At 40.7% G+C, this 72,089-nt stretch overlaps 2 protein-coding genes across 2 annotated transcripts; both read left to right on the plus strand.

Moving 5' to 3' along the window:
* Positions 1-5,778: 5,778 nt before the first annotated feature.
* LOC134482345 (uncharacterized) lies at positions 5,779-36,646 on the plus strand. Its single transcript, XM_087589373.1, has 10 exons — positions 5,779-6,223; positions 10,712-10,826; positions 11,554-11,727; positions 12,704-12,810; positions 14,719-14,771; positions 29,042-29,078; positions 31,236-31,297; positions 34,088-34,121; positions 34,575-34,617; positions 36,340-36,646. Exons 1-10 carry the CDS (start codon positions 5,967-5,969, stop codon positions 36,583-36,585), a joined length of 1,128 nt encoding a protein of 375 aa, XP_087445499.1. The 5' UTR covers positions 5,779-5,966; the 3' UTR covers positions 36,586-36,646.
* Positions 36,647-47,273: 10,627 nt separating this feature from the next.
* LOC148000470 (uncharacterized) lies at positions 47,274-56,303 on the plus strand. The gene is made up of 4 exons (XM_087589587.1): positions 47,274-47,303; positions 47,368-55,157; positions 55,260-55,582; positions 56,158-56,303. Exons 1-4 carry the CDS (start codon positions 47,274-47,276, stop codon positions 56,178-56,180), a joined length of 8,166 nt encoding a protein of 2,721 aa, XP_087445713.1. The 3' UTR covers positions 56,181-56,303.
* The last annotated feature ends 15,786 nt before the right edge of the window (positions 56,304-72,089 follow it).

The raw sequence follows: 72,089 nt of genomic DNA on the forward strand, positions 1-72,089 counted from the left end.
TAAGAACTCAAGAACTTAGACTCCAGAGAGCCAAATAATCCTATTAGAGAAATGGATATAGAACTAAACAGAGAAATCTCAGCTGAGGAATATCGAACAACTGAAAAGTACCTGTAGAAATGTTCTTCAACAATCTTAGTCATTAGGGGAATGCAAATCAAAACAATGCTGAGATTCTACTTCACACCCCTCAGAGTGGCTAGGAACAAACCTCAGGTGACCACAGATTCTGACAAGAATGTGGAGAAAGCAGAACACTCCTCCACTGTTACTTGGATAGCGAGCTGGTACAACTGCTCTGGTAATCAGCTGGGGGTTTCCTCAGAAAATTGGACATAGTACTACCTGAGGACCCAGGTATACCCATTTCTGGGCATAGAGCCAATAGATGCTCCAACATATAACAGACAAACATGCTCCAGTAAGTCCATGGCAGCCTTATTTTTAATAGCTAGAAGCTGGAAAGAACCCAGAAGTCCATCAACAAAAGAATGGATACAGAGAATGTGGTACAATTACACAAACGCAGTACTACTCAGCTATTAAAAAGCAATGACTTCATGAAATTCATAGGCAAAAGGATGGAACTAGAAAATATCATCTTGAGTGAGGTGACCCCAGAAAATAACACAGATGGTGTGCACTCACTGATAAGTGAATAGTAGCCCTGAAGCTCAGATGAGCCAAGGTGCAATCCACAGACCACATAAAGCTCAAGAAGAAGGACAACCAAAATGTGTTTGTGTCAGTATTTCTTAGAAGGGGGAACAAAAATATTTATAGCAGGAAATATGAAGCCAAAATTTGGAGAAGAGATTGAAGGAAAGTATATATTAATTAACTAATTAATTAAAAAATAAAAATTAAAAATAAATCCATGGTATATGGGGAATTGACAGCACGTTAACAAATTATACTGATGAATAGAGACAGCTTCATGGAGAAGACAGAAACTTGGTCCATTACACAGAACAAGCACAAAAGTCAATGCCACATGCATCATGGAACAAAACATAAGACTTCATACCACAGATGTGGCAGATGAGAAAATAGGAAATATGTTTGACTTCGCTGTGCAGAATGGTACTTCCTGAACATTACTCCTATAGCATAGAGAATAAAAACATCCATTCATAAATCATACCTCCTGAAATTTAAAACATGGCATAAATCAATGATCATCATCATTTAGCTGAAAATGATGCCTCTACCATTCGTAAAAATCTTAATAGATTCCTATAAAAATAAGTATATTTACTCTATAAACACAAGAAAAGCCTTATCTATTAAGCTTCACACCTACCAAGTAGCATTCATGATACGTAAAGTAGTCTGCATGATTTCAGAACAGAAATGCAAACATGGTTATTCCAAAGCTACAAATACTGCAAAGTAAACCAGTTACTGGCTCGTAAGATGTTCTGGTACAGTAGTGGAACACATATTATGGAAATAATTCTCTTTCCTGATTCTATTTCAGACACACTCTATGTGATGGAAGCCAGGCCTGAAACTGCTAAAGCAGCCAAAACCCTAAGAGTAGGTATGTCCTGAGCCAAGAGGAAAACTCAGTACTCTTATCCGTATCAATGAAATGACTGTCATAGCTATAGATCTGTGTTTGGAACCCTCGTTAGAAAAGCATCATCTTCTTGTAGGCTATAGACACTAACACAGAGACCCCAACCTGGAAAGTGTACAGAGAAGGTGGTAACTCCATTTTAAATGGGATGACTCCTTTACGTCTCTCCCTCAAGACTTCATTATCTCTATAGCAAATAAACGTAGAGATTCTAAGAGATTGGGGTGATAGATTACTGTAGTGAGTGACTTACAGACATAATACCAAGTCCCTAGTAAAAGAGAAGAAAAAACAACATGGAATCTGAGAAGTAATACTAAGAAGTCAATAGGATTCAAACAAGGAATTGCTGAGTGGATGAAGGTAGAGGTCAGTACTTTCCCTTTCGTGCATTCAGAGGACCTGTGGGAGCATCACCTAAGGACGGCACAATGGCACCAGCCACCCTGTGTTTCCCTTCAGTATTTAGGTATTTTAGTAATTTCTGCAATTTAATGAGTATAAATATCCTCCACTTGGGAGGACAGATGTGATGTTTGGATTCCACTGAGCATGGATGTTTGTTAAAATTTATTCTCAGTCTAATAGGTCAGGTCTGCACCTGAAGGGTGCACTGTGCACTCACTGATTTTGGTGAACAGGATTTTATGTGTGAAAAGAACAAATACTTCTCACGCATTTACCAGATGATGCAATCCAGGAGATTGGAACCTTGATCAAGGAGAATCCATGTCTCTGTGACTGCAGTGTCCTGGAGGTGACTCATTTGTCCTTCTTTGCCATCGGGCAGGCAGCAGGCCAATACCATGACAGTAGATGTATCCATGTCCAAGGTGATCCTTAGTGAAGCTCAGTTTTTTTCAGAGATAAAGTGACGTCACGAACAGCAGATGACGTTTGCAGACATGACAATTTATGGAGTCTGGTCTGCGTACGCTGTAAAGTTGTAAAAGAAAGCCAGCACAGCACTGTTAGTAAAACAGTCCAAGGAGAGCAGTGGGCCTCTGATTTGTGAGGGTTTATCATGAGATTGCTAAGTAGGACTCCCTCTTGTCAAGGACTCTGCTGCTAGTCCTAGTGACTCATCCTATGAGTGTTGACCTAAACTGTTTGCCTTTTAATTAAGAGTTTCCCATTAAGAATATCCTTGTAAGAGCACCAGTGGAAGGGGAAGCCCTGGATCCTGCTAAGACTGAACCCCCAGTGAACTAGATTGTTGGGGGGAGGGCGGCAATGGGGGGAGGATGGGGAGGGGAACACCCATAAAGAAGGGGAGGGGCAGGGATTAGGGGGATGTTTTCCTGGAAACCAGGAAAGGGAATAACATTCGAAATGTATATAAGAAATACTCAAGTTAATTAAAAAAAAGTTTCCCATTAAAATGTTCTAAGTGAAAGCCACAAGTTTCTATACTCTTTATTACATCAGTAGCTTTTTAGTGTATTTTTCAAGTGAAAACCAGTCTTCAACTGGTACCCTTTAAAACTTCAGGAGCTCCTTCCAGTACCTGATGGAATTAGGATGCCCCATTCTGTGTGGGGTGTTTTCAGCAAAGGCCCCTGTATTGGACTCATGACTGCTAGCATTTGTTCCATCCGGAAGACCTAGTTTTACAGGAATGCCCCCAAAATTCACTCTTCCATCCTCTCTGACTCTGCTCAACAGCAGCACTGGAGCCTTGGAGGCTAGGATGCTGGTTGATTTTAAGCAACTCTACAAAATGTGGATATAATCTGGGAAAAGTGAATCACAGTAGAGGTATCTTCTCCATCACATTGTCCTGAGGGCAAGTCTGAAGCTCATTTTTTTGTGATTGATGTATAATTGCCCTGCTAAGTGTAAAAGACAAAAGAGAGAACCCCAAATGGTCCAGCATGATGAATGGGTAAACAGAGTTTATCATATTGATACAATGGACTAGTCTCTAGAGATGGACAGAGGCATTGACAGTATCTTATGATAAAAGAAGCTATTATTTAATGACCAAGAAAGGGGATATTTCTATATTAGATGACTTCATTTTTGTTAAATACGCAAAATGACCTGGTTCGTGGGGGCATAGAAATTTATCCCAGCACTCAGGAAGCAGAGGCATGTAGATTTTCACGAGTTTGGGGCCAGCCTAGTCTACAGAGGTAGATTCAGGAGAGCCAGAGCTACACACACTCAAACACACACACACACACACACACACACACACACAGACAGAGAGAGAGAGAGAGAGAGGGAGAGAGAGAGGGAGAGAGAGAGAGAGAGAGAAAGGGGGTGGGCAGAGACAAACTTTCTTGAAAATCAACCAATCACTCACACAAGGAATCACTTAAACAAACAAAAACCTCAAAAAACCAGACACCAAAAAACCAATCAATCTATCAAACAATGTCAGAAGCAACAGCAGCAGCAGCAGCAGCAGCAACAACAACAACGACAACAACAACGACGACAACATCTACACCAAAAACCAACCGAATGAGACCAAATGTTAGATTGGATTGCAGCCAGTTTACTCCTTAACTCAAAGCATCCATGAAACCCAGGCACATCATGGGCTATGGTGTGCTCTACACATCCTGATCTTAAGTTCCTATACTTAAAGTAACACTTCTGTCATTAAAGAGGGATAGGCTGAGCTGGTGCCTAACAAGTTGATAGGGGGTAGGATCTGGAGGAATAAAGAGTACCTTCTAATGGCCACAGAGTTTTCTCAAACTTAAAATATTTTTAAAACCAATAGTATAAGGGATGCATAATTTAATGACATAGTAAGAATGCACTCCTAGATTATATACTTGAAAAAGATGAATTTGCTGCATAAGTGTATTACATACCTGTAAACATGTTATTATTGAAAGATAATGCTTCTTTCACATGTATGAATGTTTTGCCTACGTGTCTGTGTGTGCACTATATGTATGTCTGGGCCTGTGAAGATATGAGAGTTCTAGATCGCCTATAATTAGATTTGAAGATGCCTTTGAGCTTCTTTGTAGGTGTTACTGTAGGTTTCAGGGTTTGAAGCTGACTGATGTTGAGGATTACCTTTGCCCTCCAGTAGCAGACAGGTTACCTTCCAGTATTATGAACTCTGGTTAGTAGTGTGAAGAGTCTAGTTAGACCCCGGCTCAACCTATCCCTCCCCCCCCTGTGATGACAGAAATGTTATCTTCAGAAGTCAGTCCTGAACATCAGATTGTGTAGAGCAACCAATAGTCTTGGCACTGGCTTGTGATGGTCAAGGTTTTCTATAGGACCCTTTGGGTAATGACTCAACAGGTTGTCACCCATTCCTGTTGCTGGATTTGTAACTTGGTGGCACAAGATGTCTAGGTGGAGCCTCGTGTCATGTTAGTTTTTGGCTCCATATGTATTCCATACATATAGGAAGCTAATAGAGTAGCAGATTTCCATTTAATTTTTTCAAAGGGACTTTAGTGTTTGTTGTCCCTCCCCTTATTTCCTACTTTACCTAGGCTTGCATACCAGGGCTGTGGGTGCCTGGTTAAGAAAAAGAAACTGACCCTCTTCCTTATCAAGTATGAATCTGTATGCCCATTCCAACATGCAGCCAGCAGGTGACCAGGATACACTGGAGAGAGTGATCAACTCCAGTCAACATCATGTTGATGAATATGAAAGGAGGGTAATGGGGCTTGAAAAATGCGAGGGAGGTAGAAGTGTGTACCCTTTGCCTCTACCCATTTCTCCCGGTTCCCTCTCATTAACCCCTCCTATTCTAGCTTTTATCTCTTCCCAACACTATACACTCCTTCCTCTTCCTGGGGCGATATTCTTCTGCTCCCTAGTTCCCTAGTAGATAGTCAGGAATCCTGTGTGGTTATCCAGATTGTAGTTCTCATATCAGATACTTAAAACCTAACATCCTTAACAGCAGACACATGAAATGTTTGTTGTTTTGGGTCTGGGTTTGCCAAATCAGGATGATTTTTTTAGGTCCATCAGGCCAGTCTTAGGGTTACAGATTGCAATGGCTGCCCTAACTGCCCTCAGTACTCCCTTTGAAGGCCATGCAAATAGATCTACTTCAGCGTCAACATTGACAGAGCTTTGAACAAGCACTGAGGGGGCTGGGCTCCTAACAGTGGAGTCTGAGGGGGGCACACATGGAGCATAAGCATAGGGTACAGTCCGTAAGCCAGCTCCATTGTGAGCTCAGAGCATGTCACTATGGTGGTGCCAGTGCAGCTGTGTTACTAGGTGATGAAGTATAGTTCAGTTAACCCTGAACGAGCAGGTCTTGCCTACACTTCTTTGGCAAGAATTGGTGATTTTAGGAAACTCTTATCGTATAATTTGGGAGGTGGAGATTAGCTAAATGGGAGGGAAGAGAGAGTAAGAAGGTCCTGGGCGGCCCTAGCGCTCCATAATGGAGGAAGATTTTGAATATGATGCTCTGGCATTGAAGTTCCCCAGAAGGGGACGCTGGTACACCCGTCTGTGGCGCTCCTGTCCTGGTTTTGGATGCCTGCGTCAAAAGAAAACGACGAAATTTCCCCTCTATCTGATCGGGTATGATCCCGTGGGTCGATTACAAACAGCGGCCTGTGTTGGGGACGTGGAGAAAATTGAAAGTATGATCCATGAGTGTCATCATCATGTGGATGAATCTGATTGGAGGGGCAGGTAATGGGGCTTCAAATTGATGAGGGGAGTAAAAGGAGGAGGGTAGGAACTGCTAGGGACACTCAGGGCTAAGGAGGAAGACAAATCAACTTCCAGGGCTACAATCTGAGGGTAGAGAGTGGTCATACATAGGCTCATTTTCACTGGGGACCCCTGGGTTTTATACCTGCTAAATGCTCTTAGTCGTATGAGACCTCCACACTGTGGAACAGCAGCTCCTAGGCCTTAATGAAACTACATAATTTTATTCTTATGTTAACCCTTACATTTTGTAAACATACAAAAAGACACACACACTCACACACATAAATACCGTTGTTTTGCCTCTGTGTATTTTCTGTGTACCATTGTGATAGAACCTGGTGCAGGATCCCCTGGAACTGCAGCTATAGACAGTTGTGAGCTGCCCTGTGTGTCTTAGCAATCAAACTGAGTTCTCTACTAAACAAAACTAGAGCTGTTATTGCCAAGACCCCTATCTAGATTTTCTTTCTTCTTTGTTGTTGTTGTTGTTTTCTGTTTTTTCATTTTTATTAGATAGTTCATACATTTACATTTCAATGTTATATCCTGTCCTGCCTCTTCCATCCCACTTCCCACTCCCCCTGATTCTATGACGACTTTCTTAATACATAATATGATGCAATATAATAATGTATAATATAATATAATGTATATGATACAATATAATAATATAGTATAAAATAATAATGGATCAAAGACATTTAGAACTGGAACTGTGACCATGCTCCCATGTAATCACCTTCTGTACTGTTGTTTTTACATCGATACACATGTGAAGGACAGAGATTGTCCTCATCTCACTTCCTGTGCCCCACACGTGTGGAGCTTAGGGTGTGGTGGTCAGAGACAATGTCGACTGCTAGTTATGTTGTACCACCATGGGGTTCTAAGGCCTGAGCTCAGGCAAGCAGGCCTCCCTGTGGGTTCCAGCCCATCGTCCCTCTGTTCTGGAGACTCCACTCAAGCAAGTCCATGGTGTGCTTTATTTACTGTCTTGGAGCACACTGATCCTCACACTTGTAGGCAAGTGACCTTTGCGGATCCCCTTATCCCAAGATCAGCAGTCAGGTTTTCAGGACAAATGCTTTACCAGTTGAGTTTTAACAACTACCCCAGCCCCTCATTCCTTTTTCTCTGTGTGTGTGTGGGTTCTTACCATGAACCCCCTTGCTCATCGTCCCTCCTCCTCTTATATGAGGGTTCACCCCCACCCGTTTGCCCACTCCTTCCGGATTCCCTGCCTTAGCATTCCGTTCCACCGGGGCTAGAGCCTTGGCAGGACCACGAGCTTCTCCTCTTATTGGTGCCCAACAAGGCCATCCTCTGCTACATATGCAGTTGAAGCCAGGGGTCTTTCCATGTGAACTCTTTAGATGAACGGATATCTGGGTTCTCTCCAGCTCCTGGCTATTGTAAATAAGGCTGTTGTGAATGTAATGGAATATGTTTCTTTGTTTTATGTTGGAGCCCTTTTTGTGTATATGCACAGGAGTGTGTAAAGCTGGGTCCTCCAAACAGATTTCCAGAGTTGTCCCAGCTTGCTCTCCCACCTACAAAGGAGGAGTGTTCCTCCTTCTCCAAATCCTCGCCTACCTCTGTTGCCTGAGTTTTGATCTTAGCCATTCTGACTGGTGTGGCGTTGAATCACAGGGTGGTACTGATTTGCATTTTCTCTGATGACTAAAGATGTTGACCAGTCCTTTAGGTTCTTTTTGGCCATTTGATATTCCTCAATTGAGAATTCTTTGTTTAGCTCTGCTCCCCATTTTGTAATAGAGTAATTTGATTCTCTGGAGTCCAACTATTTGAATTCTATGTGTATATTGGTTGTAAGCCTTCTATCAGATGTAGGATTCATAAAAATCTTTTCCAATCTGTTAGTAGCCATTTTTTTCTAATGACAGTACTCTTTGCCTTACAGAAGCTTTGCAATTTGATGAGGTCCCATTTGTTGATTCTTGATCTTGGAGAATAAACTATTGCTGTTCTGTTCAGGAAATTTTCCCAAGTATTCCAGGCTCATGTATTCTAGGCTCTTCCCCATGTTTTCTTCTTTTAAGTTGAGTATATCTGGTTTTATGTGGAGATCCTTGATTTGCTTGGATTTTAACTGTGTACAGGGTGATAAGAAAGGTTTGATTTGCAGTCTACATGCTGAGTGCCAGTTGATTCAGCACCAGTTGTTGAAAAAGCTATCTTTTTCCCACTAGATGGTTTTAGTTCTTTTGTTAAAAATCAAGTGACCATAGGTAGGTGTATGGGTTCATTTCTGGGTCTCCTATTCTATTCCATTGATCTACTTGCCTATCGCTGTACCAGTATCATAACATTTTTATCACTATTGCTCTGTAATACAGCTTAAGGTTAGGGAGGGTGATTCCCCCAGAATTTTTTTTTCTTGTTGAGTATAGTTCTCAGGATCCTGTTTTTTTGTTAATGCAAGTGAATTTCCAAATCGCTCTTTCTACCTCCATTGGGAATGGAGTTAGAATTTTGATGGAGATTGCGTCGAATCAGTAGATTGCTTTTGGACAGATGGCCAATTTTATAATGTTAATCCTGCCAATCTGTGAGAATGGGAGATCTTTCCATCTTATGAGATCTTCTATTCTTTCTTCAGAGACTTGAAGTTCTTACCGAACAGGATTTTCACTTGCTTGGTTAGAGTCACACTGGGTTATTTTATTTTATTTGTGATTATTCTGAAGGTGTTGTTTCCCTAATTCCTTTCTTAGCCTATTCATCCTTTGAATAGAGAAAGGCTACTGATTTGTTTGAGTTAATTTTGTATCCAGCCACTTTGCTGAATTTGTTTAAGGGGGCATCCTTGACTACTCCCTGATTTTAGTGGTATTCCTTCAACTTTCTCTCAATTTAGTTTGATGTAGGCTATTGGTTTGCTGTATATTGCTTTTCCTATGTTTATAGTAAGCTTTGAATTCCTGATTTTTCCAAGACTTTTAAAGGTTAGCACCTCATTCTTATATCCTGTCTTTATGGTTGAAGGGGAATCGATGACACACCAGCATATTTTCCCTAGTTCACATGCTTCTTGATCATTTTGTTATTCTAAGATGTTAATTAGTCTTTAAGGTGGAGCTTCATATAAAGAATACAAGAATGAAGTTTAGTTTTAAAATATTCTTCTGTTCATTGAATATTTTCTTTAAAAACAGTGAATTGTCCAATGGTAATTTTTCATTCTGTCAGTCCATTTATTCCCCACATGTAACTTAGATATCCCCTGTGTAGAATACACGTTCTAATATCTCTCAAGATCTTCCCATTTGTAAAACTTCATTTCTCTGCCCAGTCAAGCTTCCTTACATTCTATAAATTTAAATATAACATGAAATGAACATTACTCTTTGGAACCCTTCTTTCATTTTACTGAACCTCTATGAATCTCAAGCAAGGCAGCTATGCCACCATAGGTTATTACCTTGTAGCAATATTTACCTGATTTTGGTGTGAGTCCATGGGCACATTGATCAATATACGGCAAAGCATGAGGTCCTTGTTTCTATACCGAGTATAGAAGTGTTACATATGGGCATAAAAAATGAAATGTGAAAATAAAAATAAAAGAAAGTATTGAGGACTGAGGGCTTATATTTTGTTCACTGTTAAAAATGTACATAGATGCAAGTGACCGGTAAAATTGCCACTTACCTGTTGATTGTGACATATTTTGTTTAATGTAGGCCACAATGGGTTGCATGATAATTACCTTTAATTTTGTAAAGTGCTAAAAGTATTGCTAATTATAGTTGTAAAATAATAAAAAGGATAAATGACCTTCCATTCTTAGAGAGGGTAAAATGTGAATGAAAATGAAGGTAACCACAATAGATAAGATAGGAGGATTAAGAAATGTAAACTTCTTTTATATGAATTTTTTTATGTGTACTGCTGATAAAATCCTGTTTTTCTCTCACAGAATAGTTCTGTTTGTTATCACTAGGAAGAGAAATCATTACCATGATCAGGAAATGCTGAGCTCTCAGGAGCTGGAAATGCTTGTAGTGTTGTAGCAGATTTCTTCCCCATTCGAACTGAAACATCAGAGTAGCCCCTATTAAGATATGTTTAATGTTCATCCCTTGGATGGGGACATGGAGTCATGGAGCTCCTGAAAATACCGAGGAGTAACTAGTAAGTTCCAGATATTAGAGTATGATTTAAATTCAAGCTGAGATCAATTTGGGAACTTTTCTAGGATTCAGACAGGCTGCTTTGAGCAGCGAAGAAGGTCAGGATAGAACACCTGCCTTAAATAGGAAGAGTCATGTACCATATCCCTAGCACAGTAAATGAACATTCGAGTAGACCTCAATAAATAAGAACATTGTAGTTACTTTCTTCCATCAGATAGAAATCACCTTCATATTATGTAGTACTTACAGGTGATGATAGTCTTACTGGGAATTCAGAGATGTTGCTAAATGTGTTTTCAATTTGCAGGACATCGCTGCATTATGCGAGTGCCCACAACCATCCAGATGTAGTGACACTGTTATTAGAAAATAAGTCCAACATTAACATCCAGGATGATGAAGGCTGCACACCGTTGATTAAGGTAGCTATTGGCCATCTGTTTTGGTATGAAATGGATTAGAGGTGTCCTTGTTTGGTTTCTGTTGTTGTGAGAAAACACAGACCAAAACTTACTCAGGAGAGGAAAAAGTTATTTAGCTTACATTTATTCATCCCAGTTGATCCTCATGGGAAACCTGGTCAGGAACTCAAATAAGGAACTGGGGGGAAGAACTAAACTAGAGATCAGGGGAGAATGCAGCTTTCCATGGCTTTTACACAGGTTTGGTCAGCTTTTTTTTATACAACTTTGAACTCAGGCATGCCCCTACCACAAGACCTTGGGCTTTCCTACTTCTGTCTAAATAAAAAAAAATAGTTCCACACAGTGCCCCAGAGGCCAGTCCAATTCCTCAAGTGAGGATCTTTCCAGGTGTATTAAGCATGTATCACATTGGCAAAAAGAACAAAATCTAAGCAAACAAGCAATCTCTGCATTGTGACAGCCAACCAGCACAGACCTGAGTGCTTAGGACATCTAGGTGGGTTGGTAGAACCCCTTAATTCTACCACTTGGAAAAAGATGTGGTGGGGAGATCATTAAATGAGTCAAGCCTGGAGTATTTAAGAAGACCTTGTGTCAAAATGGAGGGAAAATATGAATAACTAAAACTCTGTCTGATTTCAGAGAAACTATTCAGTGCCATTGTAGAAATGTCTCCCTTGGCTTCCTTGAAGTGAAGATGTATTTCTTTGTACAATTTCCACAGGCTGCGCAGCGGGACAACACACATTGTGTTTGTGTATTGCTCAGGCACAATGCTAATCCAAATTTGATGGATTACAGTGGGAATACAGCCTTTCACCATGCCATTTCCAGGGGCAGCATAGCAATTGTAAAGATGCTCCTGGAGTACAACGTAGATATTGAAGCCAAAACAGAGGTAAAGGTCATTCAACTTCATTCCCAATGCACTTCTAGCTACTTCTAGCTGGGACACTCAGACCTATTTTCTACATGCAGAACCTCAAGCATTCTCACTGAATGTGTTCAGAGGAACGCTTTTTCTCTTTAAATATGTGTGTGTGTGTGTGTGTGTGTGTGTGTGTGTGTGTGTGTGTGTATTTATAATTAGTGCCAAAAAACCCACAGAATAGCATATTTTGTCTCAGCGTTGACTTTAAGTTTGAAATTCAAGATTATAGGCTTTAGGATTACACACAGACACACACAGACACACACAGACACACACAGACACACACACACATACACACACACATCACATCACATCTACACCAACAAGAAAAAGAAATACATTTCAAGTTTAATGATTATAGAATATATAGAACTGGGTTGCTGCTAAGAAGGTATTGATGTGTGTTTGGCTCAGGGATGAGGGCAGACTGGGAAAGGAGAGAGGTGTCAGGCAAATTAGAAAATCTGATCATTGAGAAAATATACAAAACATTTTTATGATTTTCAAAAGTTTTGGTATTCATAGAAGATGCTATTGCCCTTGGGAGATAATTTTTAGTTTAGAAAAGAAATATATTTGGAGTGCAGATTGAGAAACTCTGCTCCAGATACCTCTTGAGCACACTCCTTCAACAGGGGCATACCAAACTTTATATTTTGGGGTTGTGTCCATGGAGGTCCTAGTCTTTGGAGCTAAGAAGATTGGAACCATTGAGTGTTTGGGGAAAATTCTGGAAGGGATTGGTGTTCATATGCAGTGTTGTGTAGACAAAAGATGTGTCAAAGGGAAGAAGAGAGCTGTGTGTGGAAAGCACAGCAGGTGTTGTAGGAAAAATGATGCCTTGTGACTCAGTACAGTGTGTGTTTATGTTCACAAAATCTGTGATGAACTTTCAGTTGAGAAACAAGTTGTTTTATAAAATGTAATATTGTTTTCTTTACAGTATGGCTTGACACCACTGCAACTTGCAACATATGAAAATCAGACTGAAATGATAAACTTCTTAGAATCAATGAGTGCAGATGCACAGGCCGTGCAAGTGTCAAACAGGTACAGTTTCTTCTCTTCTACAATCTTAGTGCTGTTCTTGATGGTGAGAATTGCTTAAGTCAGGAATATTAATATGATATTAAATGATTTGAAAAACTCAGAGAAATATTTAGAAAGCTTATTACACACGAAATATGAGCTAGAAAAGAGACTGTTCCAACACAACAAAAGAACAGCAGTACCAGGAGTGCTACATAGCTCAGTAGTTCAGTTCGTGAGTCATGAACCAAGACAAAGAATAAGCTAGATCAGCTGTTGGTCTACTTCAGTATTTTTTATTTTGACACAGTTTTTATAATTTCTGACCTTAAAAATGACAGTATAAGCCATATCTTTAGAATTATATGTTACATAATCACAGGTAATAAATAGTGTTTCCTAATGATCTGTTTGAAATGTCCAATGCAGTAGAAAACTACCTTTTGCTAGGAGGTGTTCGGTAAACTTTCATCCCGTAATTAACTAGCAATGTTGGTGATATTGCAGTCCAAGACATTTTTGTGTCACATTTCAGATGGAGCTTTTAATGTGGATATATAAATAGTTCATTTCCTTCCACATATTCTGGTATTTTAGAATTATAAATCTTCTCCTAGATTTTGTGAATGTTTAGCTCTAAAAAAATTGATCTTACAAAGCTATATTCCCTTCCATATGAAATAAAATTATTATGCTGAAATTCCCTGTTTAGTACACATGTTTACCTAATGTTTATGTTGAGCCATTATTTCCAGACAACAGATCTGTGCTTTAAGGTGAGCCTTTCTAGAGAGAGCTCACTCTCCTTTCAAAACTTAATGCTCTTTGAAATATTTAATTTTATTTTTTCTTATTCATTTTACATCAAACTCACTGACCCTGTCTCAGTCTCCCTATTCCACAGTCCTTTCCGGTTCCCCTTCCCCTTCACCTCCGAGCAGTCATGGATCCCCTATATATCCCCACACCCTGGCACTTCAAGTCTCTGCAAGGGTAGACACTTCCTCTCTCTCCAAGGTCAGACAAGGCAACTCAGCTAGAAGGAGGTATCCCATGTATAAGCAACAGCTTTTTGATAGGCCCCATCCCAGTTGACTGGGACCCATATGAAAACCTAGCTGCTCTTCTGCTACATATGAGTGGGAAGGTGTGAGTCCAGCCCGTGTATGTTCTGTGGTTGGTGGTTCAGTCTCTGAGAGCCCCAGGCGTCCAGGTTATTTCACTTTGTTGTTTGTCCTCTGGAGTTCTTATCTCCTTGCAGACCTGGAATCTTTCCTCCTAGTGTTCCCTAAGAGTCTACTGCCATACATCCCTGAGCAAGGCAAATATTCTCTTTAGAGTTTTTAAGAGGGAGGGAGGGAGGAGAGAGAGAGAGAGAGAGAGAGAGAGAGAGAGAGAGAGAGAGAGACAGAGACAGAGACAGAGACAGAGAGAGACAGAGAGAGAGACAGAGAGTCAGAGAGAGAGAGAGAGACAGAGAGAGAGAGAGAGAGAGAGAGAGAGAGAGAGAGAGATTGATTGACTGATTGTGTGTATGCATGCTTGAGCCTTTTAGTTTGTGTTCTATTTAAAAGCTAACCATGCCTCATGTTTTCTCTTGAGAAAGTCACAAGGATACCAGTCAACAGTCATAGTGAATTGCTGAAAAATAAATTCAAAATTGTTTGACTAGACCTGTAGTTCCATGAATTACATCCCAGACTGTGGGAGGTAGGAGACACACAGACCTTTGTGAGTTAAGTCCAACATGGTCTATGGGGTGGGTTTCAGACCAGCATGGCTACATAGTGAGATCCGGTTTCAAAAAACATTGTTTGTGAACATCTAAACTAAGATACAGGGGACTGAAATATAAAGGGCTTCAAATGCTCGCTAAATGTTTTTCTTATGAATAGTGCAATAACCATAACTTATAAATCTATGCCACAGTGCAAGAACACCAGCACATAAAAAAGAAGTGAAGCATGTAAGATTTTTGGAAGGTAAGATTTTTATATCATATATAAATTTACTATATTGTAGCTGGTCTTATTCACCCTAGATAAAATAGTGCGGACATTTTAGCTCCTCTCCTACTGTGACCACACAAGCAGCCCAGCTAGCAGAAAGGAATCCAAATGCAGGCAACAGAATGAGAACCTGCCCTCACTTCAGTAAACCAGGAGTCCACATGAAGAGCACGTGAAGCTGCACGTCTGCTACCTCTGAATATGGGGTCTATGTGCAGCCCTGACGTGCTCTTTGATAGGTGGTTCAGTCCCTGTGAGCCCTCATGGGCCCCTGTTGGTTAATCTGTAGGTTTTCTTGTTGTGTTTCTGAACCTTCAATGGCACTGTCCTCCTTTGAATTCAATATCCTTCACCCAATTCTTTCACAAGACGCCCCAACCTCCACCTGATATTTATTTGGCTGTGGGTGTGTACATCTGTTTCTATCCAGGGCTTGATGAAGACTCTCAGAAGAATTATCCAAGGCTTCTGTCTGCAAGCATAGCAAAATATCATTAATGGAGTCAAAGACTGGCTCTCTCCCACAGGGTGGGTCTCAAGTTGGTCCAGTTATTGGTTTGGTATCTCCTTAATGTCCGTTCCATTTTAACCTGCATATCTTGGTGGTAGGATAAATTTTGGGTTGATGTTTTTCTGAGTGCTTTGGTGTTCTCCTCCTTCTCCTGGAAGTCTCCCCTGGTACAGAAGATGACCACTGAAAACTGCATATCACCTGCTGCTAGTAGGCTCTGCAAGTCTCAGCTCCATAGATAGACTGCTAAGAGCCCCCATAGTTCCTGGTCTTTGTTTCACCACAGAGATGCCTCTCCACTGGTATCTTCTGTCCTAGCTCCCACACCACACCTGCTCTGCACCTTAGTTCCCCTCCCCATCCTACAAATTTCCCTCCCTCAATCGAATCCTGATATCTATTTCATTTTCCCTCCTGAGTGAGATTCATGCATCTTCCCTTGGGCCCTCATTACTTAGCTTCTTTAGGTCTGTGCACTGTGGCCTGGTTATTCTGTAATTTATGGCTGCTAAGGTCCTCACCTTTAAGTGAGTACATTCCATGCCTGTCCTTCTCGGTTTCAGTTACCTCATCCAGTATGATGTTTGCCAATCCCATCCATTTGCCTGCAGTTTTCTCAAATTCCATGTTTTTCATAGCCGAGTATTATTTCATTGTGCAAATATACCACATTTCCTTAATCAGTTTTTCAGTTGTCTCCTGTCCATGGTTATTACAAGGAGAGGTTTTATGAACATAGTTAAGCAAGTGTGCTTGGGTGGTATGGTGGAGCAAGTTTGGGGTATATGCCCATGATTGACATAGTTGTGTCTTAAGGTAAAAACTATTTCAAATTTTTTGGAAAAAAAACCCGCCAAATTGCTTTTCAAAAGGGATTTTAGGGGTTGGGAATTTAGCTCAGTGGTAGAGCATTTGCCTAGCAAGCGCAAGGCCCTGGGTTCGGTCCCCAGCTCTGAAAAAAAGAAAAAAAAAAAAGAAAAGGGATTTTAATGTCTCTCCCACCAACAATGGAGGAATATTCCCTTTGCTCAATATCCTTGTCAGCATGGCTGTCCCTTGAGGTTTTGATTCTGGCTGCTCTGACTGGTGTAGGATGGACTCAGGGTCCTTCTGATCTGCATTCAGTGATGACTGTAGATGAGCATTTGATGTCTCTCGGCCTCCTGAGCATCCTCGGCTGGGAATGCTTCGTTTACCACTGTACACCATATTCAGATTGGTTTATTGCTGTCTAACTTTTTGGGCTTTTTATATATTTTAACCATTATTTCTCTGTGAAGTGTAAGACTGATGACGATCTTTTCCCAAAATGTAGGCTTCTCTTTTGTCCTTTTGATGGTGTCCTTTGCTTTACAGAGGTTTTTAAGTTTTGTGAGTCCCCATTTATCAATCATTGATCTCAGAGGCTGGGACAGTGGTGTGCTGTTCAGGAAATTGTCTACTGTACCGATGTCCTCAGTATATTGAAGTTTCTGCTTCAATGTCAAGGTCTTTCATCCACATGAACTTGAGTTTTGTGCAGGTTGAGAAATACAGATCTATTTGCATTCTTCTTCATGCAGACATACAGTTACACCTGCACCATTTGTTGAAGAAACTTTCCTATTTTCCCCATTGTGTGGTTTTGCCTTTGTCAAAATCATGTGTTGGTAGGTATGTGTGTTTTTTCTTTGATTTGATTCCATCGGTCAACTTTTTGTTTCTATACTAATTCTATACAGCTTTTGTTATGATTGCTCTGTGATATGTCTTGATATCAGGGATGATGATACCTCCAAAAATTATTTAATTATTCAAGATATCTATCTATCTATCTATCTATCTATCTATCTATCTATCTATCTATGTATCTATCATCTATGTATCTATCATCTATCTATCTATCATCTATGTATCTATCAGCTATCATGGGTTTTTTGTTTTTTAAAAAATTGCTCTTTCAAGGTCTGTAAATAATGGTCTTGCAATTTTGAAGAGAAATGCATTGACTGTGAAGATGCTTTTTGTAAGATGGCCATTTTCACCTTGTTAATCCTATCCATCTGTAGTATAGGAGACCTTTCCATCTTCAGATGTCCTGTTAATTCCTTTTTCAGAGACATAAAGTTTTTGACAGGCAGGTCTTTAAGTAGCTTGATTAGAGTTGTACTGGGCTATTTAATGTTATCTGTGGTTACTGTAAAGGGTTTTGCTTGACTAAATTTTTCTTATCCATTTTAACTGTTGCATGAGGAAGGGCTGCTGGTTATTTGAGTTAATCTTGCATTCAGACACTTTTCTGTAAGGGTTTATCACCTTTGGTGTAGGAGTTCTTTGGTAGATTTTGTGAGGTCTCTTTTGTATGTGGGCAGCTTTGCTTACTCTCTGGTTTTAAGTTTCTCTGCATATAAGTTGTTAGTGTTTATTGGCTGGTTCAGGTATGCAAATTTGATCACTGAGGTCTCTAAGACTTTTAACATGAAGGGGTGCTTGATTTTATCAACGGCTTTATCAGCATCTAATGTGATGACCAAGTGAATTTTTTTGACATCTCCACCCTTGCCAGCTGCAGCTATCCATTCATTTTCATGGCTGTCAAGCCATCTCCCCTGTATCTCCCCAGACCCGATCCTGAAACACTCAGTTGTCTCAAATTTACCCACTCCCACCTAGTTCCTTCCTTCCTCTGCCTCCTCTGAGTATTTTCCGGTATGTTCTAAGTTAGATTCAAAATCCTCTCTTGGTCCTTTCTTCTTCATCTTCTTTTGGTCCTGAGTATAGTATTGATATCCTGTACTTTATTGCTAATATCCACTTAGAAGTGAGTATACGCCATCCATGTCTTTTGGGTCTGGGTTATGTCACTCAGGAAGATATTCTCAAGTTCTATTCATTCACCTGCAAAGGTCATTATGTCTTTGTCTTTAGTAGGTGAATAGTATCCCACATTGTCTTTTTTCATTAAAAAAAAAAAACTTCACCCTTGTCAGTTGCAGATTTCCATTCACTTTCAGGACCATCCATCCATCTCTCCTCTTCCTTACCCACACCTGATTCCAAACCCATCCCATAGCCCTCCGTATCTCTTCTCTATTCAGTTCACTCCCTCCGTCTTCCTCTTAGGACTGCTTTATGCACTCCTTTAAGTGAGATTCAGGCATCCTCACTTGTGCATTCCTTCTTGTGTAGCTTTTCTGAGTCTGTGGATAATAGCATGGTGTCTGTATTTTTGGCCAATAACCATCTATAAGTGAGTACATAACACACATGTCCTGTTTGAACTCCGGAGGATATTCTCAAGTTCCATTGATTTACCTGCAAAATTCATTCTGCCTTTGTTTGTAATAGTGGGATAATATGCCATTTTGAAAGTATACATCACTTTCTTTTTTTTATTAACTTATGTATTTCTTATTTACATTTCAAGTGTTATTCCTTTCCCAGTTTCCAGGCCAAAATCTCCGTAGCCCCTCCCACTCCCCTTCTTTATGGGTGTTCCACTCCCATTCCTCCCCTATTGCCGCCCTCCCCCAAACAATCACATTCACTGGGGGTTCAGTCTTCGCAGGACCCAGGGCTTCCCCTTCCACTGGTGCTCTTACTAGGGCATTCATTGCTACCTATGAGGTCGGAGTCCAGGGTCAGTCCATGTATAGTCTTTAGGTAGTGGCTTAGTCCCTGGAAGCTCTGGTTGCTTGGCATTGTTGTTCATATGGCATCTCATCCCCTTCAATCTCTTTCAGTCCTTTCTCTGATTCCTTCAACGGGGGTCCTGTTCTCAGTTCAGTGGTTTGCTGCTGGCATTCACCTCTGTATTTGTTGTATTCTGGCTGTGTCTCTCAGGAGAGATCTACATCCGGCTCCAGTCTGCCTACACTTCTTTGCTTCATCCATATTGTCTAATTGGGTGGCTGTATATGTATGGGCCACATGTGGGGCAGGCTCTGAATGGGTGTTACTTCAGTCTCTGTTTTAATCTTTGCCTCTCTATTCCCTGCCATGGGCATTCTTGTTCCCCTTTCAAAGAAGGAGTGAAGTATTCACATTTTGATCATCCATCTTGAGTTTCATGTGTTCTATGCATCTAGGGTAATTCAAGCATTTGGGCTAATATCCACTTATCAATGAGTGGATACCATATGTGTTTTTCTGTGATGGGTTAGCTCACTCAGGATGATATTTTCCAGTTCCAACCATTTCCCTATGAATTTCACAAAGGCATTGTTTTTGATAGCTGAGTAATATTCCATTGTGTAGATGTACCACATTTTCTGTATCCATTCCTCTGTTGAAGGGCATCTGGGTTCTTTCCAGCTTCTGGCTATTATAAATAAGGCTGCTATGAACGTAGTGGAGCACGTGTCTTTTTTATATGTTGGGGCATCTTTTGGGTATATGCCCAAGAGAGGTATAGCTGGATCCTCAGGCAGTTCAATGTCCAATTTTCTGAGGATCCTCCAGACTGATTTCCAGATTGGTTGTACCAGTCGGCAATCCCACCAACAATGGAGGAGTGTTCCTCTTTCTCTGCATCCTTGCCAGCATCTGCTGTCACCTGACTTTTTGATCTTAGCCATTCTCACTGGTGTGAGGTGAAATCTCAGGGTTGTTTTGATTTGCATTTCCATTATGACTAAAGATGTTGAGCATTTCTTTAGGTGTTTCTCAGCCATTCGGCATTCCTCAGCTGTGAATTCTTTGTTTAGCTCTGAACCCCATTTTTTAATAGGGTTATTTGTCTCCCTTCGGTCTAACTTCTTGAGTTCTTTGTTTATTTTGGATATAAGGCCTCTATCTGTTGTAGGATTGGTAAAGATCTTTTCCCAATCTGTTGGTTGCCGATTTGTCGAACCACAGTGTCCTTTGCCTTACAGAAGCTTTGCAGTTTTATGAGATCCCATTTGTCGATTCTTGATCTTAGAGCATAAGCCATTGGTGTTTTGTTCAGGAAATTTTTTCCAGTGCCCATGTGTTCCAGATGCTTCCCTAGTTTTTCTTCTATTAGTTTGAGTGTGTCTGGTTTGATGTGGAGGTCCTTGATCCACTTGGACTTAAACTTTGTACAGGGTGATAAGCATGGATCAATCTGCATTCTTCTACATGTTGACCTCCAGTTCAACCAGCACCATTTGCTGAAAATGCTATCTTTTTTCCATTGGATGGTTTTGGCTCCTTTGTCAAAAATCAAGTGACCATAGGTGTGTGGGTTCATTTCTGGGTCTTCAATTCTATTCCTTTGGTCTATCTGTCTGTCTGTGTACCAATACCATGCAGTTTTTATCAGTATTGCTCTGTAATACTGCTTGAGTTCAGGGATAGTGATTCCCCCTGAAGTCCTTTTATTGTTGAGGATAGCTTTAGCTATCCTGGGTTTTTGGTTATTCCAGATGAATTTGCAAATTGTTCTGTCTAACTCTTTGAAGAATTGGATTGTTATTTTGATGGGGATTGCATTGAATCTGTAGATCGCTTTTGGTAAGATGACCATTTTTACTATATTAATCCTGCCAATCCATGAGCATGGGAGATCTTTCCATCTTCTGAGGTCTTCTTCAATTTCTTTCTTCAGAGTCTTGAAGTTCTTATTGTACAGATCTTTTACTTGCTTGGTTAAAGTCACGCCGAGGTACTTTATATTATTTGGGTCTATTATGAAGGGTGTCGTTTCCCTAATTTCTTTCTCAGTTGTTTCTCTTTTGTGTAGAGGAAGGCTACTGATTTATTTGAGTTAATTTTATGTCCAGCCACTTTACTGAAGTTGTTTATTAGCTTTAGTAGTTCTCTGGTGGAACTTTTGGGATCACTTAAATGTACTATCATATCATCTGCAAATAGTGATATTTTGACTTCTTCTATTCCAATCTGTATCCCCTTGACCTCCTTTTGTTGTCTGATTGCTCTGGCTAGAACTTCAAGAACTGTATTGAATAAGTAGGGAGAGAGTGGGCAGCCTTGTCTAGTCCCTGATTTTAGTGGGATTGCTTCAAGTTTCTCTCCACTTATTTTAATGTTAGCAATTGGTTTGCTGTATATGGCTTTTACTATGTTTAGGTATGGGCCTTGAATACCTTTCTTTCCAGGACTTTTATCATGAAGGGGTGTTGAATTTTGTCAAATGCTTTCTCAGCATCTAATGAAATGATCATGTGGTTCTGTTCTTTCAGTTTGTTTATATGATGGATCACGTTGATGGTTTTCCGTATATTAAACCATCCCTGCATGCCTGGGATGAAGCCTACTTGATCATGGTGGATGATTGTTTTGATGTGCTCTTGGATTTGGTTTGCCAGAATTTTATTGAGTATTTTTGCGTCTATATTCATAAGGGAAATTGGTCTAAGTTCTCTTTCTGTGTTGGGTCTGTGTGTGGTTTGGGTATAAGAGTAATTGTGGCTTCATAGAAGGAATTTGGTAGTGCTCCATCTGTTTTAATTTTGTGGAATAGTTTGGATAGTATTGGTATGAGGCCTTCTATGAAGGTCTGATAGAATTCTGCACTGAACCCGTCTGGACCTGGGCTCTTTTTTGTTGGGAGACCTTTAATGACTGCTACTATTTCCTTAGGAGTTATGGGGTTGTTTAACTGGTTTATCTGTTCCTGATTTAACTTCGGTACCTGGTATCTGTCTAGCAAATTGTCCATTTCCTGCAGATTTTCAAGTTTTGTTGAACGTAGGCTTTTATAGTAAGATCTGATGATTTTTTGAATTTCGTCTGAATCTGTAGTTATGTCTCCCTTTTCATTTCTGATTTTGTTAATTTGGAAACACTCTCTGTGTCCTCTAGTTGGTCTGGCTAAGGGTTTATCTATCTTAATGATTGTCTCAAAGAACCATCTTTTGGTTCTGTTGATTCTTTCTATGGTCCATTTGTTTCTACTTGGCTGATTTCAGCTCTGAGTTTGATTATTTCCTGCCTTCTACTCCTCCTGGGTGTATTTGCTTCTTTTTGTTCTAGAGCTTTTAGGTGTGCTGTCAAGCTGGTGACATATGCTGTTTCCTGTTTCTTTCTGCAGGCACTCAGAGCTATGGGTTTTCCTCTTAGCACAGCTTTCATTGTGTCCCATAAGTTTGGGTATGTTGTACCTTCGATTTCATTAAATCTAAGAAGTCTCTATTTTCTTTCTTTATTTCTTCCTTAACTAGGTTATCATTGAGTAGAGCATTGTTCAACTTCCACGTATATGTGGGCATTCTTCCATTATTGTTATTGAAGACCAGATTTAGGCCGTGGTCGTCTGATAGCACCCATGGGATTATTTCTATCTTTCTGTACCTGTTGAGGCCTGTTTTTTGACCAAATATATGGTCAATTTTGGAGAAAGTACCATGAGGACCTGAGAAGAATGTATATCCTTTTGCTTTAGGATAGAATGTTCTATAAATATCTGTTAAGTCTATTTGGTTCATGATTTCTCTTAGTCTGTCTACGTCTCTGTTTAATTAGTGTTTCCATGATCTGTCCATTGATGAGAGTGGGGTGTGGAAATCTCCTACTATTATTGTGTGAGGTGCAATGTGTGTTTTGAGCTTTAGTAAGGTTTCCTTTACGTATGTAGGTGCCCTTGTATTTGGGGCATAGATATTTAGGATTGAGAGTTCATCTTGGTGGATTTTTCCTTTGATGAATATGAAGTGTCCTTCCTTATCTTTTTTGATGACGTTTAGTTGGAAATTGATTTTATTTGATATTAGAATGGCTACTCCAGCTTGCTTCTTCAGACCATTTGCTTGGAAAGTTGATTTCCAGCCTTTCACTCTGAGGTAGAGTCTGTCTTTGTCTCTGAGGTGTGTTTCCTGTAGGGAATGCAGGGTCCTCATTGCATATCCAGTGTGTTAATCTGTGTATTTTTATTGGGGAGTTGAGGCCATTGATGTTGAGAGATATTCAGGAATAGTGATTATTGCTTCCTGTTATGTTCATATTTGGATGTGAGGTTATGTTTGTGTGCTTTTCTTCTTTTTGTTTTGTTTCCAAGACGATTTGTTTCTTGCTTTTTCTAGGGTGTAGCTTGCCTTCTTATGTTGGCCTTTACCATTTATTATCCTTTGTAGTGCTGGATTTGTAGAAAGATATTGTGTAAATTTGGTTTTGTCCTGGAATATCTTGGTTTCTCCATCTATGTTAATTGAGAGTTTTGCAGGATAAAGTAACCTGGGCTGGCATTTGTGTTCTCTTAAGGTCTGTAGGCCATCTGTCCAGGACCTTTTGGCTTTCACAGTTTCTGGTGTGATTCTGATAGGTCTGCCTTTATGTTACTTGACCTTTTTCCCTTACTGCTTTTAATATTCTTTATTTTGTGTGTTTGGTCTTTTGACTATTATGTGACGGGAGCTGTTTCTTTTCTGGTCCAATCTATTTGGAGTTCTCTAGGCTTCGTGTATGCTTATGGGTATCTCTTCCTTTAGGTTAGGGAAGTTTTCTTCTATGATTTTGTTGAAGATATTTACTGGTCCTTTGAGCTGGGAGTCTTCACTCTCTTCTATACCTATATCCTTAGGTTTGATCTTCTCATTGAATCCTGGATTTCCTGTATGTTTTGGACCAGTAGCTTTTTCTGCTTTACATTATCTTTCACAGTTGAGTCGATAGTTTTCTATAGAATCTTCTGCTCCTGAGATTCTCTCTTCTATCTCTTGTATTCTGTTGGTGAAGCTCGTATCTACAGCTCCTTGTCTCTTCTTTTGGTTTTCTATATTCAGGGTTGTTTCCATGTGTTCTTTCTTGATTGATTCTATTTCCATTTTTAATTCCTTCAAGTGTTTGTGTTTTCCTGGAATCCTTTCAGGGATTTTTGTGATTCCTCTCTGTAGGCTTCTACTTGTTTATGTTTTCCTGCGTTTCTCTAAGGGAGTTCTTCATGTCTTTCTTGAAGTCCTCCAGCATCGATCAAATATGATTTTGAAACTAGATCTTGCTTTTCTGGTGTGTTTGGATATTCCGTGTTTGCTTTGGTTGGAGAATTGGGATCCGATGATGTCATGTAGTCTTGGTTTCTGTTGCTAGGGTTCCTGTGCTTGCCTCTCGCCATCAGATTATCTCTAGTGTTTCTTTGTTCTGCTATTTCTGACAGTGGCTAGACTGTCCTATAAGCCTGTGTGTCAGGAGTGCTGTAGACCTGTTTTCCTGTTTTCTTTCAGCCAGTTATGGGAACAGAGTGTTCTGCTTTGGGGCGTGTAGTTTTTCCTATCTACAGGTCTTCAGCTGTTCCTGTGGGCCTGTGCCCTGAATTCACCAGGCAGGTCACTTGGAGCAGAAAAGTTGGTCTTACCTGTGGTCCCAAGGCTCAAGATTGCTCGTGGGGTGTTGCTAATGATCTCTCCTCAGGGGCAGCAACCAGGCGGACCTGCGCTGCCCTTTCCGGGAGCCCCCCGTGCACCAGAGTCCCAGATGGCGTTTGGTGTTTTCCTCTGGAGTCAGAGATGTGGGCAGAGTGCAGTCTCTTCTGGTTTACCAGTCGTGTCTGCCTCTCTGACGGTTTAGCTCTCCCTCTCCCAGGATTTGGGTGCAGAGAACCGTTTATCTGGCTGGTCCCTTCAGGTTCCTGCGGTGTCTCAGACGCAGTGGACCTGCTGCTCCTGTGCCCTTATCTACGGGAACCCAGAGACCGTTTCCTCTTGGGCCAGGGATATGGGCAGGGGTGGGCAGTGTTGGTGGTCTCTTCTGCTCTGCAGTCTCAGGAGTGCCCACCTGTCCGGGCGGTGAGCTCTGTCTCCCACGGGGTTTGGGAGCAGTGAGCTGGAGGCAGGGAGCACGAGATTCGGACTCCCGCTAAAAACTGGAAGTGTCCGGTCCTCCCACGGGGTTTGGGAGCCATACATCACTTTCTTTATTCATTGTTCAGTAGAGGCACATCCAGGTTGTTTCCAGATTCTGGTTAGTATGAACAAAGCTACTATGAACATAGTTTGACAAGTGGTTCTTTGGTACAGTGTGACATCTTTATGACTACACACCCAGGAGCGTTATAGCTGGCCCTTGAGGTAGAACAGTTTTTTTCTCTCAGTTTTGTGAGAAACCACCCAATTGATTTCCAAAGTTGTTGTTCAAAGTTTCACGTCCATCAGTGATGGATTAGTGTTCCCTTTGCTCCACAACCTGCCAGCATTCACTCTCACTTGAGTTTTTCATCTTTGCTTTTGTGATGGGTGTCAAATGACATGTCAGAGTGGTTTTGAGTAAGCAGCTCTTGGTTTTGTTCATTCTTTGTATTGTTTCCCATGTTTCTATGTTTAATTTTCATACCATCTTCTCTTGAGCGTGTATGCTTCTGTTTTTATTTTTAATATTGCATATGTGCTGATTAGCTGCTATTATGAAATCTCTCCATTTCTTTTGAAGGGACATAGTGTTATGAACTTTCCTTTTGCACTGCTTTTATTGTGTTCCCTAAGTTTGTATGATTTGTGCCTTCACTTTCATTGAATTCTAGAAAGACTTTTCTTCTTTCAACAGTGGTCACTTAGCATAGAGTTGTTCAGTTTCCATGAGATTGTAGGCTTTCCATTGTTTTTGTTGTTGACATAGTCCAACTTTAGTCCATGGTGACCTTATCAGACACAAAAGCATTTTGGTGTTCTTTTGTTGTTGTTGTTTTTGTATTTTCTTGTATCTGTTGTAGATCTGTATCTGTACATGTTCAATTTTGGAGAAGGTTCCATGAGGTGCTGAGAAGATACATATTTTTTTATTTGAGTGACAGCTTCTATAGATATATGTTGTTGTAAAAATATTAAAATAAAAAAGTAAAAGTTGTCTTTTACCCCGCTAGGTCCGTACCTCGGTGCCCCAAGATATCTGCTAGATATCTTGGCGGAAACACAGCCCAGCCGCACATTTTCCTACACTCAAACCCTCACATAAAAGAACACACAACACAATAATCTTTGATCCAATTGGTAAGGTATAGTTGCCACTTAAACATACAAGGCCTGGTACCATCCATCCCTTAGGAAGATTGATAACAACCTGTAAATACACAGAGCAGAATCTTAATATCACCTGCCATGGCTCCTCCCCCCTCTCTCTCCTCTTCTCTGTGTTAATCCCCTTCTCTTCCTTCAAGCTTCTCTCCTGCCCATCCTTGCTTCTCCTCCAGTGTCAGGTCTCCTACTATCCTGTACCTGCCCCTCACCTGTATTTTACAAATTCAATGGGGAGGTGGTTCTGGTGAAGTCATCTGAGTTCTGAGTATGTGACTAGGCAGCTGTCCTTGGGGCAGTGGAATTAGCATCAAAATACAGAAACTTCAGGGCAAACCACCACAGATATCTGTTAGGTCCATTTGATTCATGTCATCTACTAGTTGCATTACATTTCAGTTTAGTTTCTCTTTTGGTGACATGCCTGTTGGTCATTAACGTGATAATATGTAGGTGATGTCCCCTACTATTAATGTGTGGAATTGGAGGTGTGGTTTAAGCTTTAACAAAATTAGTAAATGTTTCTTTTGTAAAGGAGGATGCACTTGTATCGCAAGCATTGATGTTTAGAATTGAAGCACCATCTTGTTGGATTTTCCTTTGATTTATATGCAGTGTCCTTTCCCATCTCTTTTAATTATTTCTCATTGAAAGTCTATTTTACCAGATATTAGATTGGCTGCTGCAGCTTGACTCTTGGGTCCATTTGCTTTACAGACCTTTTGTCCAGTCCTTTATTCTGTGGCAGTGATTATCTTTGTGGCTGAGTTGCATTTCTATATGCAACAGAAGCATAGATTCTGTTTATGCATCTACTCTCTTAGACTATGTCTTTTTATTTGGTAAGTGAATCTGTTCCTGTTCAGAGATATTAATAATTAATGATTGCTTTTACTTGGTATTTTGATTTTGGTTTGCATGTGTTTCTCTTGGTTGGTTTTACTATGCGATTATTAGTTTCTCGTGTTTCATTGAGTTCAGTTACTCTCCTTGTCTTGGAGTTTTGCTTGTAGCATCCTGATTAGTGATGGGTTAGTAGAAAGATATAGTTTGCGTTTGGTTTTGTCACAGAATAGCTTTTTACTCCATCTTGAGTAAAATTGATTGAAAATTTTGCTAAGTATTGTAGTCTGGGCTGACAGCTATAGTCTCTTAGGGTCTGTAAGACATCTCTCTGGCTCTTCTGGCTTTTAATTCTCTGTTGAGAAGTTTGGTATAATTCTGATTGTTCTGTCTTTATATGTAATATGTTACTTGCCTCTTTCTCCTTGTGGCTTTTTAATTTTCTCTCTTTGTTTTGGGGATTTAATGTTTTGGTTATTATGTAGCTGGAGGATTTATTTTCTGACACAGTAAACTCTTATTTGTACTGTAAGCTTCTTGTGTGTATGTAGGCATCTTTTTCTTGAGGTTTGGGATGTTTTCTTCTATGATGTTGTTGAAGATATTTTCTGGGCCTTTCATCTGGGAATCTTCTTCTCCTGTTCCTATTTTTCTTAAGTTTGGCCCTGATTCCACATCCAGCCTATCAGGCTGTGCCTTTTTAATGGGGAAGATGAGTTCACTGATATTGAGAGATATTAACAACAAATGAGTGTTAATTCCTGCCATTCTCATTTTGTGAATGAGTGATTATTATTTATTTTTGTTAACACCAATCAATTTGGTGTTCTGTAAGGTTCCTCTAAGTTTATAGGCATTCTTCCTTTATGTTGTATAAATTTCCTTCTATGATTTTGTTGAACATGTGTTCTCATCTTTGGAGCTGGTACTCTCTTCACTTTTGAACAATTCCTATTATCCTTAGTACAAAATTTCACAGTGTCTCAGACTACCTGAATATTTTGAGTCAGTAACTTTTTAGGTGATATTTTCTTTGGTTGACGTATTAATTTCTTTGAGTATATCATGTATGCCTGAGATCATCTCTTCCAATTCTTTTATTGTGTTGGCTGTGCTTCTGTTCTTGTTCTCTTTTGGAGTATTTCTGTCTCCAAGGTTCCATCATTTTGGGTTGCCTTTATTGCTTCTTTAATCATTTGCAGGTGTTGACATATTTTATTCATTTTGCTCACCTGTTTGATTGTATTTTCCTGTATATTTTAAGGGATTTGATAATTTCTCCTTTAAATTCCTCTATCATATTCATAAGATTGGATTCAATGTCATTTTATTGTATTTTGATTTTATTCGCATATCCAGGTCTTGATGTAGTAGGATAGCTGGGCTCCAGGTGTGTTATATTGTTTTGTTCTTGTCGAGTGTATTCTCATGCTGGCCTTTAGCCAACTCTTTATCCATGGGTGTTTACTGGTGCAAGAGTCATGAAGTGGGCTCTGGGTTTTTCTCTTTTTAGGGGTTAGGTTAAGATATGGTCTCACTAAATTGTAGCTTTCTTTGTCTAAGGAATCACAGTGATCCATATGCTTTTGCTTCCTCAGTGTTGGGATTCATGTTGTGCGCCACCAGACCCAATCTGTTATTCTTTCAAGAATCATTAGCCCAGAGTAAAAGGAATCACAGTTGATTGTTTTTATACTGGTAAGGATTGGGTTTTCTGTCATTCTGAGAGAGTTCAGTTAGGATCATCACAATTGTTCACGGGTATTTATTTCTAGACATTGATGTTTGATAAATTACTGCCATCTTTGATTTGAAATATACAGGGAATGGATTGGTTCTAAGTGACGTAATTGGCTACAAATGAATATTTACTCTAGAGTACTCAATAGATTGTTCTCATAGACATTGATACTAAAAATGAGTTTCATAATTTTATTTGTAATATTCTTCTATACTTGTAATAATACACATTTTGTTTTTATTTTCAGAAGTCTTGTTTTTTAAAGATGAAAGGCCTTTGTCCTGGTAAGGCTTAACAGTACATTAGTACTAGAGGAGTGCAAAGATAAAAAGCAAATTCTTTTTGGGTATACTTTGAGACTTGTGTCTTACAGGTCCCACAGTATTCTGAATATAATTTTAGCCTAAAATTTGTTCAGTGTACTTTATATGAATGTGAAAAGTATGCTCACAAGTATGCCATTTCCAAGAAAAAACTATGCAGTTTTTAAAAAGAGCCTGCTAGGATTAACTCTGCAAGTTAATGTCCACTTAAGATTCTTCAGCTTTTCAAAGCCTTACTAAATTGTATTTGTGGACTAAGACCCACACTCATAGTTATCATTTCAGGCATTCATCTCTCTGACACGGTACATAATGTGGGATGATTCTCAGTTGTCAGTCATTACTACAAGATGGCAACCATTTCTTTCCTCCTTTGACACCAGCTATGAAGGCAAAGGAACTTTTTGTCAGGTGTAGCATATATCATATATCTTAGAAGAAACCCATGAGTTGCAGTCCATCCAATGAAAGGCTGAGATTCCATGAAGGTGGATATTAACATTTCTCACTTTACATTTATAGGTTGTTATGGCTATTCTTAAGGGATGGATATATACTGGTTTGTGTGTGTCTAGATGAACTAACTATATCTTACCTAAGTGGGTGGTTTATGTCCTTATCAATTGGTTGTAAGTTGATTGTGCAAATGTATTGTTCATTAAGTAATTAACATATGACTCTGGGTTACAGTTGCTGGGTTACAGTTTGTTGAGTCATGACTTCACTGGATTGTTGGGAGTGTGAGAAGAGTCTGTGACAGGAAGCGGTGCTAGGCTATGGAATGCTTGGGGCTAGCTTGGCATGTGGCCACACTAGCATGGCCCACAGAACAACCCGCTATGGAGACAGTGTGTGAAAATGGATGACAGAGAAACATCTAGAGCATGTGATTGCACCTGGCATGGGAACTCATGGGAACCAGTCATTCACCTTTTAATTATTCCACAAGACCCATGTCTTCCTGAAAGCTCCACCCATCAAATATCCATTCATATGATCAGTTTTCCACAGGAATGGATCCTTTGAATCTCAATAGATTAGCTGAATGTATAGAACTAAGTGACCATGTGACTATTATTTATCTCTCTATAAAGGAGGTTTTTGCCTTCCATATCAGTTGGACATGAACATACAGGTGAAGGCCCATCCATTCCTGTCCAGGATGCTAGGTTAGACACTGGTTTGGTAGAAAATTAAAAGGTGTATTTCAAGCTCATTCTGTGCTCATTAGGATTACTTACCTCCACAAGAGAGGACAATTATGTTGTTCTCTTTATTTGGGCTCTGCATCAGGAAATCATTTTATAAATACTATCACATGACTTATTCCCTCCATGTTTAAGATTCCCTAAATCATACAAGCTAATGTCAAAATCAAGATTCAAACTTTTCCATACTAAAACTGTTCAAAGACTCCTTGCAAAATACGCATGTTAACTTATACTTGGAAGTGCAAACAGTTTCACAGTCTCAATGCAATTAGTCTTATTGTTCTTTGTTTCTGTTATTACCTTATTATGTTCATAAAAATGGATAAATGGCACAGAAACAGGCAGATTGTGACTTCGGGATTCATTCATGCGTGTGTTAAGAAGGAGCAGCTTGAACATTACAAATGCAGTGGTGGGTTTTGAAGAGCTCTAGCAGCAACAGAAATCTATTTGATGTTCGACAAGCAAACCACTTGGGTGGTACCATCATAGATAGTGAAATATTCACAAAGTATCATGGGAATAGGTGCCTTACTGCATCAGGGGCAAAGACTGTTATGATTAATGTAGTCAGGGGACTAATTCCATTGCATCTATAGATTAAAAATATCACTCGGTATAGCTATGAGAGCAAAAGCTAGAGAGGTGGTTGTGTGTATATATGTATCTGTATAATGGTTTCATTGGGCTAATTTTTGGGCCTAATTTCCTTCCCTTTCTTCTACATGGGGAAAAGTTGGAAGTAAAGTATTCCCAGACATACTCAACTGGTTAAAGAACAAATGAATAGCTTTTTAAAACAATTTATAATGTAATATAAGTTAGAAAATCAAGCAAGAAGTAATCCAATGCATTGGATTAATGTTTAGTATGAATATTAACATAACATTCTTAAAATACACCACAGTGGAGTAAGACCACCAGGACAGCTAAAATCCATTTTGAAAAACTCTAACCGGCATAATTCAGGTAAGATTAAGTGTAAGTCCTCTACTGATTCTACCCTAACTATAGAAAGAACTTTGTTTGTGCTAGGAAAGTAAGGAAATCAAATATGAATATATTTATATCCATTCTTCACTTCCTGGCAACCATTTTTAGAATTCAGATTTACTTAAGATATTGTTTCTAAGAAATTTCTTTTTTTCTTTTAAAGTTGTTTTATGTATTTGCATTCTTTTTATTGAATTACATTTTATTTCTTTACACAACTTTTCCATAGGCATTCTAGACATCAATCCAGTGGTTGGCTGTCTCTGCGTCTGTCTTAGTCAGCTTCTGGTAGAGCCTCTTAGCGGACAGCCATGCTAGGCTCCTGTTTGCCAGCACAACATGGCATCAGTAATAGTATCAGGGTTTGGTGCCTATGCATGGGATAGATCCCAAGTTGGGCCGGTCACTGGACAGCCTTTCCTTTCCTCTCTGCTCCATTTTTTACCCTGTATTTCTTTTTTTTTTCTTTTTTTTCCTTTTTTCTTTTATGGGATTTTTAAAAATTTATACAACCACCAAACTAGATAAGATGGATGAAGCAAAGAAGTGCAGGCCGACAGGAACCGGATGTAGATCTCTCCTGAGAGGCAAAGCCAGACTACAGCAAATACATAGGCAAATGCCATCATTAAACCACTGAACTGAGGACGGGACCCCCGTTGAAGGAATCAGAGAAAGGACTGAAGGAGCTTGAAGGGGCTTGAGACCCCATATGAACAACAATGCCAACCAACCTGAGCTTCTAAGAAATTTCAAATTCAAATTATGTCATCTGCAATGCTACTATATTCAAATCGAACTACTGATGCATGTAGTGACCTTTGATAAAAAAAAAAAACTATTCCATGATTTGTGTCCTCTCTAGACACATAGCAGCAAGTTGACTTTGATATAAAATACATTTTTATTTCAGGTTTTAGCATATATACTATATATATGATTATTGCTACATGTCATAGGTGTCAGTGTGTGAAAATATGATCATATTAAAAAGCAAACCAAAAACAGTATTCAATTAATTTCATTATGTTTTGGAGACTAAATATCATTAGCATAATCTGGAATTTTTCCCTCCATAATATTTCAATCATACTTATTTTATAATTCACAGATTATCTTATAGTTATTTTTAGTTGTCTTCCATTTAATGTGAATATCTTGATATTATAAATATCTGGCTCACTCAGGAACCTTTGGAGAAGTGAATGGTGTGTGAGATTTGTAGGTAGTGCTGGGGAATGAAAACTGATATTCTTAGCATTCAATGAAAGCAGCCTCCATATGGGCTACTCTGACAGCACCTTTTCCCTGTAGTCCTATTAATTAGCAAAAGATATAGTGATACTTGATTTATATGCTGCAAGACATAATTTCCAGTAAAAACAACATTGACACAGTAGATGGAAGGTTGAAAAACCACATCATTCTCCAGTACACAGCACTGAATGATCCCTTGATTGAGTCTGAATAAGATTAGATTCCAACAGGGGGAGAAGCACCACAGAATTTATCCTTTCAGCAACCTACACCACAGCATCTCTCATACCTACTGTGCCTTTGGAGAGAGCCAGCCAGAGAATAGTGTAGAGGAACCTAAATGACCCTCTTCACATAACCCTGAGAGAAACAGAATTATCATAATGTGGGTGTCTTTTTTTAAAATGTATTTCAGCACTGGAGTTTTGTTTCTGTTGTCGAGGACTGAAAGAGGCCCCACACATGCTGAGCATACGGTCCACCATAGAGACATTTTCTCAGCCCATTTGTTGATAGGACAAAAACTTGCTCTGGTCATGGGCAATGCCAAGGGGTGTGCAGTGGAGTTTTACATACTGTAAAGGAAATGAACTAGGGTTGTTCATTCTCTGAAGCATGTTTCGAGGGCAGGCTTTATCCAGAGAGTGAAACATGAGACACACTATGGTTTATATGTGGAAATATATTTTTAAAATGTTTTATGTAAGATTGCTGCTCTATCTGCAAGTTTCTTTCATGCTTCTCTCTCTGGAGTAATAATTCATGTTGCATAACTACTAAGGAAGTCTTTCCAGTTGCTCTTGCCATGGCCAGCAATGGAAGTTGATGTTGAACTTCTTTTTGCTGGAAATGAGCTAGGGGTCAATGCTAGATCTGAGGGCCCTTAACATCTTCTTCAGAAGATCTCGACTACAGTAACACACTGATCTCTCAAGAGCTTTGTCACACTTGCAGCTGGAAACACTTTGTAAAGGTCTTTGGGTCTCCTATATTTGACTATGCTGCAACGACAGTCACCAGAGACTGTGCTTCCCGGTGGTAGCAATGAATGTTCCCCTACAGTGAAGGAAGTTCAAGTCGACCTTTGTAGCAGCCCCTTTCACTGCTGTACGAGATGAGCATGCTCACCTAGAGCGCTGCAAACATCCCTAGTCCAGAGGCAGAAAGCAGCAGTGGCAACATGACGCTGTCCTTTTAACCCTTCACTATGGGACAACAGTTCAGGCTAAGATGATAATTTCTGTGTCTGATAGTGATCAGGATCATAGGTAATTTGCACAACAATTTTTATAAGTAGTAACTTTTGATGAAATTTTCTCTTTGTCTTTAAAATATACTAGGAAATGGGAAGAAAGGTTTTTGCATATATTTATTATTTACCAATAATTATTCACTTTAAAGGCTTTTCATAAATGGTGCCAAAGGATATAGGGTCACAAATATTAGCCTTTGTACTTATTGTCATGTTTCCTATAGTTGTTTTGTGACAAATTTTGCTTCCCTCTTTAGAAGCTGGTAAGAGACTTACAGGAACATCACCATGGTAAGAATGTGTGCATTTTACAATTAATCTGTAAAAAGTATAATGTTCAGAACCTGACATTCTCTTTGCCTCTGTGTACTCCGATTTCAGCTTCTTTATTTCTTCTATAATCACAAGCTGAACAATTATCTCCCACACAGCATGAGTTATGGACAAACATCCTTAGGAAGGGAGATGATTCAGTGGATAAAGTGCTTGCCATGAGTCTGTGAGAATGGAAGTTTGGATTCTCAGAATCCACATGAGGTCTTGAGGATCTCATGTGCATCTGAATCCTGGGGCACTTATGGTGAGGCAGGAGGTGGTGAGAGAGAATCCCCTGAAGTTTACTGGCTAGTTTGCCTGGGTTTCTTATTCATGAAGAAGGGATTGAGCCACAAAACCAAGGTTGGAAGAATGTTGCATGCTGTTATTCTAAAGGCTCCCTGACAAGCCCTCCTTTCTTGTTCCTAGGTGTGTGAATGTGGATAATGTCAGCTCTACCTCCTCTGTGAAGGTAAAATTCTTCTTTGTGAATTTAATTTTCTTATGAATTTTGTTACAATTCAGCAATAGTGTAACTATCCCAGTTTTATATGGAAAGATTGCTCAAGGGAGTCCACATTGTAGATGTGGAGATTTCTACAAACTGCAAGTGAGCAGTAAGTCCTTGTGAGTAGTGGTGGCCAATAAGAGAATGGACTCAAAAGACATAGTGAGTGGAAGACTGAGCGCAGTCCTCGTACAATAGAAGATGTCTGATGTTTGACAAGTATTGTTTGCAGAAATGAGTACATGTTCGACTGATTTTAAAATGTGACTGTTACTAGACCATAATATTTCTTTTTTAAAAAATTTTTATTAGATATATTTCTTTACTTACTTTTCCAATGTTTTTCCCCTTCCTGGTTTCCGGTCCATGAGCCCCCATCCCTTCCCCCTCACCCTCTCCCATATCGGTTTTCCTGGGCTGGAGAGATGGCTCAGTGGTTAAGAGCACTGACTGAAAGAACCAAAAAAAAAAAAAAAAAACCAAAAAAAAAGGAGCACTGATTGCTCTTCCAGAGGTCTTGATGAATCCAATTCACAGCAACCACATGTTGACTGACGACCATCTATAATGAGATATGATGATCTCTCCTGGTGTGTCTGATGATAGCTACTGTATACTTATATATAATAAGTACTTCTTAGTAAGTCCAGACATTTCTATAATCCATGAATCTCCTAAGTGACTTTACCCTCAGGAAAATGCATGCAATTTTTATCTACCTTTGGACACTGCTATTTTAGGATCCTGTATGAGAGCATCTCCTTGGTTTCTCTATTTCATGTGTATTTACACTAAGGAGAAATTGTGGCTATGTAGCAGTTTGTAATATGTTCATCAAGTTTGTCTTATGAGAATAGAGCATTTTCTATTTGATTCTATGAGGGTATGTTGAAAGCTCTTCATCTAGAAAAACAACAAGTGTTTTTCCCAATTATCCAGCATTTTTAGATGCAGGGAGTCAATTACTGTATATTTCCATTTAAGTTCTTCTTTATGGATTTTAAAATAATATAAACTTATATTCTTTGTGCCACATTCAAACAGTTAAAATATTGTAGTGCTTTACTTAGATATTTCGATATCCAGTCTGAGGCTGCTTTATCACTGTGAGCTGCTCCAGGTTAAGAAACCTGTTTCTATATAACCTATAGCCCTATAGTGAGGGGCTGTGTGAATGAAGAGTGGCAATTTAATGATTTTTGAATGTGACTCAGTGGACAATTGTGTTTCTATAAAGCAGTTTCACCGGTTCTATGGTATGGACAGTGCTAGCAATTAAATTGCCATTTATTTGTAAATGAAAACTGTGCATTTTGTGATTCCCCACAATGGAAGAGGAAGACTGTTAGAAGGGGCCTCATTAATATTAATAATCATCTTAAACTAGAAGCAGAATAATTGACTGATAATGAATTAAGCTTAGTCTCAACAAGAACAAGGTCAAGTTTGTCAGTTAATGATTTTCTCTTAATCTAGGCTAGCATAAATATTTTAACTTCTTGATGGTATCCTATTAAGTTGTAAATAGGCATATAAGAAGATATTTTATATTTAATAATTTTGATTTTCATGTGTCAATATCCTGTAATTCCTAAAGAACATTGTTGATGTGAAAGCATGCATCCTAAAAGAATAGAGTTAATTTCAAGACCAAATAAAAAGTAAACTCTCTTCTCTGCATTGCAGGGAGAATCGGGAAGAAAATTCCATATAATACCTAAGAAGATCCAAAATATTTTTAGAAAATCTGGAGTTTATGTGTCTTCTCGGGTAGACCCAATTCTTGAAGTATGGGAAGAAAATACATCTGCAACAGTAATCCCCACTGATGTGAGAAGTAACCTATTTCCTTTTGTGAAGGGGAGTGATGGGTGTTTGTGCCTATGCCTTCCTAGTGCAAGTAGTGAACGAGTAGAGAAAGATCAGCCTTGAGCATTCCCTTCACACTCTCCATATCCTCACTCCTTGCCAGTCACTGCATTAGGCATTGCTTCTCAACCTTCCTAACGCTGTGACCTTTAATACAGTTCCTCATGCTGTGGTGATTCCCAACCATACAACTGTTATGTTGCTACTGCATCAGTGTCAGATTGATAATATCATCAACTGTAATGTCGTATTGGTATTTTCAGAAGGTCTTTGCCAACCTGTGTGAGACTGTTCTATGCCTTCCTCCAATAGGGTATGACAGACAGGTTGAGAATCACTGTCATAAAATGTAATAATAGTAAATTAGACTATGGAAACAGAAGAAAAAACAGAAAATGAGCATGTTTTTAACTCACTGAGGAGAAGTCATAAAAATACAGAAACCAAATAGTACATGCTCCTGGATATAGGTACAGTCAACATGAAAGCGACCACCATAGTTGTGCTTCATTTACTTTGGATTGACTGACTTTATGTGTGTGAATGTTTTGCGTGTATTCTGTCTGTATACCATGTGCGTGTGCTTCCCACAAAAATCAGAAGAGGTCATTTCATCCTTTGTTCTTGTTGTTCCAGAATTTTGTCAACCAATATTATGTGTTTTACAAAGCAAAGCCAGGTGTCCTGGAGGAGCAATGAATGTTTTAAACTCCTCAGCCCCTTTTCCACCACACAGATTTAATATGTTTGATAGGCAAAAAGATTAAAATTATCATCAGGGGAAATAAGAAGTCAGTCTTCTGATATTTCTTAACTTCCTGGACAGGACCTCAGCATTCTGGTTTTACCCATTGAAGTCCAAAGTACTTATAGGCGGGGTGCCCACAACAGGAGGCTGGGTATGTTGGTGTACACAGTTAATTCATGAACTCATAAATCAGGCAGGATGGTCTCTGTCAGTTCAAGGACATACTGTACTTAATTTATTTGGGGAGTAGGAGAATGTAAGTTGAATTGTAGGTATCAAAAGATAACTTGTAGGAATCAATCTTTCCCTTCCTCTGTTTCCAGTCTCAGGTATCAAATTCAAGTTGTCAGTCAGGCTGCCAAGTAGGTTTATCACATTGGTAGTATGATTTACACTTTGGTTAGCATTAACAGACAAACAGTAGATAAACTCTGCGTGTGTGTGTGGGGGGTTATTTAACATTAACACAAATGCTAAGCAGTGCATGGGAGGATCAGACAAAGAGATGGGAGTTCATGTGATTGAACACTTGGCCACTGATGGGAGATTGTTTAACTTTCGGGGTCTGGCCTTGCTAGCAGAAGGTTTTCAGTGGTAGATTTTAATGGCTATGACTACTTGTGGTACCAGTACTGTGTTATCTGCTTCCCGGTCTACCAGCATGTGAGAACCAACAATGTACTGCCAAAAGTCAGGCCTCCCTGTTCCTTCCTTGAAATAAGTGACTGGTTTTCCCCATCAGATATTTTGTCACAGAAAGTACAGAAACAAATTCAAAAGTAACAGCCATCTTTCCTGTTTAAATCCCCTTTCAGAAGTTACAAAGCAAGCAGAAGGGTGTGTCTGCTGATCTTACACACACTACTTACTCCTTACTCCACTGCATACTGTCAACACGTAGCTAACTACCTTCCTCTAGACCTCTAATTTCATCATTAGGAAAGAGGAAGTTCAGATATAATTATTACACATAATGGAATCATTAGAAACTGTAATTTACAGAAACCAAACTCAAATGCTCTTCGTTTATGCCTAGATCAATTTGGTTTCCAATTAACTACTACAGGTGATGAACCTGAGTAATTTTTATTCTAGGAAGAACTTAGCAAAGACATAGAACTCAGGTACTTTAATAAACAGAAATTCACTCGGCAATCACCTTCTATTGCAGTGAAAAGTCATTAGAATTTTCTAAACTAAAATTTCTAATGCAAACACATTTTATCCTAACTAGAATTTTATGATGCTATGGAATGTACAAATAATGGTGATGAATATAGTAACTAAATTTTATATGCCCATGATTAGAATACAATCCACAATATCATTACAGCAGTGGGATCTTACAGAGACAACTAAGACAAAGGTAGTTTCCATTCTTCCAAGGAATAAATGTCACTGAAGTAAAACTAAACATCATTTCTGATGTTAAATTTGAATAAAACCAAACGAACACAAGACTTCCCACAAGACTACATGGGAAATGCAGTGTAATGAGTATAAAATAAAAAAATGAAAGACCTTAGCTAGATAATACCAGTTCTCTACCCCATGCTAGCGGAATACCAGGTATAAGTCATTATAAACAAGTACAGCCAGCAGGATTTACAATGACACAGGCACATTTCAAAGGTGATGCCTAGTTTGGCTGAAAGAAAAAGATCACATGAATGAGAAATTCACACTTACTACATTTCATTTTTATTCTAAACGGCTATACACCAATCTTTCTCCTTTTATTTTAAAAGCAGTAAATATATATACATATATACATATAAACATATACTTGCATATATATGCATGTATACACATCTTCTCACGTACACATATGTAGTTACAAATACATACATGCGTATAAGTGCACACACACATGTGTATATGCATATTTGCCAGCCAGATGGTTCAATGGAGTAGTGATAAGTAGTCTGGTAACACATTGCATATGAAAACATGACTATGTGTGTAACATACCCCATGGTTTGCTATATTCAAGTCTGTCTTTCTCAGGAAATCCAAGGAACTTAAATTCTCTCATGATCCATTTTAATAGTGTGAACACTAAGAGGAAATGCATGCTTCTTCAACATTATTCTTTGATCAACAGTCCTCCTTCACCTGTTCTGTTGAATCTTCTCTGTGATATATTGCTTGTTGATGCAGAGAATGTTTGACGTGTCAGTTTTGCAAGTAAGAAACGTAAATCATCCTCAAACCTGGCACTGAAAGTCAAAAGTAGACTGCCATGTTATGGGTTTCCCTGAGGTGTAAGGAAGAACAAACATGTGAAGATCTTATTTCTTATGCAGTATGAGTCAATGAGGCTTCCCATTTACAATGCAGCATCAAACCCATTCACAAGCCCAACTTCCTGAATTTATCTATTTAAATCAACGAGTGTTCCGGGCATCCTATCTAAGCTAGCTTTATGGAATTTGATAACACATTTTGTGACCAAATCCCCTGGGTAACACCACTTCACAGCTTTGAATGAATCCTTCAGACTCTGTTAAATACACTCTTATTGTAACTAGCTGATGCTTATGTTAGTCACTTTCTATAGTTGTAAAAAATATCATGGGAAAGAAAATGTTTAGAAGAAAGAGATGGTGTGAAGTGGGTCTCTTGGTTAAATTGGATACAGAAATCACCATCATGATTCAGGCAGACAAGCATGACGATGAAGCAGCAGCTGAGAGATCACATCTTGACCTACACAGGAAAGAGAGAACTTAGTGGAAATGACACCAGTCTATTGAAATCTTTTTTTTTATTAACTTGAGTATTTCTTATTTACATTTCGAGTGTTATTCCCTTTCCTGGTTTCTAGGCCAACATCCCCCTAATCCCTCCCCCTCCCCTTCTTTATGGGTGTTCCCCTCCCCATCCTCCCCCCATTGCTGCCCTCCCCCCAACAATAACGTTCACTGGGGGTTCAGTCTTAGCAGGACCAAGGGCTTCCCCTTCCACTGGTGATCTTACTAGAATATTTATTGCTACCTATGAGGTCAGAGTCCAGAGTCCAGGGTCAGTCCATGTATAGTCTTTAGGTAGTGGCTTAGTCCCTGGAAGCTCTGGTTGCTTGGCATTGTTGTTCATATGGGGTCTCGAGCTCCTTCGAGCTCTTCGAGTTCTTTCTCTGATTCCTTCAACGGGGGTCCCGTTCTCAGTTCAGTGGTTTGCTGCTGGCATTCGGCTATGTATTTGCTGTATTCTGGCTGTGTCTCTCAGGAGAGATCTACATCCGTATCCTGACGGCATGCACTTCATCGCTTTATCCATATTGTCTAATTGGGTGGCTGTATATGTATGGGCCACATGTGGGGCAGGCTCTGAATGGGTGTTCCTTCTGTGTCTGTTTTAATCTTTGCCTCTCTATTCCCTGCCAAGGGTATTCTTGTTCCCCATTTAAAGAAGGAGTGAAGCATTCACATTTTGATCATCCGTCTTGAGTTTCATTTGTTCTATGCATCTAGGGTAATTCAAGCATTTGGGCTAATAGCCACTTATCAATGAGTGCATACCATGTGTGTTTTTCTGTGATTGGGTTGCCTCACTCAGGATGATATTTTCCAGTTCCAACCATTTGCCTATTAATTTCATAAAGTCATTGTTTTTGATAGCTGAGTAATATTCCATTGTGTAGATGTACCACATTTTCTGTATCCATTCCTCTGTTGAAGGGCATCTGGGTTCTTTCCAGCTTCTGGCTATTATAAATAAGGCTGCTATGAACATAGTGGAGCACGTGTCTTTTTTATATGTCGGGGCAACTTTTGGGTATGTGCCCAAGAGAGGTATAGCTGGATCCTCAGGCAGTTCAATGTCCAATTTTCTGAGGAACCTCCAGACTGATTTCCAGAATGGTTGCACCAGTCTGCTTTCCCACCAACAATGGAGGAGTGTTCCCCTTTCTCCACATCCTCGCCAGCATTTGCTGTCACCTGAGTTTTTGATCTTACCCATTCTCACTGGTGTGAGGTGAAATCTCAGGGTTGTTTTGATTTGCATTTCCATTATGACTAAAGATGTTGAACATTACTTTAGATGTTTCTCAGCCATTTCGCCTTCCTCAGCTGTGAATTCTTTGTTTAGCTCTGAACCCCATTTTTTAATAGGGTTATTTGTCTCGCTGTGGGCTAACTTCTTGAGTTCTTTGTATATTTTGGATATAAGGCCTCTATCTGTTGTAGGATTGGTAAAGATCTTTTCCCAATCTGTTGGTGGCCGTTTTGTCCTACCCACAGTGTCCTTTGCCTTACAGAAGCTTTGCAGTTTTATGAGATCCCATTTGTCGATTCTTGATCTTAGAGCATAAGCCATTGGTGTTTTGTTCAGGAAATTTTTTCCAGTGCCCATGTGTTCCAGATGCTTCCCTAGTTTTTCTTCTATTAGTTTGAGTGTATCTGGTTTGATGTGGAGGTCCTTGATCCACTTGGACTTAAGCTTTGTACAGGGTGATAAGCATGGATCGATCTGCATTCTTCTACATGTTGACCTCCAGTTGAACCAGCACCATTTGCTGAAAATGCTATCTTTTTTCCATTGGATGGTTTTGGCTCCTTTGTCAAAAATCAAGTGCCCATAGGTGTGTGGGTTCATTTCTGGGTCTTCAATTCTGTTTCATTGGTCTATCTGTCTGTCTCTGTTCCAATACCATGCAGTTTTTATCATTATTGCTCTGTAATAGTGCTTGAGTTCAGGGATAGTGATTCCTCCTGAAGTCCTTTTATTGTTGAGGATAGTTTTAGCTATCTTGGGCTTTTTGTTGATGAATTTGCAAATTGTTCTTTCTAACTCTTTGAAGAAATGGATTGGTATTTTGATGGGGATTGCATTGAATCTGTAGATTGCTTTCGGTAAGATGGCCATTTTTACTATATTAATCCTGCCAATCCATGAGCATGGAAGATCTTTCCATCTTCTGAGGTCTTCTTCAATTTCTTTCTTCAGAGTCTTGAAGTTCTTATTGTACAGATCTTTTACTTGCTTGGATAAAGTCACACCGAGGTACTTTATATTATTTGGATCTATTATGAAGGGTGTTATTTCCCTAATTTCTTTCTCAGCTTTTTCTCTTTTGTGTAGAGGAAGGCTACTGATTTATTTGAGTTAATTTTATACCCAACCACTTTGCTGAAGTTGTTTATCAGCTTTTGTAGTTCTCTGGTGGAACTTTTGGGATCACTTAAATGTACTATCATATCATCTGCAAATAGTGATATTTTGACTTCTTCTTTTCCCATCTGTATCCCCTTGACCTCCATTTGTTGTCTGATTGCTCTGGCTAGAACTTCAAGAACTATATTGAATAAGTAGGGAGAGAGTGGGCAGCCTTGTCTAGTCCCTGATTTTAGTGGGATTGCTTCAAGTTTCTCTCCATATTGTTTAATGTTAGCAACTGGTTTGCTCTATATGGCTTTTACTATGTTTAGGTGTGGGCCTTGAATTCCTATTCTTTCCAGGACTTTTATCATGAAGTGGTGTTGAATTTTGTCAAATGCTTTCTCAGCATCATATGAAATGATCATGTGGTTCTGTTCTTTCAGTTTGTTTATATAATGGATCACGTTGATGGTTTTCCCTATATTAAACTATCCCTGCATGCCTGGGATGAAGCCTACTTGATCATGGTGGATGATTGTTTTGATGTGTTCTTGGATTTGGTTTGCCAGATATTTATTGAGTATTCTTGTGTCGATATTCATAAGGGAAATTGTTCTGAGGTTCTCTTTCTTTGTTGGGTCTTTGTGTGGTTTAGGTATAAGAGTAATTGTGGCTTCATAGAAGGAATTCGGTAGTGCTCCGTTTGTTTCATTTTTGTGGAATAGTTTGGAGAATATTGGTATGAGGTCTTCTATTAAGGTCTGATAGAATTCTGCACTGAATCCGTCTGGACCTGGGCCCTTTTTGGTTGGGAGACCTTTAATGACTGCTTCCATTTCCTTAGGAGTTATGGGGTTGTTTATCTGGTTTATATGTTCCTGATTTAACTTTGGTACCTGGTATCTGTCTAGGAAATTGTCCATTTCCTGCAGATTTTCAAGTTTTGTTGAATACAGGCTTTTATACTAAGATCTGATGATTTTTTGAATTTCGTCTGAATCTGTAGTTATGTCTCCCTTTTCATTTCTGATTTTGTTAATTTGGACACACTCTCTGTGTCCTCTAGTTAGTCTGGCTAAGGGTTTATCTATCTTAATGATTGTCTCAAAGAACCATCTCTTGGTTCTGTTGATTCTTTCTATGGTCCATTTGTTTCTACTTGGCTGATTTCAGCTCTGAGTTTGATTATTTCCTGCATTCTACTCCTCCTGGGTGTGTTTGCTTCTTTTTGTTCTAGAGCGTTTAGGGGTGTTGTCAAGCTGCTGACATATGCTCTTTCCTCTTTCTTTCTGCAGGCACTCAGCGTTATGAGTTTCCTCATAGCACAGCTTTCATTGTGTCCCATAAGTTTGGGTATGTTGTACCTTCGTTTTCATTAAATTCTAAGCAATCTTTAATTTCTTTCTTTATTTCTTCCTTGACCTGGTTATCATTGAATAGAGCATTGTTTTATTTCCACGTATATGTGGACGTTCTTCCATTATTGTTATTGAAGACCAACTTTAGGCCATGGTGGTCTGATAAGATGCATGGGATTATTTCTATCTTTCTGTACCTGTTGAGGCCCGTTTTTTGACCAATTATATGGTCAATTTTGGAGAAAGTTCCATGAGGAGCTGAGAAGAAGGTATATCCTTTTGCTTTAGGATAGAATGTTCTATAAATATCCGTTAAGTCCATTTGGCTCATGAATTCTCTTAATCTGTCTAGGTCTCTGTTTAATTTCTATTTCCATGATCTGTCCATTGATGAGAGTGGGGTGTTGAAATCTCCTACCATCATTGTGTGAGGTGCAATGTGTGTTTTGAGCTTTAGTAAGGTTTCTTTTATGTATGTAGGTGCCCTTGTATTTGGGGCATAGATATTTAGGATTGAGAGTTCATCTTGGTGGATTTTTCCTTTGATGAATATAAAGTGTCCTTCCTTATCTTTTTTGATGACTTTTGGTTGAAAATTGATTTTATTTGACATTAGAATGGCTACTCCAGCTTGCTTCTTCTGACCATTTGCTTGGAAAGTTGTTTTCCAGCATTTCACTCTGAGGTAGTGTCTGTCTTTGTCTCTGAGGTGTGTTTCCTGTAGGCAGCAGAATGCAGGGTCCTCGTTGCGTATCCAGTTTGTTAATCTATGTCTTTTCATTGGGGAGTTGAGGCCATTGATGTTGAGAGATATTAAGGAATAGTGATTATTGCTTCCTGTTATATTCATATTTGGATATGAGGTTATGTTTGTGCGCTTTTCTTCTCTTTGTTTTGTTGCCAAGACGATTAGTTTCTTGCTTCGTCTAGGGTATCTCTTGCCTCCTTATGTTGGGCTTTACCATTTATTATCCTTTGTAGTGCTGGATTTGTAGAAAGATATTGTGTAAATTTGGTTTTGTCCTGGAATATCTTGGTTTCTTCATCTATGTTAATTGAGAGTTTTGCAGGATGCAGTAACCTGGGCTGGCATTTGTGTTCTCTTAGGGTCTGTATGACATCTGTCCAGGATCTTCTGGATTTTATAGTTTCTGGCGAAAAGTCTGTATGATTCTGATAGGTCTGCCTTTATGTTACTTGATCTTCTTCCCTTACTGCTTTTAATATTCTTTCTTTATTTTGTGCGTTTGGTGTTTTGACTATTATGTGACGGGAGCTGTTTCTTTTCTGGTCCAATCTATTTGGAGTTCTGTAGGCTTCTTGTATGCTTATGGGTATCTCTTTCTTTAGGTTAGGGAAGATTTCTTCTATGATTTTGTTGAAGATATTTACTGGTCCTTTGAGCTGGGAGTCTTCACTCTCTTCTATACCTATTATCCTTAGGTTTGATCTTCTCATTGAGTCCTGGATTTCCTGTATGTTTTGGACCAGTAGCTTTTTCCGCTTTACATTATCTTTGACTGTTGAGTTGATGATTTCTATGGAATCTTCTGCTCCTGAGATTCTCTCTTCCATATCTTGTATTCTGTTGGTGAAGCTCGTATCTACAGCTCCTTGTCTCTTCTTTAGGTTTTGTATTTCCAGGGTTGTTTCCATGTGTTCTTTCTTGATTGCTTCTATTTCCATTTTCAATTCCTTCAACTGTTTGATTGTGTTTTCCTGGAATTCTTTCAGGGATTTTTGTGACTCCTCTCTATGGGCTTCTACTTGTTTATTTATGTTTTCCTGGAATTCTTTCAGGGATTTTTGCGATTCCTCTCTGTCGGCTTCTACTTGTTCTCTAAGGGAGTTATTCACGTCTTTCTGGAAGTTCTCCAGCATCATGATCAAATATGATTTTGAAACTAGATCTTGCTTTTCTTGTGTGTTTGGATATTTTGTGTTTGCTTTGGTGGGAGAATTGGGCTCCGATGATGCCATGTAGTCTTGGTTTCTGTTGCTTGGGTTCCTGTGCTTGCCTCTCGCCATCAGATTATCTCTAGTGTTACTTTGTTCTGCTATTTCTGACAGTGGCTAGACTGTCCTATATGCCTGTTTTTCAGGAGTGCTGTAGACCTGTTTTCCTGTTTTCTTTCAGCCAGTTATGGGAACAGAGTGTTCTGCTTTGGGGCGTGTAGTTTTTCCTATCTACAGGTCTTCAGCTGTTCCTGTGGGCCTGTGCCCTGAATTCACCAGGCAGGTCACTTGGAGCAGAAAAGTTGGTCTTACCTGTGATCCGGAGGCTCAAGGTTGCTCATGGGGTGTTGCTTATGAGCTCTCCGCGGCGGCAGCCACCAGGAAGTTCTGACCGCCCTTTCCGGGAGCTTCTGTGCACCAGGGTTCCAGATGGCGTTTGGTGTTTTCCTCTGGAGTCAGTAATGTGTGCAGAGTGCAGTCTCTTCTGGTTTCCCAGGCATGTCTGCCTCTCTGAAGGTTTAGCTCTCCCTCCCACAGGATTTGGGTGTAGAGAACTGTTTATATGGTCAGTCCCTTCAGGTTCTGGCGGTGTCTCAGATGCCAAAAGAAAGCACTGTTGTTCTACTCTGTTTCCAGCTCTGTCTCTCTATTGAAATCTTAAACCTCATCCTGGCAACAGTTTTACTACAAAACAGCCCCACCACCTACTCCTTTTGAAAATAATTCAGCGCTCTGCACAGCAAGCATAATGTGAGCCTATGGGGCTGTTGACATTCAAGCCACCACAGAGGTGCTGGATGAGGTCTTAATATACATCCTGTAAGTGTAGCAATAGTCATGATGTTACAGAATAGTTGACAATACTGTGCCCTCCTCCCAGATTGCGTTGTTTACTTATAAACAAATTTCTACTAATTGCTGTGGTTCAGCCTTTGCACAGACCTTTAATCTCTCAAACTGGAATGTAGACATTTCCTTAGTACCCACCCTTAATGCTAAGTAATCAATGTAACCTTAGTTTATAGAATGAAGCACCTCGTTTAAAAGTGATGCTTAATTGCATGAAAGAGAAGGTGATTATCCAGAGAAAGATTTGGTATAAAGAATATTCCCATCTCTCTCACGAAGGAATAAGAAAAGTGGCTACTTGAGGGGTAGTGCAGCAGAAAGTACAAAAAGACGGGGGGAGAGAGAGAGAGAGAGAGAGGGAGGAGGGAGGGAGGGGCGGAGGGAGGGAGGTGGCCTTTTTACTTGGAGAGTTTTAGAGAGAAACAGTGCAGAATGAACCATAGAATATGAAGGAAAGAGAATATTACAAAATCACTATTTAGAGGAAGAGTAGAGCAAAACATCAGAGGCCAAGAGTCACATTTTGTCCTTTCTATTTATATATTTCCATCTTACAAGGAAAAATGACTTCAGGTAGCAAAGAGCAGAAGAAATCTAAGTATAAACCTAAAGAGATCCACAGTAAAGACTTTGAAAAACTCTGGGCCAATTACTCAAGCAGACAGGAAGCAGACTTCACTGAATGTCACTGAATGTCGTGCTAACTTTCGACAGAATACACAAATAGTTTGGGGACTATGAATCCAGGTTCTGACATTATCAGAAGGGTGATAGAATGAATAAAATCAGTAAATTTTCAATCAAAAGTATCACTGCTAATTTTCGTTTTAGGATGAAAAATATAAAACAGATAATTTCTATGCGGTGTCTTCTGAGCATAGAAATTCTATTCCTAAGGCTACTGCTGATCGTGAAGCTTCCACCTCTACTGCTGACAGCCTGGATGCTGCCGAGCCTGACCCAACAAATTCTACAAATGCTACTGACTGTCTGGCTGCTCTTGAGCGTGAGCTGACTAATTCCAACAACACTGCTGACTGTCTGGCTGACCTTGAGCCTGATCCGACGATTTCTACCAATGCCGCTGACTTTCAGGCTGCTGTTGCACCAGAGCCAACTATGTCCACCCACCCTGCTGACTGTCTGCCTGATGTGGAACCAGAGCCAACTATGTCCACCCACCCTGCTGACACTCTGGCTGCTCTTGAGCCTGAGCTGACTACTTTCAACAACACTGCTGACTGTCTGGCTGACCTTGAGCCTGAGCCAAACATGTCCACCCACCCTGCTGACAGTCTGCCTGATGTGGAACCAGAGCCAACTATGTCCAATCACCCTGCAGAAACTCTGGCTGCTCTTGAGCCTGAACTGACTAATTCCAACAACACTGCTGACTGTCTGGCTGACCTTGAGCCTGATCCGACGATTTCTACCAATGCCGCTGACTTTCAGGCTGCTGTTGCACCAGAGCCAACTATGTCCACCCACCCTGCTGACTGTCTGCCTGATGTGGAACCAGAGCCAACTATGTCCACCCACCCTGCTGACACTCTGGCTGCTCTTGAGCCTGAGCTGACTACTTTCAACAACACTGCTGACTGTCTGGCTGACCTTGAGCCTGAGCCAAACATGTCCACCCACCCTGCTGACAGTCTGCCTGATGTGGAACCAGAGCCAACTATGTCCACCCACCCTGCTGACACTCTGGCTGCTCTTGAGCCTGAGCTGACCAATTTCAACAACACTGCTGACTGTCTGGCTGACCTTGAGCCTGATCCGACTATTTCTACCAATGCCGCTGACTTTCAGGCTGCTGTTGCACCAGAGCCAACTATGTCCACCCACCCTGCTGACTGTCTGCCTGATGTGGAACCAGAGCCAACTATGTCCACCCACCCTGCTGACACTCTGGCTGCTCTTGAGCCTGAGCTGACTAATTCCAACAACACTGCTGACTGTCTGGCTGACCTTGAGCCTGATCCGACTATTTCTACCAATGCCGCTGACTGTCGGGCTGCTGTTGCACCAGAGCCCGCTATGTCCACCAACCCTGCTGACAGTATGGCAGCTGTTGAGCCTGAGCCGACTATGTCCACCCACCCTGCTGACATTCTGACTGCTGAAGAGCCTGAACATAATACTTCTACCAAAGCTGCTGACTGTCGGGCTGACCTTGAGCCTGAGCCAAACATGTCCACCCACCCTGCTGACAGTCTGCCTGATGTGGAACCAGAGCCAACTATGTCCACCCACCCTGCTGACACTCTGGCTGCTCTTGAGCCTGAGCTGACCAATTTCAACAACACTGCTGACTGTCTGGCTGACCTTGAGCCTGATCCGACTATTTCTACCAATGCCGCTGACTTTCAGGCTGCTGTTGCACCAGAGCCAACTATGTCCACCTACCCTGCTGACTGTCTGCCAGATGTGGAACCAGAGCCAACTATGTCCACCCACCCTGCTGACACTCTGGCTGCTCTTGAGCCTGAGCTGACTAATTCCAACAACACTGCTGACTGTCTGGCTGACCTTGAGCCTGATCCGACGATTTCTACCAATGCCGCTGACTTTCAGGCTGCTGTTGCACCAGAGCCTGCTATGTCCACCTACCCTGCTGACTGTCTGCCAGATGTGGAACCAGAGCCAACTATGTCCACCCACCCTGCTGACACTCTGGCTGCTCTTGAGCCTGAGCTGACTAATTCCAACAACACTGCTGACTGTCTGGCTGACCTTGAGCCTGATCCGACGATTTCTACCAATGCCGCTGACTTTCAGGCTGCTGTTGCACCAGAGCCTGCTATGTCCACCAACCCTGCTGACAGTATGGCAGCTGTTGAGCCTGAGCCGACTATGTCCACCCACCCTGCTGACATTCTGACTGCTGATGAGCCTGAACATAATAATTCTACCAAAGCTGCTGACTGTCTGGCTGACCTTGAGCCTGAGCCAAACATGTCCACCCACCCTGCTGACAGTCTGCCTGATGTGGAACCAGAGCCAACTATGTCCACTCACCCTGCTGACACTCTGGCTGCTCTTGAGCCTGAGCTGACCAATTTCAACAACACTGCTGACTGTCTGGCTGACCTTGAGCCTGATCCGACTATTTCTACCAATGCCGCTGACTTTCAGGCTGCTGTTGCACCAGAGCCAACTATGTCCACCCACCCTGCTGACTGTCTGCCTGATGTGGAACCAGAGCCAACTATGTCCACCCACCCTGCTGACACTCTGGCTGCTCTTGAGCCTGAGCTGACTAATTCCAACAACACTGCTGACTGTCTGGCTGACCTTGAGCCTGATCCGACGATTTCTACCAATGCCGCTGACTTTCAGGCTGCTGTTGCACCAGAGCCTGCTATGTCCACCTACCCTGCTGACTGTCTGCCAGATGTGGAACCAGAGCCAACTATGTCCACCCACCCTGCTGACACTCTGGCTGCTCTTGAGCCTGAGCTGACTAATTCCAACAACACTGCTGACTGTCTGGCTGACCTTGAGCCTGATCCGACGATTTCTACCAATGCCGCTGACTTTCAGGCTGCTGTTGCACCAGAGCCTGCTATGTCCACCAACCCTGCTGACAGTATGGCAGCTGTTGAGCCTGAGCCGACTATGTCCACCCACCCTGCTGACATTCTGACTGCTGATGAGCCTGAACATAATAATTCTACCAAAGCTGCTGACTGTCTGGCTGACCTTGAGCCTGAGCCAAACATGTCCACCCACCCTGCTGACAGTCTGCCTGATGTGGAACCAGAGCCAACTATGTCCACCCACCCTGCTGACACTCTGGCTGCTCTTGAGCCTGAGCTGACCAATTTCAACAACACTGCTGACTGTCTGGCTGACCTTGAGCCTGATCCGACTATTTCTACCAATGCCGCTGACTTTCAGACTGCTGTTGCACCAGAGCCAACTATGTCCACCCACCCTGCTGACTGTCTGCCTGATGTGGAACCAGAGCCAACTATGTCCACCCACCCTGCTGACACTCTGGCTGCTCTTGAGCCTGAGCTGACTAATTCCAACAACACTGCTGACTGTCTGGCTGACCTTGAGCCTGATCCGACTATTTCTACCAATGCCGCTGACTGTCGGGCTGCTGTTGCACCAGAGCCCGCTATGTCCACCAACCCTGCTGACAGTATGGCAGCTGTTGAGCCTGAGCCGACTATGTCCACCCACCCTGCTGACATTCTGACTGCTGACGAGCCTGAACATAATACTTCTACCAAAGCTGCTGACTGTCGGGCTGACCTTGAGCCTGAGCCAAACATGTCCACCCACCCTGCTGACAGTCTGCCTGATGTGGAACCAGAGCCAACTATGTCCACCCACCCTGCTGACACTCTGGTTGCTCTTGAGCCTGAGCTGACCAATTTCAACAACACTGCTGACTGTCTGGCTGACCTTGAGCCTGATCCGACTATTTCTACCAATGCCGCTGACTTTCAGGCTGCTGTTGCACCAGAGCCTGCTATGTCCACCTACCCTGCTGACTGTCTGCCAGATGTGGAACCAGAGCCAACTATGTCCACCCACCCTGCTGACACTCTGGCTGCTCTTGAGCCTGAGCTGACTAATTTCAACAACACTGCTGACTGTCTGGCTGACCTTGAGCCTGATCCGACTATTTCTACCAATGCCGCTGACTGTCGGGCTGCTGTTGCACCAGAGCCCGCTATGTCCACCAACCCTGCTGACAGTATGGCAGCTGTTGAGCCTGAGCCGACTATGTCCACCCACCCTGCTGACATTCTGACTGCTGACGAGCCTGCACATAATACTTCTACCAAAGGTGCTGACTGTCTGGCTGACCTTGAGCCTGAGCCAAACATGTCCACCCACCCTGCTGACAGTCTGCCTGATGTGGAACCAGAGCCAACTATGTCCAATCACCCTGCTGACACACTGGCTGCTCTTGAGCCTGAGTCGACTAAATCCTCCAATGCTGCTGACTGTCTGGCCTATGTTGAGCCAGAGCCAGCTATGTCCACCCACCATGCCGACAGTCTGGCTGCTCTTGAGCATGAGCTGTCTCATGCCAACAAAGATGCTGACTGTCTGGCTTCTCTCAAGGCTGAGCTGATTAATTCCACCAATGCTACTGATTGTCTGGCTTCTGTTGGGACTGAGACAACCATGTCCACCCAGCCTACTGACAATTTGGCAGCTGTTGAGCCTGAACATAATTCCACCAATACTGCTGACGGTAAGGACTCTGTTGAACAAGAGCCATCTAAGCCCACCTACCGTGCCGACAGCCTGGCTGCTCTTGAGCATGAGCTGACTAATTCCAACAACACTGCTGACTGTCTGGCTTCTCAGAAGGCTGAGTCAATTGATTCTACCAATGCTACTGATTGTTTGGCTTCTGTTGGGACTGAGACAACTATGTCCACCCACCCGGCTGACAATATGGCTACTGATGAGCTTGAGGCTACACATTCCACCAATGCTGCTTACTTTCTGGCGGCTCTTGAGCCCCAGTCGACTAATTCCTCCAATGCTGCTGATATTCTGGCTTCTGTTGGGTCTGAGACAACCATGTCTACCCACCTTGCTGATATTCCTATTGCTCATGAGCCTGACTATAATGATTCTACCAATGCTGCTGACAGTCTGGACTCCGTTGAGCCAGAGCCAGCTATGTCCACCCACCGTGCCGACAGTCTGGCTGCTCTTGAGCATGAGCTGTCTCATGCCAACAAAGCTGCTGACTGTCTGGCTTCTCTCAAGGCTGAGCCAACCATGTCCACCCAGCCTGCTGACAGTTCGGCAGCTGTTGAGCCTGAGCCTACAATTTCCACCAGAGCTGCTGATTTTCTGGCTACTGTTCTGCCAGAGCTAACTAGGTCAAACCACCCTGCTGACTGTCTGGACTCTGTTCAGCCTGAGTCATCTATGTCCACACACCCTGCTGATAATATGGCTACTGATGAGCTTGAGCCTACAAATTCGACCAACGCTGCTTACTGTCTGGCTGCTCTTGAGCCTGAGTCGACTAAATCCTCCAATGCTGCTGACTGTCTGGCCTATGTTGAGCCAGAGCCAGGTATGTCCACCCACCGTGCCGACAGTCTGGCTGCTCTTGAGCATGAGCTGTCTCATGCCAACAAAGATGCTGACTGCCTGCCTTCTCTCAAGACTGAGCTGATTAATTCCATCAATGCTACTGATTGTCTGGCTTCTTTTGGGACTGAGACAACCATGTCCACCCAGCCTACTGACAGTGTGGCAGCTGTTGAGCCTGAACATAATAGTTCCACCAATGCTGCTGATGGTCTGGGCTCTGTTGAACAAGAGCCAGCTAATCCCACCCACCGTTCCAACAGTCTGGCTGCTCTTGAGCATGAGCTGACTAATTCCAACAACACTGCTGACTGTCTGGCTTCTCAGAAGGCTGAGTCAATTGATTCTACCAATGCTACTGATTGTTTGGCTTCTGTTGGGACTGAGACAACTATGTCCACCCACCCTGCTGACAATATGGCTATGGATGAGCTTGAGCCTACACATTCCACCAATGCTGCTTACTTTCTGGCCGCTCTTGAGCCCCAGTCGACTAATTCCTCCAATACTGCTGATATTCTGGCTTCTGTTGGGTCTGAGACAACCATGTCTACCCACCTTGCTGATATTCCTATTGCTCATGAGCCTGACTATAATGATTCTACCAATGCTGCTGACAGTCTGGACTCCGTTGAGCCAGAGCCAGCTATGTCCACCCACCATGCCGACAGTCTGGCTGCTCTTGAGCATGAGCTGTCTCATGCCAACAAAGCTGCTGACTGTCTGGCTTCTCTCAAGGCTGAGCCAACCATGTCCACCCAGCCTGCTGACAGTTCGGCAGCTGTTGAGCCTGAGCCTACAATTTCCACCAGAGCTGCTGATTTTCTGGCTACTGTTCTGCCAGAGCTAACTAGGTCAAACCACCCTGCTGACTGTCTGGACTCTGTTCAGCCTGAGTCATCTATGTCCACACACCCTGCTGATAATATGGCTACTGATGAGCTTGAGCCTACAAATTCGACCAACGCTGCTTACTGTCTGGCTGATCTTGAGCCTAAGTCGACTAAATCCTCCAATTCTGCTGACTGTCTGGCCTATGTTGAGCCAGAGCCAGGTATGTCCACCCACCGTGCCGACAGTCTGGCTGCTCTTGAGCATGAGCTGTCTCATGTCAACAAAGATGCTGACTGTCTGGCTTCTCTCAAGGCTGAGCTGATTAATTCCATCAATGCTACTGATTGTCTGGCTTCTGTTGGGACTGAGACAACCATGTCCACCCAGCCTATTGACAGTTTGGCAGCTGTTGAGCCTGAACATAATTCCACCAATGCTGCTGACGGTCTGGACTCTGTTGAACAAGAGCCAGCTAAGCCCACCCACCGTGCCGACAGTCTGGCTGCTCTTGAGCATGAGCTGACTAATTCCAACAACACTGCTGACTGTCTGGCTTCTCAGAAGGCTGAGTCAATTGATTCTACCAATGCTTCTGATTGTTTGGCTTCTGTTGGGACTGAGACAACTATGTCCACCCACCCTGCTGACAATATGGCTACTGATGAGCTTGAGCCTACACATTCCACCAATGCTGCTTACTGTCTGGCTGCTCTTGAGCCTGAGTCGACTAAATCCTCCAGTGCTGCTGACTGCCTGGCCTATGTTGAGCCAGAGCCAGCTATGTCCACCCACCGTGCCGACAGTCTGGCTGCTCTTGAGCATGAGCTGTCTCATGCCAACAAAGATGCTGGCTGTCTGGCTTCTCTCAAGGCTGAGCTGATTAATTCCACCAATGCTACTGATTGTCTGGCTTCTGTTGGGACTGAGACAACCATGTCCACCCAGCCTGCTGACAGTTTGGCAGCTGTTGAGCCTGAACATAATAATTCTACCAATGCTGCTGACGGTCTGGACTCTATTGAACAAGAGCCAGCTATGCCCACCCCCCGTTCCGACAGTCTGGCTGCTCTTGAGCATGAGCTGTCTCATGCCAATAAAGCTGCTGACTGTCTGGCTTCTCTCAAGGCTGAGCCAACCATGTCCACCCAGCCTGCTGACACTTTGGCATCTGTTGAGCCTGAGCCTACTTTTTCCACCAAAGCTGCTGATTGTCTGGCTACTGTTCAGCCTGAGCTAACTAGGTCAAACCACCCTGCTGACTGTCTGGATTCCGTTCAGCCTGAGTCATCTATGTCCCCACACCCTGCTGACAGTTTGGTAGCTATTGAGCCTGAACTGACTAATTCCACCAAAGCTGCTGACTGTCTGGACTCTGCTGAGCCAGAGCCAACTATGGCCACCCACCATGCTGACATTCTGACTGCTGTTGAGCCTGAACATACTAATTGCTCCAGTACTGCTGACTGTCTGCCTGCTGTTCAGCCTGAGTCCAGTATGTCCACCCACCCTGCTGACAGTATGGCTGCTATTGATGCTGAGCCTACAGATCCTGCCATTGTTGCTGACTGTCTGGCTGCTCTTGAACCTCGGCTGTCTGTTACATGTGCTGCTGACAGTAGTGTGTTAGTTGAGAGTCATGACTCAGGACCAGCTAGTCACATTGGATTGGATTATGTAGTTGATTTACCTCTTTACAAGGAGAGTACAAGGTACAAACCCCATGCTGACCCAGAGCCCACTCCTGGTTCCTGCACTTGTTATTCCCTTGACTCCATTCAAATGACTAACCTGACTCTTTTGATATCCCTTAGTGAAGAAGAAATATTTGATTCTGCTACTTCAGATGAGGAATCTTCTTTTACTCCTGACGTAGAAGAAGGTCTGCCTGCTACTCAGGGTGCTGAGGATATTTTTCATGCTTCCGCACGAGCTGAACCAATAAACCACAGCTTGATCCTTCTCAGGGAGAGTGGATATCTTCGGGCAACAGAGATACCACGCATACCTTTTTTGCTCTTCATATGGCTTATATCCTCACTCTTATCCATCATAACATGGATGAAAATCCAAATTCAACAAGCATGGCATGAAGAAAATGGCCAAGGAGCTCCCACTAAGAAGAGAGTCGGACCAGGTAAGTTAAACTAAAATAGTAGCTTAAAATAGATTAAGATTGTTTTACTAGAAACCTAGGTCTCTTTTGTTAATAAATTTCATACTTCTATAGGGCTATTTACGCATAACCTAGAACCTGAAAACTTTATTTTTTCTCAATTTATAGAAAATAATTTTCATAATGTAACAAATCCAGTTTAGAGAAATACAACTGACCAGGTAATATTTTTTCCTACTTGGATGTTTCCTATTCTAGAATGAGGAGATTATTGTCACTTCCAGTGAAAACATGTGTTTCCTGAATGACTAAGCCGGGAAAACTTCCTGTTAAATGTTATTGTCTATTTATCGCTGTCATTCTGAACTCTGACTTCTGAAGTTAGCATAGCCTTTGACCGCAACATTCCAAAAGAAGCAACTTCTGAGATTAAAAATAACAAGAGAAGCATCCACCTTCTCACTGTTTCTCTCTACATTGATATGTCTACATTGATATCTACATGATAATGACACTGATGTTGTTGATGCTGGGCATGACAATATCACCAGAGATGTGCCTGATGATACTGTTAATAATTCTTCTTTTTCTTCTAGTGGCTGCGGCTCCTGATCCCTAGACCCTTGATGCTCCTCCAGGATCGATTGGAATATCAAAACACAGTCTGTGTGGGAGAATTGATCATATATATAAATTTTAAAATAAAATGTTCAGTCTGATTGTAGACTGAAGTAAAAATTGATTGTTTCATTGGAGTCTCAGTTGTGCCATGTGATGCTTCCTGGAAACTTTTTTCAATTATTTTCAATTTTAATATTTTCAATTTTAATATTTACTTATTTACTTTACATCCTGCTCACTGCCCCCTCCCTGTCAGCCTCTCCCATAATTGTTCCCTTGTGCCCCACTCTCCTTCTCCTCTCAGTGGGTAGGGGCCATTTGGTTATCTTCCCACCCTGGAACATGAAGTCTCTGTGAGACTAATCTAGGACACAATCTAGCTAGAAGAACCTATTCTGCATACAGGCAACATCCTTTAGGATAACCCATGCTGTAATTGTTTGGGACTCACACAAAGATCAAGCTGCACATCTCCTACCTATGTGTGTGGAGGCTTAGGACCAGCCTCTGTATGTTCTTTGGTTGGTGGTTCAGTCTCTAAGAGCCCTAAGAGTCCAGGTCAGGTGATTTGGTTAGTCTTCCTGTGGCGTTCTTATCGTCTGAGGGACTGCAATCCTTCCACTTATTTTTCCATGACAGTCTTCAAGATCCATCCAATTTTAGCTGGGAGTGTTCATCTAAGTCAGCTTCTGGGTGAACCCTCTCATGGGACAGCCTATGCTAGACTCTGTCTGCAAGCATAACAGGATATCATTAATAGTGTCAGGGACTGTTGCTTGACAATGCGATGGGTTTCAAGTTGGGTAGGCTGGTGGTTGGCTTTTCCCTCAGTCTCTCCTCCAGCCCTGTTCCTTCATTGACTGTAGACAGGAAAAAAATTGGATTTAAAGTTTTGTGGTTGGGTTGATGTTCGAATTGCTCCAGTGGGCTTGCTGCATAGCTAGAAGAGCCAGTCACCCCAGGCTCTGTATCCCCAAGGCTATGATTCACAACCTCCACTGATTCTTGTGTGCCTCCCCTATCCCATTCTCTGTCTCTCTCTCTGAGGTTGTACCCTCACTCAACACCCTTACAAGTTACAGATCTCCATTCATTATCATGGTTCCCTCCTCCTTCCCACACTGAACCCTGCCTGACCCTATCCCTTTCTATCTCCTTTCTTAATCAGCTCCTTTCATCCATCCATATGCCTTCCATGACCATTCTATATTCTCAAATATCCTTTCTTGTGCCCTTCTTTTTCTACCTTCTTGGGTCTGTAGAGTCTATCATGGGCATCCTGTATTTTATGGGCTGCCTCCTGAGAGGGAGGGGTCATGCTTACCTTCCTTTTCACTGAGCCCCACTGGATTGCATTCCTATTTAGGGCTCCTAGGCATAAGAGGCCTGTATAACTAAAGAGAGCCAATCCTAGGCCTTCTATAAGAAAACATAATCATTGAATTAAGTCATAAATACTTTTCCAATGTTTCTTTTAGAGCCCATCTATTCAGCACTTTAACATGTTTAAGTTAAAGAAATTACATTTTTTATATCATTAAATTGATTAGATTTATATGTAGAAGATTTTGCTGCTGTGCATTTTCTATGCAGTATGTGTGATAGAATTCAGTACTGGTTCCCCTGGAATTGGAGTTACAGATAGTTGTGAGTGACCAGCAATGTGCTAGCAATTAAAACTGAGAGCTCTACAGTCAAAACTAGAACTCTTAACAGCCCATCCATCTCTAAAGGTATATATATATATATATATATATATATATATATATATATATATATATATATATATATATATATATATGTGTGTGTGTGTGTATATATATATATATATATCTCAACATGGTAAATTTTATCATAAAATCTTATGAAATTTCAATACATTGTCTAGTTTATGTAAAAAAAATTCACTAAGAACATTTTACTCTAATATGACCTGTGTTTGCAGATGGGTCAAAGACATTTTGAATTGGATCTATGACCCTGAACCCCAGTACTCACATTGTGTACATGTGTACATCTTGTTTGTGCATTGATCCACATATGAAAGATAGAGACTGATATTGTCTTTCTCTCACTTTACCCCCCACACGTGGATTACTGTGTTTGGGCCAAAGGACAATGCCACTTTACAGTTCTGTTCTGCTATACTGTGGGTTCTAGGGACTGAATACAGACCATCAACCCTCATTTTCGTTCCACCCCTGGTCCCTCCATTTTGGAGACTGTTCACTCACTCAAATCCCTAGTGTGTTTGATTTTCTGTCTTGGAGCAAAATTATCTTCATACTTGCAGGAAAGTAAGCTTTGGGGATCCCATTATACCCACATCTGCAATGAGGTTTTCAGGACAAGTGTTTTGCCAATTGAGTTTTACCAAGCACCCCAGTCTCTATCCCTTATTTCCTATTTTTAGGCTGTACTAGCTTAGGAAGGAGAACCAGTAGCACAGTAGTAGACATTCCATTGTCCACATGCTTCTTGATCATCTTGTAGTTCTAAAGGCTTAATTAATTAGTCTTTAAGCTGCAGTTTCATATAAATAATAAATTATGCATTCTAATTCCAAAATATTCCTCTGTTTATTGAACATATTCTTTAAATACTCCGACTTGATGAACTGGAATTTTTCATTCTGTCAGTCCATTTACTCCCCACATGTAACTTCCCACATGTACTGTGTAGAATCCCCATTCTACTATTTCTCAAGATTGTCCCATTCTTACACCTTTTTGTTTCTTTAGCCAGTCAAGATCCTTACACTTCATAAATTTAAATATTATGAAATGAACCCTGGTCTTTGGGACCCTCATTTCATTTTGCTTAAACCATTTTGAATCTAAAATCCAGGAGCTGGGGTGCCATTGTTTCTCACCTCATAGTGATATTTACCAATTTTGGTGTAAGTCCAGGCACACACTGACCATTTTACCATAAAGCGTGAAGTCCTGCTTTGCTACCTTTTAGTCCCTGTGTTACCATTGATACTGTATCTATTACCTAAGAAGCATGTTGTGATCCTGATGGAAGCAAATACAGAAACATTACTCCTGGGCATAAAAAATGAAATTTGGAAATGAAAAAAAAATCAAAGTACTAGTGACTGGGGGTTTCCTTGTTCATTTGTTGGTAAGAATTTACATAGATACACGTGGTCTGAAAACTGCATCCATAGGTCATGTCTACATTGTGTCAATCATCCAGCCTAAGACCCACAGCCTGTCACTCATCCACAAGACACACAGCTTATCAAAAAATCTGTCCGCAAACCCTCCATAGTCTGTCAATTATCCATAGGGAAATCCCACAGCCTGGCAATCATCAATAAGAATTGCCTAAGTCCTGTCAATCATCCACTGGAAACCTCCTTGTCCTGTCAGTCATCTACAAGCAACTCTCAACTCTCTGTCATCCAGAAGAAATTTTCACAGCCTGTCAATCACGCATAAAAAATAGCCATAGTCTGTTAATCATCCACAGGTCATGTCCACAAGCTTACATACAAACCTTACATGGAGATCTGTAACTTGTAAGAGTGTTGAGTGAGGGTACAACCTCAGAGAGAGAGACAGAGAATGGGATAGGGGAGGCACACAAGAATCAGTGGAGGTTATGAATCATAGCCTTGGGGATACAGAACCTGGGGTGACTGGCTCTTCTAGCTACACAGCAAGCCCACTGGAGCAATTCGAACATCGACCCAACCACAAAACTTTACATCCAATTTTTTTCCTGTCTACAGTCAATGAAGGAACAGGGCTGGAGTGTAGAGGGCCGCAATAACATTCGCCACCACAAGATGGCGCGGGCCTCCGCCGCGCCAGCCGACTTCCTTTCAGGAAGTTAACTGTGTGTGCATGTGCAAGAGTGCCTTCGTGCCAGGTCTTTGCCCACTCCGGGGTGTGCCTAATGAGATCTTGGGTAAGCGACCAATCAGGTGTGGATGTGCCGCGCTAGGGTGTATATAAGCCGCGCCCTGCCGGCGTCCCGGGCCTCTCCTTAAGATTCAAAAAATGTTTAGCTGCAGTAAGAATTCGTGTGTTCCCATGTATTCTTGCTGGCGAGCTCGCGCGGGACACTGGAGGAGAGACTGAGGGAAAAGCCAACCACTAGCCTACCCAACTTGAAACCCATCACATTGTCAAGCAACAGTCCCTGACACTATTAATGATATCCTGTTATGCTTGCAGACAGAGTCTAGCATAGGCTGTCCCATGAGAGGGTTCACCCAGAAGCTGACTTAGATGAACACTCCCAGCTAAAATTGGATGGATCTTGAAGACTGTCATGGAAAAATAAGTGGAAGGATTGCAGTCCCTCAGACGATAAGAACGCCACAGGAAGACTAACGAAATCAACTGACCTGGACTCTTAGGGCTCTTAGAGACTGAACCACCAACCAAAGAACATACAGAGGCTGGTCCTAAGCCTCAACACACATAGGTAGGAGATGTGCAGCTTGATCTTTGTGTGAGTCCCAAACAATTACAGCATGGGTTATCCTAAAGGATGTTGCCTGTATGCAGAATAGGTTCTTTTTTTTTTTTTTTTTTTTTATTAACTTGAGTATTTCTTATATACATTTCGAGTGTTATTCCCTTTCCTGGTATCCGGGCAAGCATCCCCCTCCCCATTCCCCTTCCTTATGGGTGTTCCCCTCCCAACCTTCCCCCCATTGCCGCCCTCCCCCCACCAGTCTAGTTCACTGGGGGTTCAGTCTTAGCAGGACCCAGGGCTTCCCCTTCCACTGGTGCTCTTACTAGGATATTCATTGCTACCTCTCCCTTCCCTACAATCTTAGTGTTGTTCTTGATGGTGACAATTACTTAAGTATGAATATTAAAATGATATTAAATGATTTGAAAAACTCAGAGACAAATATTTAGAAAGCTTATGACACAGGAAATACGGAGACTGTTCCAACACAACAAAAGAACAGCAGTACCAGGATTACTACATAGTTCAGTAGTTCAGTTCGTGAGTCATGAACCAAGACAAAGAATAAGCTAGATCAGCTGTTGGTCCACTTCAGTATTTTTTATTTTGACACAGTTTGCCACTGAATTAAAGGTCATGTGTGTCATTGGCAAATGTTCTACCATGAATAAACACCCCCAGTCCCTGAGTCTGAAATTTTATAATTTCTGACTCTAAAAATGACAGCATAAGCCACATGTTTAGAATTATACATACATAATCACAGGTAATAAATAGTGTTTCCTAATGATCTGTTTGAGTTTTGAAATGTCCAATGCAGCAGAAAACTACCTTTTGCTAGGAGGTTTTCTGTAAACTTTCATCCTGTAATGAACCAGCAATGTTCTTGATACTGCAGTCCAAGACATTTTTTTGTCATATTTCAGATGGAGCTTTCAATGTGGATATATAAATAGTTCATTTCCTTCCACATATTCTGGTATTGTAGAATTATAAATCTTGTCCTAGACTTTGTTAATGTTTAGCTCTACAAAATGATCTTACAAAGCTATATTCCTTTCCATATGAAATAAAATTGTTTATGCTGAAGTTCCCTGTTTAGTACACATGTTTACCTATTGTTTATGTTGAGCCATTATTTCCAGACAACAGATCTGTGCTTTAAGGTGAGCCTTTCTAGAGAGAGCTCACTCTCATTTCAAAACTTTAATGCTCTTTGAAATATTTAATTTTATTTTTTCTTATTCACTTTACATCAAACTCACTGACCCTGTCTCAGTCTCCCTATTCTACAGTCCTTTCCGGTTCCCCTTCCCCTTCACCTCTGAGCAGTCATGGATCCCCTATATATCCCCACACCCAGGCACTTCAAGTCTCTGCAAGGGTAGACACTTCCTCTCTCTCCAAGGTCAGACAAGGCAGCTCAGCTAGAAGGAGGTATCCCATGTATAAGGAACAGTTTTTGATAGGCCCCATCCCAGTTGACTGGGACCTATAAGAAAATCCAGCTACTCTTCTGCTACATATGAGTGGGAAGGTGTGAGTCCAGCCCGTGTATTTTCTGTGGTTGGTGGTTCAGTCTCTGAGAGCCCCAGGTGTCCAGGTTATTTCACTCTGTTGTTTGTCCTCTGGAGTTCTTATCTCCTTGCAGACCTGGAATCTTTCCTCCTAGTGTTCCCTAAGAGTCTAATGCCATACATCCCTGAGCAAGGCAAATCTTGTCATTAGAGTTTTTAAGTGGGAGGAAGGGAGGGAGGGAGGGAGGAAGGGAGGGAAAGAGGGAAAGATTGTGTGTATGCTTTCTCGAGCCTTTTAGTTTGTGCTCTATTTAAAACTTAACCATGCCTCATGTTTTCTCTTGTGAAATTCGGGAGGATACCAGTCAATAATCATAATCATTTGCTGAAAAATGAATTAAAGATTATTTGCCTAGACCTGTAGTTCCATGAATTACATCCCAGACTGTGGGAGGTAGGAGACACACAGACCTTTGTGAGTTAAGTCCAACATGGTCTATGGGGTGGGTTTCAGACCAGCATGGCTACATAGTGAGATCCGGTTTCAAAAAAGAATGTTTGTAAACATCTAAACTAAGACACAGGGGACTCAAATATAAAGGGCTTCAAATGCTCGCTAAATGTTTTTCTTATGAATAGTACGATAACCATAACTTTAAAATCTATGCCACAGTGCAAGAAGACCAGCACATAAAAAAAAAAGTGAAGCATGTCAGATTTAACAAAGGTAAGATTTTTATATCATATATAAATTTACTATATTGTAGCTGGTCTTATTCACCCTAGATAAAATAGTGCAGACATTTTAGCTCCTCTCCTACTGTGACCACACAAGGCAGCCCAGCTAGCAGAAAGGAATCCAAATGTGAACAGAATGTGAACCTGCCCTCAGTTCAGTAAACCAGGAGTCCACATGAAGAGCACATGAAGCTGCACATCTGCTACCTGTGAATATGGGGTCTATGTGCAGCCTTGCGTGCTCTTTGATTGGTGGTTCAGTCCCTGTGAGCCCTCATGGTCCCCTGTTGGTTAATCTGTAGGTTTTCTTGTTGTGTTTCTGAACCTTCAATGGCACTGTCCTCCTTTGAATTCAATATCCTTCACCCAACTCTTTCACAAGACGCCCCAACCTCCACCTGATATTTATTTGGCTGTGGGTGTGCACATCTGTTTCTATCCAGGGCTTGATGAAGACTCTCAGAACAATTAGCCAAGGTTTCTGTCTGCAAGCATAGCAAAATATCATTAATGGAGTCAAAGATTGGCTCTCTTCCACAGGGTGGGTCTCAAGTTGGTCCAGTTATTGGTTTGGTATCTCCTTAATGTCCGTTCCATTTTAACCTGCCTATCTTGCTGGTAGGATAAATTTTGGGTTGATGTTTTTCTAAGTGCTTTGGTGTTCTCCTCCTTCTCCTGGAAGTCTCCCCTGTGTACAGAAGATGACCACTGAAAGCTGCATATCACCTGCTGCTAGTAGGCTCCGCGAGTCTCAGCTCCATAGATAGACTGCTAAGAGCCCCCATGGTTCCTGGTCTTTGTTTCACGATAGAGATGCCTCTCCACTGGTATCTTCTGTCCCAGCTCCCACACCACACCTGCTCTGCACCTTAGTTCCCCTCCCCATCTCCCACAAATTTCCCTCCCTCAATTGAATCCTGATATCTATTTCATTTTCTCTCCTGAGTGAGATTCACGCATCTTCCCTTGGGCCCTCATTACTTAGCTTCTTTAGGTCTGTGCACTGTGGCCTGGTTATTCTGGAATTTATGGCTGCTAAGGTCCTCACCTTTAAGTGAGTACATACCATGCCTGTCCTTCTCGGTTTCAGTTACCTCATCCATTATGATGTTTGCCAATCCCATCCATTCTTAATTTTTAGAAGAAAAAAAAACTGTCAAGTTCCTTTTCAAAGGGGGTTGTAAATGTGTCCTCCCACCAACAATGGAGGAGTGTTTCCTTTGCTCAATATCCTTGCCAGCATGTGCTGTCACTTGTGTTTTCTATTTTAGCCATTCTGACTGGGGTAGGATGGAATCTAAGAGTTCTTTTTATTTGCATTCAGTGATGACTGAAGACTGAACATTTACTATTTCTCTGCCTCCTGAGATTCCTCTGTTGAGAATTCTCCATCTACCACTTTACCTCACTTTCCAATTGGTTTATTGGTGTCTAACTCCTTGGGTTTTTATATATAATTTGACCATTATTTCTCTTTCAAGTGCAGGACTGGTGAAGATCTTTTCCCAATGCGTAGGCTTCTGTTTTGTCCTTTAATGGTTTCCTTTGCTTTACAGAAGGTTTTCAGTTTCATGAGTCCCCATTTATCAGTTGTTGGTCTTAGAGGCTGGGACATTGGTGTTCTGTTTAGGAAATTGTCTACTGTACTAATGTTCCAAGGATATTAATGTTTCTGCTTCAATGCTGAGGTCTTTCATCCATGTGAACTTGAGTTTTGTGCAGGGTGATAAATACTCATCTATTTGCATTCTTCTTCATGCAGACATCCAGTTACACCTGCATCATTTGTTGAAGATACTTTCATTTTTCCCCCATTGTATGGTTTTGCCTTCTTTGTCATAATCATGTGTTGGTAGATATGTGTGTCTTTTCTTTGATTTGATTCCACCTATCAACTTTTTGTTTCTGTACTAATTCTATACAACTTTTGTTATGATTGCTTTGTGATATGTCTTGAGATCAGGGATGGTGATACCTCCAAGAATTATTTTATTATTCAAGATCTATATCTATATCGATATCTAACTCTATCTATCTATCTATCTATCTATCTATCTATCTATCTATGTCTTAGCGATCTTGGGTTTTTTTTTTTTGAAAGAATTGCTCTTTCAAGGTCTGTAAATAACTGTCTTGCAATTTTGATGGGAAGTGCAGTGAATGTGATGATGCTTTTTATAAGATGGCCATTTTCACCTTGTTAATCCTATCCATCTGTAGCATAGGAGACCTTTCCATCTTCAGATGTCCTGTTAATTCCTTTTTCAGAGACATAATGTTTTTGACAGACAGGACTTTAAGTAGCTTGATTAGAGTTGTACTGGGCTATTTAATGTTCCCTGTGGTTACTCTGAAGGGTTTTGCTTGGCTAAATTTTTTCTTATCTCTTTTAACTATTGTATGAGGGAGGGCTGCTGGTTTTCAGAGTTAATCTTGTATCCAGACACTTTTCTGTAAGGGTTTATCACCTTTGGTGTAGGTGTACTTTGGTAGATTTTGCGAGGTCTCCTTTGTATGTGGGCAGCTTTGCTTACTCTCTGGTTTTAAGTTTCTCTGCATTTAAGTTGTTATTGTCTATTGGCTGGTTTAGGTATGCAAATTTGATCACTGAGGTCTCTAAGACTTTTAACATGAAGGGGTGTTTGTTTTTATATGGCTTTATCAGCATCTAATGTGATGATCAAGTAAAATTTTTCCATAACCCCACCCCTACCAGCTGCAGCTATCCATTCATTTTCATGGCTGTCAAGCCATCTCCTCTGTATCTCCCCAGACCCGATCCTGAAACACTCAATTGTCCCAAATTTACCCACTCCCACCTAGTTCCTTCCTTCCTCTGCCTCCTCTGACTATTTTACAGTATGTTCTAAGTTAGATTCAAAATCCTCTCTTGGTTCTTTCTTGCTCATCTTCTTTCGGTCCTGAGTATAGTAGTGATATCCTGTACTTTATTGCTAATATCCACTTAGAAGTGAGTATACAACATCCATGTCTTTTGGGTCTGGGTTATGTCACTCAGGAAGATACTCTCAAGTTCTATTCATTCACCAGCAAAATTCATTATCTTTGTCCTTAGTAGGTGAATGGTATCCCACATTGTCTTTTTTCATTTTAAAAATTTATTTTTTTAAGATTTATTTTATTTATATGAGTACACTGTAGCTGTCTTCAGACACACAGAAGAGGGCATCGGATCCCATTTCAGATGGTTATGAGCCACAATGTGGTTGCTGGGAATCAAACTCAGGACCTCTGGAAGAGCAGACAGTGCTCTTAACTGCTGAGCCAACTCTCCAGCCCATAGCAGCCTTATTTATAATAGCCAGAAGCTGGAAAGAACCCAGATGCCCTTCAACAGAGGAATGGATACAGAAAATGTGGTACATCTACACAATGGAATATTACTTACCTATCAAAAACAATGCCTTTATGAAATTCATAGCAAAGCTACTAGAACATAGTTTAAGATGTGGTTCTTTGGTATCGTGTGACATCTTTCTGACTACACCCAGGAGAGTTATAGCTGGCCCTGGAGGTAGAACTATTCTCAGTTTTCTGAGAAACCACCCAATTGATATCCAGTTATTGTTGACACCCACCAGTGATGGAGTAGACTTCCCTTTGCTCCACATCCTGCCAGCATTTACTCTCACTTGAGTTTGTCACCTTGTTTTGTGATGGGTGTCAAATCACATGTCAGTGGGTTTGAGTAAGCAGCCCTTGGTTTTGTTCTCTGTATTGTTTGCCATGTTTCTATGTTTAATTTTCATACCATCTTCTCTTGAGCCTGTTTGCTTCTTTTTTTCAATATTTCAGATTTGATGTTTAGCTGCTTTTATGAAATTGCTCCATTTTATGAAGGGACATAGTGCTATGAACTTTCCTTTTGCACTGCTTTTATTGTGTTCCCTAAGTTGGGATGTTTTGTGCCTTCATTTTCATTGAATTCTAGAAAGTCTTCGATTTCTTCTTGCACCAGTGGTCACCGAGCATAGCATTGTTCAGTTTCTATCAGATTGTATGCTTTCTGTTGTTTTCTTGTTGATGTAGTCCAGCTTTAGTCCATGGTGACCTTATTAGATGCAAGAGTTTTTTGGGGGGATTGTTGTTGGTTCTTTTTTTCCCTTTTCTTTTATCTGTTGATGTAGATCTGTATCTATATATGTTCAATTTTGGAGAACATTCCATGAGATGCTGAGACGGTACATATTTTTTATTTGTGTGAAAGGTTCTGTAGATATCTGTTAGGTCCATTTGGTACATGCCATCTATGAGTTGCATAATTTTTCAGTTTAGTTTCTCTTTTGGTGACATGTCCTTTGGTCATAATAGTGATAATATGTAGTTGATGCCCCCTACTCTTAATTTGTGAGGTTTGAGGTGTGGTTTAAGCTTTAGCCAAATTAGTAAATGTTTCTTTTATGAAGCAGGATGCCCTTGCATCTCAGGCATTGTTCAGAATTGAGACATCATGTTGGTGTATTTTCCTTTGATTTGTATGCAGTGTCCTTTCCCATCTCTTTTGATTATTTCTGATCGAAGGTCTATTTTACCAGTTATTAGATTGACTGCTTCAGCTTGTGTCTTGGGTCCATTTGCTTTTCAGTCCTTTGGTTCAGCCCTTTATTTTGTGGTAGTTTTTATCTTTGTGGCTGAGTTCCGTTTCGATATGCAACAGAACGATAGATTCTGTTTATACATCTGCTCTCTTAGACCCTGTCTTTTTGTTTGGCAAGTGAATCTGTTCCTGTTCAGAGGTATTAATGACTAACGATTGCTTTTACTTATTATTTTGATGTTGGTTTGCATGTCTTTCTCTTCTATTGGTTTTGCTGTGTGATTATTAATTTCTTCTGTTTTGTTGAGTTCAGTTACTCTACTTGTCTTGGAGTTTTGCTTGTAGCATCCCTGGTAGGTATGGATTAGTAGAAAGATATAGTTTGTATTTGGTTTTGTCACAAAATATCTTTTTACTCCATGTATGTTGTTTGAAAATTTTGTTAAGTGTTGTAGTCTGGGCTGACAGTTGTAGTCTCTTAGGTTCTAGAAGACATCTCATTGGCACTTCTGGCTTTTAATTCTCTGTTGAGAAGTTCGGTATATTTCTGATTGGTTTGCCTTTATATGTAATATGTTACTTGCCTCTTTCTCCTTGCCGCTTTTTAATTTTCTCTCTTTTTTGGTGGATTTACTGTTTTGGTTATTATGTAGCTGGAGGATTTTCTTTTCTGGCACAATAAAGTACTATTTGTACTTTAAGCTTCTTGTGTGTAGATAGGCATCTTTTTCTTGAAGTTTGGGATGTTTTCTTCTATGATGTTGTTGAGGATATTTTCTGTGCCTTTAATCTGGGAAACTTCTTCCATTCCTATTTTTCATAGATTTGGTCCTAATTTCACATCCTGCTTGTCAGGCTGTGTCTTTTTAGTGGGGAAGATGAGTTCACTTATATTGAGAGATATTAATAGCCAATGAGTGTTAATTCCTACCATTCTCGTTTTGTGAAGAGATTATTATGTGTTGGGAACACTAATCAATTTGGTGTTCTGTGAGGTTCTTTTATGTTCATAAGCATTCTTTCTTTACGTTGTATAAATTATCTTCTATGATTTTGCTGAACATATGTTCTCATCCTTGGAGCTCGTACTCTCCACTTTTGCTCATGGCTATTATTCTTAGTAGGAAATTTCACAGTGTCTCAGACTACCTGAACATTTTGGGTCAGTCATTTTTTTAGGTAACCTTTTCTTTGGATGATGTATTAATTTCTTAAAGTATATATTCTATGCCTGAGATCATCTCTTCCAATTCTTTTATTGTGTTGGCTGTGCTTCTGTTCTTGTTCTCTTTTGTAGATTTTCCATCTCCAAGGTTCCATCAGTTTGTTTCCTTTATTTCTTTTTTTATCATTTGCAGGTATTGACATGTTTTATTCATTTTTCACCTGTTTGATTATATTTTCCTGTACATTTTAAGGGATTTATTAATTTCTCCTTTAAATTCCTCTATCATATCAATAAGATTGGTTTCAAAGTAATTTCATTGTGCTTTGATTGTGTTAGGATATCCAGGTCTTGCTGTAGTAGGATATCTGGGCTCAGGATGTGTCATGTTGATTTGGCTCTTGTTGAATGTATTCTCATGCTGGCCCTCAGCCAACTGTTTATCCCTGGGTGTTTTTCAGGTGCAGTGTCCTGAGGTGGGCTCTGGGTTTTTCTCTTTTTACGGGTGAAGTTGAGACATTGTCTCACTAAATTGTAGTTCTGTTTGTCTAAGGAATCACAGTGATCAATGTGTTTTTGCTTCCTCAGTGTTGGTATTCATGTTATGCACCACCAGACCCAATCTGTTATTCTTTCCAGAATCATTAGCCCAGAGTAAAAAGAATCACAGTTGATTATATTCATACTGGTAAGGATTGGGCTTCCTGTCATTCTGAGAGAGTTCAGTTAGGATCATCGCAATTGTTTACGGCTATTTATTTCTAGACATTAATGTTTGATAAATTGCTGTCATCCTTGATTTGAAATATATAGGGAATGGATTGGTTCTAAGTGAAGTAATTGGCTACAAATGAATATTTACTCTAGAATACTCTCTAGATTGCTCTTATAGACATTGATACTAATAATGAGTCTGATTATTCGTAATATTCTTCTATACTTGTAATAATACATTCTTTGTTTTTATTTTCAGAAGTATTTGTTTTTAACAATGAAAGGCCTTTGTCCCGGTAAGGTTTAACAATACATTAATACTAGAGAAATGCAAAGATAATAAGTAAATTATTTTGGGTATACTTTGAGACTTGTGTCTTACAGGTCCCACAATATTCTGAATATAATTTTAGGTTGAAAACTTGTTCGGTGTATTTCATAAGAAAATGAAAATTATACTCACCCACCATTTCCAAGAACAAACTATACAGTTTTTAAAAAGAGCCTGCTAGGATTAACTGTGCAAGTTAGTGTCTACTTAAGATTCTTTGGCTTTTCAAAGCCTTACTAAATACTTGTACACTAAGACCCACACTCATAGTTATCATTTCAGTCATTCATCTTGTCTGACATGTTACATAATTTGGAATGATTCTCAGTCAGTCATTACTAGAGGATGGCAACAATTTCTTTCCTCCTTTGGCACCAGCTATGAATGCAAAGGTGTAGCATATATCATAGATGTTGGAAGACACCCATGAGTTGCAGTCCATCCAATGACAGGCTGAGAGAATTTGAAGGTGGATGTTAAGAATTCTCTCTGTACATTTATTGGGTGTTATGGTTATTCTGAAGGGATGGATATGTACAGGATTTTGGGTGTCTAGATGAACAAACTATATCTTATCTTGGTGGGCGGTTTATGTCCTTATAAGTTAGTTATAAGTTAATTGTGCGAATGTATTGTTCATTAAGTAATTAACATATGACTCTGGTTGCTGGGCTACAGTTTGTTGAGTCATGACTTCACTGGGTTGTTGGGAGTGTGAGAAGAGTCTGTGACAGGAAGCCGTGCTAGGCTATAGAATGCTTGGGGCTAGCTTGACATTTGGCCACACTAGCATGGCCCACGGAACGTGATGTGGGTTTCAGGTTGGGAACAACCCTTTATGGAGACAGTGTGTGAAAATGGAGGACAGAGAAACATCTAGAGCATGTGATTCCACCTGGCATTGGAACTCGAGGGAATCATTCACCTTTTAATTATTCCACAAGTCCAATGTCTTCCTGAAAGTTCCACCCGTCAATTATCCATTCATATGATCTGCTTTCCACAGTAACAGATCCTTTGAATCTCAATAGGTTAGCTGAATGTATAGAACTAAATGACCATGTGACAATTATTTATCTCTGTATAAAAGGGGTTTTTGCCTTCCACATCAGTTGGACATGAACATACAGGTGAAGGCCCATCCATTCCTGTCCAGGATGCTAGGTTAGACACTGGTTTGGTAGAAAATTAAAAGGTGTATTTCAAGCTAATTCTGTGCTCATTAAGAGTAATTACCTCCACAAGAGAAGACAATTATGTTGTTCTCTTTATTTGGGCTCTACATCAGGAAAACATTTTATAAATACTATCAAATGACTTATTTCCTCCATGTTTAAAATTTCCTAAATCATACAAGCTAATGTCAAAAATCAAGATTCAAACTTTTCCATACTAAAACTGTTCAAAGACTCCTTGCAAAATATGCATGTTAACTTATACTTGGAAGTGCAAACAGTTTCACAGTCTCAATGCGCTTAGTCTTATTGTTCTTTTTTTCTGTTATTACCTTCTTATGTTCATAAAAACGCATAAATGGCACAGAAACAGGCATATTGTGACTTCAGGATTCATTCATGCATGAGTTAAGAAGGAGCAGCTTGAACATTACAAAAGCAGTGGTGGGTTTTGAAGAGTTCTAGCAGCAACAGAAATCTATTTGATGTTCGACAAGCAAACCACTTGGGTGATACCATCATAGATAGTGAAATATTCACAAAGTATCATGGGAAAAGGTGCTTTGTTGCATCAGGGGCAGAGACTGTTATGATTAATGTAGTCAGGGGACTAATTCCATTGCATCTACGGATTAAAAATATCACTTGGTATAGCTATGAGAGCAAAAGCTGGAAAGGTGTGTGTGTGTGTGTGTGTGTGTGTGTGTGTGTGTGTGTGTGTGTGTGTAACTGTGTAATGGTTTCATTTGTGTTGCTAAATTCCTTCCCTTTTTTCCACATGGGGAAAAGTTGAAAGGAAAGTATTCCCAGACTTGTAATGTAATATAAGTTAGGAAATCAAACAAGAAGTAATTCAATGCATTGGATTAATGTTTAATATGAATATTAACATAACATTCTTAAAATACCCCGCAGTCGAGTAAGATCACCAAGACAGCTAAAATCCATTCTGAAAACATCTATCCAGCATAATTCAGGTAAGATTAAGTGTAAGTCCTCTACTGATTCTACCCTTACTATAAAAAGAATAAGGAAATCAAATACGAATATATTTATATTCTTTGTTCACTTGCTGGCAACCATTTTTAGACTATAGATTTATTAAGGTATTGTTTCTAAGCAATGTCAAATTCAAATTATACCGTCTGACGTGTTAGCTTCTTCAAATTGAACTACTCATGCGTGTAGTGTCTTATGATACAAAAAATACACTATTCCATGATTTGTGTCTTCTCTAGACACATAGCAGTAAGTTGACTTTGTAATAAAATACAT

The sequence above is a fragment of the Rattus norvegicus genome, chromosome 16 (assembly GCF_021556685.1).
Source record: "Rattus norvegicus strain SHRSP/BbbUtx chromosome 16, alternate assembly SHRSP_T2T, whole genome shotgun sequence".
Lineage (NCBI taxonomy): Eukaryota > Metazoa > Chordata > Mammalia > Rodentia > Muridae > Rattus > Rattus norvegicus.

Excerpts from the sequence above, each read along its gene's own strand:
- LOC134482345 (XM_087589373.1), top strand. The coding sequence starts at position 5,967 with ATGGAGGAAGATTTTGAATATGATGCTCTGGCATTGAAGTTCCCCAGA. Across the intron at positions 11,728-12,703 it reads ATATTGAAGCCAAAACAGAG|TATGGCTTGACACCACTGCA; the intron begins GTAAAGGTCATT and ends TTTTCTTTACAG. Across the intron at positions 29,079-31,235 it reads GATGAAAGGCCTTTGTCCTG|TGGAGTAAGACCACCAGGAC; the intron begins GTAAGGCTTAAC and ends AATACACCACAG.
- LOC148000470 (XM_087589587.1), top strand. The coding sequence starts at position 47,274 with ATGAATCCAGGTTCTGACATTATCAGAAGG. Across the intron at positions 55,158-55,259 it reads CTTTACAAGGAGAGTACAAG|TGAAGAAGAAATATTTGATT; the intron begins GTACAAACCCCA and ends GATATCCCTTAG. Across the intron at positions 55,583-56,157 it reads TAAGAAGAGAGTCGGACCAG|TGGCTGCGGCTCCTGATCCC; the intron begins GTAAGTTAAACT and ends TTTTTCTTCTAG.